At 38.7% G+C, this 72,089-nt stretch overlaps 1 protein-coding gene and 1 pseudogene across 6 annotated transcripts; both read right to left on the minus strand.

The window, feature by feature from the left end:
* Positions 1–3,826: 3,826 nt before the first annotated feature.
* RNF182 (ring finger protein 182) lies at positions 3,827–59,166 on the minus strand. Of its 6 annotated transcripts, none has more exons than XM_074038837.1 (4): positions 59,040–59,166; positions 10,089–10,243; positions 7,768–7,881; positions 3,827–7,235 (listed from the first exon to the last, which is right to left on the minus strand). In XM_074038837.1, the coding sequence occupies exon 4, from the start codon at positions 7,022–7,024 to the stop codon at positions 6,281–6,283; it is 744 nt and encodes a 247-aa protein (XP_073894938.1). In that variant the 5' UTR covers positions 7,025–7,235; positions 7,768–7,881; positions 10,089–10,243; positions 59,040–59,166; the 3' UTR covers positions 3,827–6,280. The 6 variants fall into 6 exon arrangements, 5 of the variants coding, with proteins under 5 accessions (XP_073894938.1, XP_015305369.2, XP_065400460.1 ...); XM_015449883.4 differs by lacking the exon at positions 59,040–59,166 and adding an exon at positions 58,595–58,666; XM_065544388.2 differs by lacking the exon at positions 7,768–7,881.
* Positions 34,570–35,139, minus strand: LOC135970451 (large ribosomal subunit protein bL35m pseudogene; annotated as a pseudogene).
* Positions 59,167–72,089: the final 12,923 nt, after the last annotated feature.

The raw sequence follows: 72,089 nt of genomic DNA on the forward strand, positions 1-72,089 counted from the left end.
CAGGGATTTTAAGAAGAGATGAAATGGTCAGACAATAGGCAAGAGGTTATTCTGTGCAAACAGGATCACTCTGAAAAACAGAATAAGGAGTGAACTAATTACTACAGTAACAAGGAAGAAGAGCTGTCTAAAGCAAAGAATTTAAATTTGACAAAGATTGAGAATAAGGAGTACATAGTCTTCAAGGAAGTAATGATTCAGCAGATGACCAGAGAGCTGCTTATGAAATGTCAACAAGAGAGTGGTTGAGAGCAGACAGTTCAAGGCTAGAGTTCAGTGAATTATTTAAAGGTTAAAAAAAAAGTTACTTCACAGATGATTTGGGCTTCTTTCTCCTCTGAGATCATAGAAAGTACATTCGAAGATAAAAGTGATTTTCATTCCAGTTCATTAACTAGAACGATGCATTCAAACCTTAAGATTTACTGAAGCTTTAGACAGGGGTTGGTTTCTATGGTCCCATTTCCTCCACTACACAGCTGACGGTCAGTAACTGGATCACCCTTACTTAAAACCCTCCAGTGAGGCGGGAGTTAGTTCTCACCAGAATAACACTCCAAATCTTTGGAAAATGAAGTACCTGTAGTTGATTCATGCAAGGATCATAATAGGCTATTAAATCCATCAGGTGAAAATTGCTAGGGAAGAGAATACTGGCATGGATCCAAAGTGTCATCTCATGGATTTTTTTTCACAGTTGCACAGGGGCAGTAGAGAGACCACCTTAACTGAGGGATCAAACTGAGTTTTGATCAGTTTCAATGGGAGGGCAACCTTTCATTTTATGCCTCCAAATGTGATGCGATACAAAGGTGACTAAGACAACTTGTTGCCCAAAATCTGAGTCCAATCAAGCTTCTAGATTTTCGGCTTACAGAAAATACAGGTAACAGAAATTAAACACCACCAAACACAGAATGTGGGACATTGCACAAGGTAACTGGCTTACTTTCTTCAAGAAGTCAAGGTCATGGGGAAAACAAGGTGGGGTGACTATTCCAGAATAAGAGAATAAAGATATAAAACAAGCAAAGGCAACGTGCCAGACTTGACCAGATCCTGGTATTTTTAAAAAATTTTTGTTGGTTGGTTTTTTTTTTTCAGTTACAAAACATATTTGAGAATAGAAAATTTTGAGAAAAATGCATATTAAATATTAGAAAAGTATTTTAATTGTCTGAGATAATATAATGTTTTAGTCAAATTAGAGGGAAGTTCTTTATTTTTAAGGGCGACAGAAAACAATATTGCAAAAGATTAACTGTTGACTCTAAGTGGTACGTGTACAGGTGATAATTATTCTATTTTCTCAACTTTTCTGTATCTTTGAAAATCTTCATGAAATAAGCCTGAAGAACCTTTCTTTCACCAAACTGAATCTGCTTGTTGTGTTCATCTAATCATCCTAACTCCACCCCCTATCCTTGCCCCCATCACCACTGCCTCTGGTGTCCATTCTCCCCCTCTGGCTGCACCATGACAGGGGCTGTGCCCACTGCCCTACTGAGCATTCAGAGTTATAGCCTGGAGAGCTCAGCCTCTCAGTCCTCTCTGGGCCTCACCATTTCTCTACCACCTCACCTTCCACTGCTATTGAAATACACTGTTGGTGGAACTATAAACTAGTACAGTCACAGGGGAGAATAGTACAGTCACTATGGAGAATAGGGTCCTCAAAAAACTAGTAAGAACTGTGATCCAGCAATCCAGAGCATTTATCCAAAGGAATCAGTGCATGGAAGAGACATCTGCACCCCATGTTTACTGCAGCACTGTTCACAAGAGCCAAGATATGGAATCAGCCTAGGTATCTAAGAACAAATGAATGGATAAAGAAAATGTGGTATAGTACACAATGGAATACTATTCAGACATAAAACATAATGAAATCCTATCATTTGTGGCAACATGGATGGAACTGGAGGACCTTATGTTAAATGAAATAAACCAGGAACAGAAAGTTAAATATCGTGTGTTCTCACTCATATATAGAAGCTAAAAAAAAAACGTTGATCTCATAGAAGTAAAAAGTAGAACAGAATACTAGAGGCTAGGCAGGGTAGAGAGAAGGGAGAGATGCAGAGAAATTTGTTAAAGGATACAGAATTACAGCTCGATGGGAGGAGTAAGTTCTAGTGTTCTATAACACTGTAGGATGACCCTAGCTAATAATAGAGTATATAGATTTAAATAGCTAGAAGGAGGATAGTGAACGTTCCCAACAAAGAAATGAAAAATGTGTGAGATGGTCATGCTAATTGCCCGGATCTGATCACTATATATTATTATGTATCAAAACACTACTATGTACAACATATATACAATTGTATTTCAATTTAAAAATTTTTAAAATACAGACTACAGAAAAGAAGAAAGAATTGCTAAAGACTCCCAAAGCTGTCTTCAGGCCCGATCTCTTATCTAATAAGAATGTAAATATAATGTGAATGTGAATGTACAAAGAAACTTTCCTTACACTTAATGGGAAAAACAAGATCTAAAATCACCTACAATCAGAGCATATTCTTTTCTCCTATGAAATTCCAACCCTCTCAATTTAAAGTGTTAATATGTTACAAATCTAATAAACTCAATTAAAATGCTTGTGACTTTTCGGTTAATTGATGTTTTAATTAAATCAAGGTTTAACCACTTTTAAAAATACATTAGCACAGATCCGTACTTAGTATACACAGTACTCAGGATGTAATTTAATTTTTGATTCTTTTATTTATAAGCTTAAAGCACCTTCATGTCAGAACCATAAATGTACACTGAGTATATGCAGATTTGGAGTCTACCACAGTATGAAATGATATCAGGAACTGGGCTGAATCTGTTTTACCTCCAGGACTCATTTGGAATTTACTCAAATTTCAACATTTATTCACATTTTTTAAATCTCTTTTACACAAAAGTAAACGTGTAAGGAAAGACCCAATACTAAGCCTATAGCTCCTCACAAAGGAGTAAAAATTCATGAAGGGTACTGAAGTAGAGAGAATAATTTAATAAAAGGACAAAGATGTAGAAAGCACCCAAAACTCTAACTTGGAGAGCAAATGGCAAACTCTTTCAGGGACCTCACCAAGACTCTCACAGGTTTTGAGTAAAGCTCTGGAATAATATGTGGTGTTTCTGTGGCATTTCCAAGGAATCAAAGCAAGTGGAGGTATTTTTTACCAAGAAGAGTAGACAAAAAGAGCAAGTGTCAAAAAATGCAGAAACACATAAAATCATAGTTTGCTTGCATTATACTCTCAAGTTAACTCAATTGCAGCTCATCTGTATCCCATGAACTATAAATATGAGCTACTGCAGAGCTCATACTTACAATGGCTATATCAGTTTGCCTATCAATACCAGGATTCATTTGGCTTTGGGACTACTTGGTTGACATATTAAGAAATTTCTTCAAGGTGTCTTTGAAGCCTAGTATCTGTTTACAATCTGGAAAACACACATCATTCTCAGGTCTCCCGGGAGATATGCATGAATTCACTCCATAAGTTATGACCAACACAGGTAACTGCTTTCTTTAAGCTGATTCTTTGCTCATTTACATAAACATTTCAGAAGTGAATGAAGCCATTATTCTTGATTAACATATGGTGCCAATTCACTGATTATCATAAGCATAGAACTGTTGCATATTCCCAAACTATTTCTACTTTGCCTAACAATGGTCAAATTTAGATACCATGTAATTTTTTAATTTTTCCCAGACCATACAAGGTAAGTGATTTCCCAACTAAATTGGATTCTATTTTGTTGAGCAGTTAGACAAAAACCTGGAAATGAAATCAAACAAACTAAAACCGAAGAATTTATTTATAAAGATGGTATTTTTATTTCATCTCCCCTAATTCCTCTCCCCTGCTAAAAACAAAACAAACAAAAACAAAAACAAAACAAAACAAACTATGAAGGCCTTTTAGAAGTGTGATGGGTTAGGTCCCCGTTGTTGGAAAGTTCTGAAGTCTTCATGGGCATGATAAAGACATTAGTTGAACCAACGTTTCTGAAAGTTCATGTTTGCCATTATCTAAAACTAACAGAGGTGCAAAGTCATAACTGAATTTTAACCGTAAGTCAGAGAAATCAAACTTCTAAATTTGGAAATAATAACAATTTAATAGACAAACAAAACAGTATCACAGTGAATAAAATATTAAAGCATTATCTTTTTTTCATTCAACAGCATGAAGAGTTTTCTGGTGTCATACAAAGATTGCTCTTTAAAGCCAAATTAACTAGAAAAAAGACTGCCACAATACATGGAGACACAAATTTATCACTGTAGACATTATACAGATAAGCAAAACACACAGTACCCATGTCCAGAGCTTTCTAGAAATCTCATTATATAACTCATCAATTTACTCAATGTTACAATTCAGAAAAAATGAACATTTTTTTTAAAAAACCTTATAAACATATAAATCCAAACCACAAAACATCTTCTAAACATGATATTTACTCTAAACACAAATGGATTTCTGGAAATTGCATCACAATGCTATCTAAACTAGATTTTATGAAATCATAAATGTATTTAGCTGTATCTTGGGGCTTTTATTCATTGGACCATATCCCATGTATACTTTTCTCATCCTACTTAACTTTGGGCATACATATTCCCAAAGTTTAGTTTTACAATAAAAATCAAACTGCTATTCCAGTTGGAATGGGTGCACTGTACCTGCATCACACAACAAAGATTTCATCACGAACAAGTTAAAGTCGTCTTAGTAATGCCCCCTTTCTAAGCTACAAATATTTTAATGTTAATAATTAGTAATGGGTTTTAGAGACTAGAATGCTTTTTCAAATTTTTGCCTAGTTTCTGTGAACATTCTATTCTATTCTGCCAACTTGTAATCTGCTAAACAAGTTCTTCTCAGAAATATATACATTCAACTTTTCCTACATCATGAAAATAAGTTGATTAACTCAAATCACCTAGGTTATGCTTGTATTCAAAATAAATTGTGTAAGAACTTGAATTCATTTCAAAACCAACTCAAAGACAACAGGAATAGCAACATGTTAAGCTCCACTCTGTCCCTGCCATTTACTTCCTTGAAGGGTCTTTTCAAGTAGGGCATCAGCTTTGCATGTCTCTTGCCCACCCCTTTGTCTAGACTACAACATAAAGTCTTGCACATAAACCTAAACCATCATATTTTGGTACAACTCAGTACTGTACAGCAAAATACTTAGGTTCTTAGCACTTCAAACTGTAAACTGAAGCATCTCATTAACTGTTTCTGATTTTCATTGCCACAGTTCACCTCTAATTGTTGTAAGATTCAGTAAAGTAAATCCTAATAGAACCAAAAATACAATGGGGGAAAAAGTCTTTATGAATTTATAGCAACTAATTTAAACGTAACCTTTTCAGGACAAGGGGTGAGGCTGATTGGGCAATGTGGTTTAAAAAAACCAAAACTAAGATGTTATAAGGAAAGAGTCAAATGAAGGTTTTCATGAATAGTAACCACTCTATGAGAAGTTCATTCTCCTCCATTCTTCTCAGAGAAGACTGAGGAGAGAGGAAAATAGACATGGAGGAAAGAGTGTGTCTCTAGGACAAATGGCCACATTCTGCCATGAAGTTGACTGTGATGCAAATTCCTCAGTGCTTTTCATTCTCTTTAGTAATATGGCAAAACAGGTATTCAGTTGAAACCACCCAAGGGAATGGAACTGAGTTTCCTCTTGGCAAGGGAGAATGTGCAGAGGGAACAGGTATCTCAATGGGAATGCTGACTATAGAGAGTGACTTGAGACAGAAAACACCTGAAGACAATTCCAGGGTGTTCCAATACCAGGAATATGGGGAGGGGAGGGAGTACACACTTTGTAAATGGATGTGTCTCAGAGCAACTTTCCTCTTGTGTCCAACCGCCATCACAGAATATCCATGAATACGAAAGGAAGGATCCATTCATTCCTAAATCTCCCCACAGCATAACATACCACACCACTACCGTCTGTCTGGCTGTACTGAGTGAAACCCTGCCCTTTCTCTGGGAAGACTCATTGCTGTCAGTGCTCCATGAAGGGTGAGCTTATACAATTGTGCTAACCCCTAAGTAGAAATGAACATTTTTACTTCCGACCTACAGGAAAACCAATCAAGTCAATACATGACCAAGGGCTTTGTTAATGTCATGGACACTAATCATAAAGAACATAAAAGGAAATAAATTATAAAGTATCTAACTTCACACTCAAACATGGCAATGTGTGTCCAATTTCTTATTTTGCATATCAGTCAAGAAGGAGGTGCCATACAGTCTAGAAATTCATGACAAACACACTGGCAAAAACCATACACCATAAGAATAACAAGGCTCGAAGGGACCAAGCTGACAAAGACGACCCCAAGGGTGACTTTCTTAGACACCAATAAGTAGATTCCTAAGGGTAAGGAGCTGAAGTAGAGCAAACCTAGCAACCACACTAACACCCGGATGGATGTCTGAAACAGCAGGGACGTGCAGTTCCACACAGTCCAGTTGTGTGACACAGTGGTGACAGAGTCAAAACTCGCAGGCCTATAAAATTCCACCACAGGAGTGGAGCTCAGGGACGGGGAGCTCTCTCTCTGCACCTCCATGATGGTTATGACCAGGCAGTTGGAGGAGGTGTGAGAAGGACTGACCAGAGAGGCCAGCCTCTTGGGGGTGAGCAGCAGCTCAGTGGGGTTCTCTGGCAGGCACTTCTTCCCTTTGCCTCCACAAGTCAAGTTAACAAGGATGTTGTTGTCATCGGGCAGGCTACTAACTTCATCATCTGGCAGGCACGTCTCAAACCTGCAGAAAGGACAGACAATGACACCTTGTGGGGAGTCCCCAAAGTCTATGATTTTGTAGAGGCATTTGGCACAAACCCTATGACAACACTCCAGCACTTTGGGTTTCCTCTGTTTCAGATTGTATCGATTGTAACAGATTTTGCACTCGAGCTCATCAGAGGCCTGAGACTCCGCAGGGTCTTCGGGAGGTTGACTAGCCATCTTGAATTATGTGTGCAATCTTCTGCCAGGTGGGTCTTGTTGAAGAATGGCTTTGATTAAGGTGCCCCTCTGAATATCATATCATCCAAATCTGGCAGCAACACAAAAAGGCAGGACAAGTAGTGAAAGAAACCAGAAGTCTTCCAGGCATTTTCAACTTCTGCATATAACTCTGTCTCAAATGCATATTTATAAAGGCCACATGAAGAATCTGTAAAGAAGAAGAGAGATTCTAATATAATGAACAGTTCGTTGAAAAGGTGTTTCTGAAAAGTGCTTTATGGAATTTTCTGAGCTTCAAGGATTAGAAGCAATAAACTTAGAAGGTTAAATCCCCTTCATCTTTTCACATACTTCTGTCATCAGAACAGGAAAGTGTTATCTCCATGCTTAGCTGTTTCAGTCAACAAGCATGATAGTGAAGAAAGAGTTAAGAATCCTAATGGGTGTAAAGGACAGTGTAGAGCTAGCTATGTGCTCTAGAACATACTTTAGTCTAGATACAAGAGATTTTCACTCTGAAACTTGTAACAAATTCTGGCCTCTGAAAACAGAATGGGACATGTATCGGAAACAGAAGACTAATTCGAGTATTGCTGGTGTAAATACCAGGTGTCTAAATACCATCAATAGTGCTCATGAATACACAAAAGGGAATATTAAGGACAAATGTTAAAAATGTGTTTTCAGAGAGTGCTTTGATAGAGATAAGAGCATATTTAAGTAGAGCAGACTGTTCTTACCTTCTCAGTGTAAAGAAATCTGTTATATAAAAGCCTTTATTGTTTGACTATTCCATTTCAATTTTTTTTGTTTCAATGCCAGTCTTGAAAACCACAGCTGTGCATATACATTCACTAAAGGAAGAATGAGGCATGTAACACCCAATATAAGCACTATAAACAAGTCAAGTCTAAGTCCCAAGAAAGAGAACTAAATACAGATAAAACATGCATAGCTATGTCTCTAGACATGAAGAAATCACTTGTGCATGGCTATCAATAAATACTCAACATTCACTTACTCATCTACTTTATTTCACACAAACTCTTTAGTAAAAGGAAAGTGTAATACAATCTACAGTCCTTACTATTACTATTGCTATTACTGGTTATTACTGGCTTTGGACAAATGGCTGAAGGTTAATTTCATATGCACAGTCAGTTTTCAATTTTCAGTACTAATGGAAGGAAGCAGTGTTAATAGAAAATCTCCAAATTATTTTTTTTTTTTTTTTTTTTTTTTGAGACGGAGTCTCAGTCTGTCGCCCAGGCTGGAGTGCAGTGGCCGGATCTCAGCTCACTGCAAGCTCCGCCTCCCGGGTTCACGCCATTCTCCTGCCTCAGCCTCCCGAGTAGCTGGGACTACAGGCGCCCGCCGCCTCGCCCGGCTAGTTTTTTGTATTTTTTAGTAGAGACGGGGTTTCACTGGGTTAGCCAGGATGGTCTCGATCTCCTGACCTCGTGATCCGCCGGTCTCGGCCTCCCAAAGTGCTGGGATTACAGGCTTGAGCCACCGTGCCCGGCCTGAAAATCTCCAAATTATTTTTAACTAGCTTTAATATATGTGGTATTTTTGGTAGCTGATTCACCTTAAATTATGTTTGGCTTAGAAAAATATCAAAATGTATTTGATTTTCTGAGCACATCTCCAAGCAATAATAGCAAAAAGCTGTCATAACAGCTCTGAGGGCAGAGAGTAACTGCTAGACATTTAAATTTGCTATGGATCATACTGCACTAACAGAGAAAGGCAGTGGGTAGCTGAATCTGGATAATTTTAAAAATCATTAATAGTTGACTTATTAATACATATTGTCTTCATTTTAAGACTTTAATTTTTAATCGACTTCCTATTCTACAAGAATGTGTAATGGACAGCAGTGGCAAGATGTATACTTGGTGGCAAAAAGACGTCAATCTATAGAATCTCTGGTAACCAAAAATGTTGGTAGGATTTTTTAAAATATAGTATATGTATGCCTGTATTTCAAAACTGCTACCATGACCCAATCTCTATGCATCCAGCGTAACACACAAAAAAGATATACAGACACAAACATCAAGTCTTCTCTCTCCTTTCCTTCCGTGTGCCCTAATTTTCCTCATTCCTGATGCTGATCCCATTCAGGATATGCAGGTCCATGTCCCTGCAAAACATGACTATGTCCTGCTCACAGTTCCACAAGGCTGGCATTTTTCCTCCTATGGGATAAACATCTTCAGGATGATAGCCAAAGAACAAGAAGGAGTTCTATCCTGGTCAACACACACAGTCCTAGCTCACTTCATGGGATAGCCCCTAGCCCTGGGCAGTTCACTGGTGATCTGCCACCTAAAAAGCTCCCATTCATTCCCTGCTGAACACAGGGCTCTTACAACAGTACCCCCGTTAGCCACACACAGACTTCAGCCCACCCAAATGGAACATGTAATTTGTTCTTTGGAGCTACATGCCCACCCAGACATAACGCTCTCCTGAATCCAGAGGTTAGGAAGCTGATGGTCCCAGTAGGATTAGCAGCATTGTCTGTCCCCACTGCCATAGAAAGGACTGAGGTATGTGAAGTCATGTGGAAAAAGGAAAAGAAAGTATGTAAACATATGCATAAAGACATCAGAAAAAAAGAGCAAAACATCCAGTGAGGATAACTAGGCAAAATTACATCTAGAGGCACAGAAAGCTAGAGTAGACACATAAGTGTTTATGAATACGTGAGAACACATTAGAACATCAGCACTTGACAGTCAGCGGGTCACATTCCTCCTTTCGGTACCAAGCTTCCAACCATTAGAAGAGTAGCAATAACACTTTATGTTGAGCCAGCCACAATTTCTATCTGATAATTGTGTGAACCTAAATTATTTCCTTGACAATATTGAGCTATTATTTGAAACAAAGCTTTGTTTTGTCATAGAAATACTCTTTCAGATTACTGAATATGTTAAGATAGAGTGTTATGTGATTATAATGTTCATATTTATAAAAATTTATATAAGGGACTTCTTGGTAACATGCAAAGAAAATACTCAATATTCAAATATCCAATAAAAAATATACCTACTCTAATTCCAAGGCCAGCTCTAGCAAACCTATTCCACCAGCAGGAAAGCCTTCATCAAGTCCTGCCTCTAAGAATGGCTCTTCTGGGCAAGACCAGGTGACAGCCTTGAGCTCTGGCAGCATCTGTGGAAATGCAGCCAACACAAGTATTTCTTCCTGGAACGGCAGAAAACAGCATGGTGATTGTTCCTCTTGAAAAGCCAGGCTACCAACTGCTAGAGTTTAAAAAAAAAAAAAAGTTTCATCTATGTCATTATGATTTTAAGATCCCTCAAAGAACTTGAATAATAACCAAAAATCTAAACCTTTCTAGGGTTATAATTAGTCAGAGTTGTTCTTTGGGCCTCTAAAATACAGCCATTCCATCCCATCTCCACCCTGTCTTCACTTCTGTCAAAGGCTGTGGACAACAATCATGATGTTCAGTGAAAGCCAGATTCAAAAAGAGTAATACTATATGAGTCCATTTATATAAAGTTCACGAACACACAAAATCAAGCTGTAGCATTTAGGGGTGCAAGCTTAGGTAGTAGAGTTATTATGAAAAGTCTGGAGGTGATTAGACTACATGTCAGGTTTATTAGTCCATTCTCATGCTGCTAATAAAGGCATACCCAAGACTGAGTAATTTATATAGAAAAAGAGGTTTCATGGACTCACAGTTCCACATTGTGGAGGAGGCTGGGGAGTCCTCACAATCAAGGCAGAAAGTGAAGGAGGAGCAAAGGCATATCTTACATGGCGTCAGGCAAGACAGAATGAATGCCAAGCAAAATGGGAAACCCCTTATAAAACCATCAGATCTCGTGAGAATTCACTATCATGAGAACAGTATAGAGGAAACTGCCTCCATGATTCAATTATCTCCACCTGACTCTGCCCTTGACATGTGGGGATTATTACAATTTAAGGTCAGATTTGGGTGGGGACACAGAGCCAAACCATATTATTCTACCTCTAGCCCCTCCCAAATCTCATGTCCTCACATTTCAAAACCAATCATGCCTTCCCAACAGTCCCCCAGTGTCTTAACTCATTTCAGCATTAACTCAAAAGTCTACAGTCCAAAGTCTCATCTGAGACAAGGCAAGTCCCATGCACCTATGAGCCTGTAAAATCAAAAGCAAGTTAGTTACTTCCAAAATATAATGGGGGTACAGACATTAGATAAATACACCCATTCCAAATGGGAGAAATTGGCCAAAACAAAGGGGCTGCAGGCCCCATGCAAGTCCAAAATCCAACAGGGCAGCCAAATCTTTGACTCCATGTCTCACATCCAGGTCATGCTAATGCAAGAGTTGGGTTCCCAAGGTCTTGGACAGCTCTGCCCGTGTGGCTCTGTAGGGTACAGCCTCCTTCCTGGCTGCTTTCACAGGCTGGCATTGAATGTCTGCAGCTTTTCCAAATGCATGGTGCAAACTATCTGTGGATCTATTGCTCTGGGGTCTGGAGGACGGTGGCCCTCTTCTCACAGCTCCACTAGGCAGTGCCCCAGTGGGGACTCGGTGTGGGGGCTCCAACCCCACATTTCCTTCCACACTGCCCTAGCAGAGGTTCTCCATGAGGGCCCCACCCCTGCAGCAAACTTCTGCCTGGACGTCCAGGCATTTCCATACACCCTCTGAAATTTAGGTTCCCAAACCTCAATTCTTGACTTCTGTGCACCCAGAGACTCAACACCACATGGAAGCTGCCAAGGTTTGGGGCTTGCACCCTCTGAACTCATGGGCTGAGCTGTACACTGACCCCTTTTAGCCATGGCTAGGATATAGGCCACCAAGTCCCGAGACTGCACAAAGCAGTGAGGCCCTAGGTCCAGCTGACAAAACCATTTTTTCTCTTAGAACTCTGGGTCTGTGATGGGAGGGGCTGCCATGAAGACCTCTGACATGCAGAGACATTTTTCCCATTGTCTTGGCAATTCACATTTGGCTCCTTATTACTTATGCAAATTTCTGCAGCCAGCTTGAATTTCTCCTCAGAAAATGGGTTTTTCTTTTCTATTGCATCGTCAGGCTGCAAATTTTCTGAACTTTTATACTCTGCTTCCCTTTTTTTTGAGACAGAGTCTTGCTCTGCTGCCCAGGCTGGAGTGCAGTGGTGCAATCTCAGCTCACTGCAAGCTCCGCCTCCTGGGTTCATGCCATTCTCCTGCCTCAGCCTCCTGAGTAGCTGGGACTACAGGTACGTGCCACCACGCCCAGCTAATTTTTTTTTTTTTTTTTTTTTGTATTTTTAGTAGAGACGGGGTTTCACCATGTTAGCCAGGATGGTCTGAATCTCCTGACCTCATGATCTGCCCGCCTCGGCCTCCCAAAGTGCTGGGATTACAGGCATGAGCCACTGCACCCGGCCACTTTGCTTCCCTTTTAAACATAAATTCCAATTCCAAACCATATCTTCGTGAATACATAAAACTGAATGCTTTTAATAGCACCCAAATCACCTCTTGAATGCTTTGCTGCTTAGAAATTTCTTCCACCAGATACCCTAAATCATCTCTCTCAAGTTCAAAGTTCCACAGATCTCTAGGGCAGGGGCAAAATGCCACCAATCTCTTTGCTAAAACATAGCAAGAGTTACCTTTATTCCAGTTGTCAACAAGTTTCTCATCTCCATCTGAGACAACCTCAGCCTATACCTTATTGTCCATATCACTATCAGCATTTTGGTCAAAGGCATTCAAAGTCTCTAGGAAGTTCCAAACTTCCCTGCATCTTCCTGCCTTCTGAGCCCTCCAAGACTCTAGGAAGTTCCAAACTTGCCCACATTTTCCTGTCTTCTTCTGAGCCTTCCAAACTGTTTCAATCTCTGTCTGTTACCCAGTTCCAAAGTTGCTTCCACATTTTCAGGTATCCTTATAGCAGTACCCCACTCCTGGTACTCATTTACTGTATTAGCTCATTCTTATGCTAATAAAGATATACCCAAGACTGAGTCATTTATACAGAAAAAGAGGGTTAATGGACTCACAGTTTCACATGGCTGGGGAGGCCTCACAATCATGACAGAAGGCGAAAAAGGAGCAAAGTCACGTCTTACGTGGCAACAGGCAAGAGAGAATGAATGCCAAGTTAAATGAGAAACCCTTTATAAAACCATCAGATTTCATGAGAACTTACTATCATGAGAACAGTATTGGGGAAACTGCCCCCATAATTCAATTATCTCCACCTGGCTCCACCCTTGACATGGGAATTACAATTCAAGATGAGACTTGGGTGGGGACACAGAGCCAAACCATATTATCAGGACAGCCAATGCCTTGAAGGGAAGAAAGGACAATGTCCAAGCAGACTCAGTGCAGGCTACAGAGTGGTTGACAATGCGCTCTTCTTGACTGGGGTGGTACTTACAAGGGTTCATTTTGTGCTACTCCATTACACAGTACCATTTTCTGTACTAGTGTTATCTTTCACCATAAAAAAAGGAAAGGAAAAACAAAAGGAAAAAGGAAAGAAAGGGAATCTATAACTTTTTTGGCTATTTTTATAGATACAGATTTTTCTACATTCAAAATGTATAGATGCATATTTTGGATCAACTTACTTTTTCCATATGATCTGTACGTAAGTTCATTAATTCTTTTTCACAAAATTGAAATGTCACTTATCTATCATCTTAATTTTCATGAATTACTACGAATCAATACTGCTGGTAAGAATATAAATTAGTACAACCACTATGGAAAACAGTATGAACATTTCTCAAAAAACTAAAAATAGAAATACCTTACAACCCAGCAATTCCTCTACTGGGTATCTACCCAAAGAAAAAGAAATCAATATATCAAAGGGATATATGCACTACCATTTTTATTGCAGGACTATCCACAATAGCAAAGATATGGAATCAAGCTATATGCCCATCAACAGAGGAATAGATAAAAAAAAGTGAACTACTATTTGGCAATAACAAAGAATGAAATCCTGTCATTTGCAGCAACATGAATGGAACCAGAAGTGATTATGTTAAGTGCAATAAGCCAGGCACAGAAAGACAAATACCTCATGTTCTCACTCATATGGGAGCTAAACAACTTTATCTCAGGATGAGGTAGGGGAGGGAGAAAGAAGAGAGGTTGGTTAATGGGTACAAACATACAAGTAGATAGAAGTAATAAGTTCTAATATTTGATAGCATACTAGGGTGACTATACTTAGCAACAATAATGTGTATATTTCAAAGTAACCAGAAAGCTTGAAATACCAACATATAAAAATAATAAACAGTTAAGGTGATGAATAACCCAATTACCCTGACTTGACCACTATACATTCTTTGTATGTTACAAACACTCACATGTACCCCATAAATATGTAAATTATTATATATTAAGAAAAGAGGGAAAGTGGATGGAATCTCCAGGACGGACATATCTGTGCATGCCTTGGTGAGAACAAGGGCTAAAGTATGTCTCACCAGACACTGAGTAAAAAATCTGGTATGCTAAAATTGCCTTGAAAATAAATACAAAGTTTTCTTTTCCTAGAAAAATACATACATTTTCAAATATATGAAGCTGGTATACCTAACTAACACTTCACAGTCTTTCATCCTTTTATAAGTCATCTGGGGATAAGACTATACAAATAATTACCTACTATTATTCTCATAAATTAGCTTGAGCTCCTGGACTATTGGGCAAATGATTGTTTTCACAGCCCTAAATGTTTACCACTTATTATTAGACTCAAATCCATCTTACTCTGCTACTTAATTCCCTTGATGGTGAAGATGCAAACTTGGCTTATATTTTAAAGCAAAGTCCCTCCAGTGGACATCTGTTGTTTGTATCTACCTAGGATCTTTTTGCTCCTTTATATCACACTGCTCCCTTCCCAACTGCCCCCACTTCTTTGGCGAAGTGTTCCCTACTTACTCAAATTACAAAATGGTGGGTGGGCTGTGCTAATCATAGTACCTCCCTTCTCTCCAAAGGTGTGGACTTAGGACCAGGCCTGACTGATCACATACTCCACTACTCCCCTATTCACAAGGATTAGTCTAATGGGCATGTGAGCCAAACCAGACTTCTCAAAGCTCCTGCCTGGAACTCTTTTTATTTGAAGCTAGGGAAAAACAGGACAGGACAGGGACCAGGGGAGGGGACACAGAACCAGAAAAAGATGTATCAAGGAACTGCCATGGCAGCAAGAGGGAGAAGAAGAAGAACAAAGCCAAAATTATGAAGACAGTAAAGGAAAACAAGAGGCAGAGATTTAAAAAAAAAAAAAAAAAAAAAAAAAACAGAGACAAACCTGATGAGACCTAAACTGAGTTTCTGAAGTCACTAATGTATGAAGGTTTCTGTGAGCCAATAAATTCCTTTTTATGCTTATGCTAGTTTTCTGGATGGATTTCTGTTACTTACAACCCAAAGTGCCCTAATACAGTTACCATGCTGTACTTGACGTTGAGAATTTATTGTTGTTTTAGATCTAGGTTGCTACTTAGTATTACAGAAATTTATATAAATAAATAATTCAACAAAACAACTCAGAGGCAATAGGCATTCTCTAAGATTTCATTTGCACATGTGTGCACACACGCATGCACATGTACACATAAACACACATTTACATATATAAATACACAAAGGTCACCAGACATATTGTTGCTTATTTATTAGTGGCCTTTGTGTGTGTGCATTCTTTTTTATTTGGTTCTTTTCTCCTCCACAAGTATCAGCCAGAATACCACCCTTCCCTGTTCCACTTCCCCCAGGAACCCATATTAACTACCTGGTATGTCTTCTTCTACATACAGATGGTTCGTAACTTCCTATTTTTCTACTTTACACTCATGCAAAAGCCATACACATTCAGTAGAAACCATATTTTGAGTATCCACAAAACCATTGTTTTTCACATTTATTACAGTATTCAGTAAATGACACGAGATACTCAACACTTCATTATGAAACGGGAAAAGTTCCCTTATCCCTCTCACAGGGCATGTGATGGGGGTGTAGCTCGCTTCTTCAGTGCCCCACTGCTCAAACTTCTAGGCGGAGCATGAAGACAGGTAGGTTATGGGGCTCTGACCCCACAGCAGTGTGTAAGGCTGAATGTTTACAGCTCCTGAAGCCCCACAGGGTGTGTGTTACCACGTGCTCTTTTAGTTTAGCCGTCTGTAGGTGGCTTATGTTAGTCAGCTCAATTAGACCCTCTGCTTTATCGCACGGAAAGAGGGCTTTCTGTATCCTGAGGTTTCTTGCCTTGGTGTACCGGAAGAATTGGATCACACGTGGGCTTAGAGAATGAGTGCAAGGTTTTATCGAGTGGAAGTTCTCAGGAGATGGATGGGAAGCCAGAAGGGAGATGGAGTGGGAAGGGGTTTTCCCCTGGAGTCGGGCAACTCAGCGCCTGGGCTCTCCTCCAACTGCCCCGGCCAAACTTCTTGTCCTTCTACCGGTTGATGGACTGCCAGCCTGCCAGCGTCTGTCAGTGTGCTCTTGTGTCGCAGTGCTCCTCTCAACGTCCAGTCGCTTGTGTGTCTCAGGGTTTTTATAGGTACAGGATGGGGATGTGGTGGGCCAGGGTGGTCTTGGGAAATGGAACATTTGGGTGTGAAGGCAGGAGGGCCTGTCCTCTCTAGGTCTGTGACAGGTCTGAGGTTGGAGCCCTAACCAGGGACCATGCCCTCCTCTACCCAGCACTTCCCTGACCCCCTTCTGTATCAATTATAAGCTTTGTGATAGATGATTTTGCCCAACAGACCAATGTAAGTGTGCTAAACACATTCAAGGTAGGCTAGGCTAAGATATGATGTTCGGTAGGTTAGGTATATTAAATGCATTTTCTTCCAACTTAAGTATTTTCAACTTCCAAAGAGTTTATTGGGATGTGACCCCATCATAAGTAGAAAAGCATCTGTATTTCTCCATCTACATATAATTGCAAGGACACAAATAAACACAATCTTTTTGTTTTTTATTAGTAGTATATTATACCAAGTTTTCTGTATCTTGCTTTTCCTACTCAATAATAGCTCATTCAACTGAGATAGCCCTAAATTACTTTTATAATGGCTGCATGATATTTCACCATTTGGATGTACTAGAATATATCCAACCATTCCTCTCCTGGCGGCTATTTATTTGTCTAAATTTTTCCCCCAACACAAACAGTAATGCCGAACACAACCTCATAATATATATCCCTACATGTGGGTGCTTTTATTTCTTTAGGAGAACAAGGAGTAGAATTTCTGGATCAAACAGATACTACTTGTAATCTATTTTGCCAGACTGCTTTCCAAAAAGGCTGTAACACATACTCGACCAGTAATATGAGTATTCTTTCTCCTGAACATCAATAGTTATTGAACTTTTAAGTTTTGCCAGCCTATGGAGTTTCTTTCCATTGTCTGTTCCAATAGTTTTTATTACTAGCATCTATACATTTTGTTAAATGCTTTTGCAGCATCTATTGATGTGATCATATGATTTTCTACCTTTAAATAGATCACGTAATAAACTGCACTGATAGATTTTGACTTTTGTATTCTTGGAATAAACCCCACCTGGTCACAGTTGGGTCCTCAAATACATTCATGGGTTCTATTCGCTAATATTTTATTTAGAAATTTTGCATCTGTACTCAAAATTAAATTGGTCTCTAGATTTTTTTTGTGCTGTTAAGTTGTGACATTAAATGTATGCTTATTTTATAAGTGAAACAGGAGCTATTCATCTTCTGCAACAGTTTAAATACTGATAAAATTATGTGTTCTTTAAAAGTTACATAAAACTCAGCTGTAATTTCATATGATTCCATTGTCATTTGCAATAGTAGATCTTTAACAATTTTTCCATCTCTTTTAGGGTTATTGTCCTATTCAAATGTTCCATTTCTTCCTAGGTTAAATTTAGACATTTATATTTGACAACCTGGGGACAGGTTCCTGATCTGTCACCCAGGATGGAGTGCAGTGGCATGATCTTAGCTCACTGCAACCTCCACCCACCAGGGTCAAGCAATCTTCTCACCTCAGCCTCCCAAGTAGAGATTACAGGTGTGCGCCACCATGCTTAGCTAATTTTTGTATTTTTAGTAGAGACACGGTTTTGTCATGTCGTCCAGGCTGGTCTCAAACTCCTGTACTCAAGCAATCCACCCACCTTGGCCTCCCAAAGTGCTGGGATTACAGTTATGAGCCACCATGCCTGACCTGGGTTTTGGTTTTTAACTCAGTCTGACAATTTTCCCATTAAAACATTTAATGAATTATAAAAATTTGTGAATTTTCCAAGTTCATTCGCATTTAATGTAAAGGCTGTCATGTATTAATTCATTCTTTCCTTCTCACTTGATTTATTTGATTCAATTCTAAATATTTCCCTCCTGTCATCTTCCTTCACCTCAAGGTATGTGTTTCTGGTTAACTTTTGGTTCAGTTACTTTTTGTTTTGTATTATTATTTTTGTCAGAAAACACGTGATATTTCTGAATGCTTACATAGTAACAAATTTCCTCCTGACAGGGAGATGTATGGGATTTTCAGGCTGCTGTCTTTTTCTCTCTGAAACCAACCCAATAGTCCTATAGACTAATCTTTTTTATAAACATAGATTGCCCTTTCTTATCTTAAAGCTTAAAACTTTTTTGTTTTATCTGAGCTCCTTCCTCAGGAGAGGACTTTCATGCCTCTCAATAAAAGTACCAAAGAATTGAAACTCACCAGATCACCACACCAGATGAGGGGCCCCTCATTGATCATGATTGCTTCCTTGCCCCTCTCTAGTTCCTGTTTTCTTACACATTGTTACATTTCTTCCCTGCTATATAAACCCCTGGTTTTAGTCTTCAGAGAGATGGATTTGAGAAGGATCTCCCATCTCCTCAGCCACAGCACCCAATTAAAGCCTTCTTCCTTGGCAATACTCATTGTCTCGTGATTGGCTTTCTGTGCGGTGAGCAAGTAGGGCCTAGACCAAACCCTTGGTATTTTGGTAACATCTCCATGGCCTGCAGAAATTGCTATCTCTAGTTTTCTGTGTCACAGATGAGAAATCTGCTGCTAGTCTGATACTTCTTCATGGTAAGTAATCTGCTCTGTCTAGAAGCTTCTAAGATTTTGCCTCTTATTCTTAATATATAGTTCAAGAACTTTTCCAATAAATCCAGAGTGTCTTTTTTCATAAATTTTACCTGGAACTTAATAGGCCACTTGAATTTACAGACTCAAGTGCAGATTTTTAAGCTCAAAAAATTTGTTCCTTATATTTATTTAATTATTGCCTTTCCTCCATCTGTTCCTTTTTCTCTTTCTGGCTCTCTCCTGTTACTCACATGTTATATTTCCTGGATCTATTTTCTTTTGTGGTTTCCATTCCTTTATATTTTCGTTCTGTACTTTCATATTCTTCTACTTGACCAACTAGGCTGCCAATTCAAGCCCCAGGAATGATCATTATCACCTTCAGTTCATTTACTAAAATGTTTGATGGGGAAATCATGCATTTCATCTCTAGAAAGTCTTCTTGTGCTGCATCTGCATCTCCTTATGTGCTCTTTCTATTTTTTGTCAGGTTGTCATCTGTCTCTGGCTGCCGCTCCATCTCATTCAGCGTGAGTTGTCTTTTCTCATAGACTGTCTTCCCTTTGGCTGCAGTGCCAATATTTTTCTTTGTTATATCACTGGGGTTCAGGTCTGATTGTTGAAGGACTCGTGGAACTGAAGTTCTATGAGTAGGGGAAACACAATGATCTCTTCTCCTGCGATCTAGCAGTGTGACAGGTGGGCTGCCAGGACCCTTCCAAGGCCTCCTGCTCCAAAGGATGCCCCCAACTACTGATTTTTCTCCTTGGTCTCTTGTGGAACACACACACCATGGGGTGAAGGGCAAGTTTCAGTTTTCCTCCCAGGATTCCCCATCCTCTGTAGGTCAAGCTCATCACAGTATCCAATGCATCCTGATCTTCTGGTGGGACTCATCCAACGGATGCCAGCCCTCGGTACCAGCCAAGCCTAGAAGGGAATCCCCCATCTGCTCCCCACTCCCCTACCCTCAGCTTTCACAAAGCTTGGGGTTTCACTTGCACTCAGGGGTCTGCTGGCTCCAGAAGTAGTTGGGATCAGGAAAGGCAGACAGAGTAGAATTGAGAAAGCAAGATAGCAAGCCACTTTAGCTTATTATCTTTCAAGAATCCTTGCCAACTATAATTCCTGGAGTTTTTCCCAAATAGTTACCTAGGTGGAAAAATGGAAATTTGTGATAAAAGTTTAATTTGGGGAGAACACTGGCAATACTAATCATGTTCAGTGACTATTACATAAAGATATATACCAAACTGATACTCATCCCTAAGTTAACTGTTTTTGAAATTCACTTTTTAGAATTCTCCTTTTTGCACATTATTTTGTTTTACTTCCTCTATAGTAAACTGTCTCATTCTAAGAATCCATAAACTGGACACTCAACGGCATGAGAATCATTTTCCTTTGCCTTTGGCTATCTTTAAGTAATGCCTTTCAAGTTCTACCTTTTAATTCAAAGAGCTATATTGCTATATACTAGTTAGATAATAATTCTTTTTTTTACATTTTAAAAACATTTGTGTTTTTTTAACTGAAATTGTCTTGAGTCTTTGCTGTTTGGATCTTGAACTGTTTTTGGGTCTTCTTCCCCACTTTTTCATGATACTACCCTTCTATTTCAATTTTTAAAATTTATTAGTAGACCATCTCCCCTAAATACTCTTTGCCCTAGCCCCTATCATGTGTGGCAACTTGTCTGCAAATATGGCTGCAATAATTCTCCACAGACCTGTACAAACACTTTCTACAATGCGACCTTCTTTTCATCAGATCAACAGGTAATCTGTTTTTCCCCACCCCTTAAATCTTGGCCTTGTGACTTGCTTTGACCAACATTAAGAGTTTGAAGCAAATTTGTGACCTCAGGGTGTCTTGAAGCTTCTGCTTTGCTCTCCTGGAATTCTGAGACCACCATCGAAGAAGCCCAGGCTAGCCTCTCCAAAGATGAGAAACCAGAGAGAAAGGCCCAGACAAAAGCCAGCACCAAATCCAGTCATGTGACACCATTAGAGACCATCCAGCCTCAACTAACCACCAGGGACAACACCCATTTGAATGAGTGTCACCATGAAATAACAGCTGAAGAATGTGCCCCACTGAGCCCAGTAGAAAATGCTGAGCCACAGACTCATGAACCAATAAAATGGTGGTTGTTTCCAGCCACTAGTTTTGAGGTGCTTTTGTAACAATAGATAAGCAAAATAGCATGCTAAACTATTTATTTCCAAACTAATCCAAAGCCAATCTCTGCCCAAAGAAATTATTTCCCTCATTTATCAATGAGTGTCATGCCTACCTAGAAGACTCTTTTATGAACTTTGAAGCTGTCCAATCCATACATCTTGCAAGTTTTGTCAGTCAAAATACAGTTTCTATGTATTCTTCCATGCATAAACTTCAATAATTTGTATTATAATAACTTCTACTAATTCAAGTCTTTTTAAAAAGCTCAAAAATTTTAGAAACACTGCATAAGCTCTACTACAGTAAGTGGAAATTATAATTCCCACTTAATAGGTATATGAACATCCATTGACGTTAAGTACCTTTCCTAAGATTACATGAGAAGTCAGGACAAAAAAAGTCAAAATAAGTAGAGCTCAAAACAAAAAAACAAAAAACAAAACAGAGCTGTCACTGTGATCCTATTATTTGTCTATCCAGGGCTCTATGCTGTGTATTACTCCACTGTCCATATGAATTAATTGTATAGGTCTTAGGGTGAGTTGAGTTTCTTCAAAATATTTCATATACAGTTTCATGTAGCCTGAATTATTCTTATAGAATCCATCAACCATTTTAATTTGGCATCAACAGGAGATATATTTTTCCCCTTATGAAAAGACAACTTTCAAATTTCAACTCTCATTTCCAAAAATACTCCTCCCATCCTGGAAAATAAATGTTGTAAACATTGCTGTCTAGATGATGAGAAAATATATTTTAAATGGCTCTGTAACAAGAAAACTGATACAAGTTAAGGTATTGCCATTTTCATTAACTATGGTTTCTGTTTTTATAAATGGTGCTAAATACCTGCTTCTATGTTCAATTTATTTTTGTGCAAAATGGAGAATCACTCTTCAAACACTTTGACTTCTTGATCATCAGTTTTTATGACGTCTTAAATTCTTTGACTAATAACTCTATCTTCAAAAACATATGAGAGATTCTGGCACTTGTAGCATCATTTTTGTGACTATCAAGGCAGAACATTGGTTTTTACGCTCAGCTATTGATAAAGTACACACGCTTGCCATCTCTCTGACACCCAATTGCTCATTCACAAAACCTGATGTTCCTAACCTCATTATTTATGGAGCTTGAGTCTCAAATTAAGCTTAAACCACACATGTGGCATCTACCTCCAAGAAAGTCCAGTTTTTCCACCTAGAGATTCAGAAGCTGGATTCTAGTTAGAGCTTGAAAGACCCGCATTACTGTTAATAATTACTAACAATAATATGCTGGTCTCAGTCCCAATTTTCACAGTTATGCCTTAGGGAACATTAATAATAGTTGAACTTTGTAGAGATTATGGTCTCAGAATTAAGGGTTTTAGTACACCTTTCATTAAAAACAATCCTTCTCACTATAATAAAAGTCTCCAAAACTCAAAAACCTAAAAAGAATAGGCTCAACAAATGCCAAGCTCTCGTTCTGGAAGGACCGTCAGCTGACTCTAGAAGAATTTAACCCACAATACTCATAACCCCTAATGGTGGTTTGGCAGCATAAGGAGCAATTCCAGAAAGCCTCCCTTGACAATTAAAACTCTTACCTCCCCCCTCTCCAAGAACAAGCAATTTAATTTGATGGAGAGTCATAATCTATTTATTAGGATACAGCCAAGTTAATAACCTAGCAATCTAAGTTATTAATTTTGGAAAAGAGGCCACTATTTTTATATATGGAGTTGTGATTTATGCTGTGCTGTTTGCCAGCAGTTTTAAACGAATAAATGTTCAGGAATAAGAGAGAAAAAAACAGGTACTCCGCACCCTATATTTAGGTATCCACATCTGCTTTCTTCTTCAAGACTCTGGAAGTGCAGCCAGGAGCATGACCATCCCTTGCGGGCAGTCTACAATGGAAGCACATAGCATCTAGAGTCAGGAGACTGAGATTTGGGACCTGGCTCTGACACTGCGATCTTAGACTAAAAGATAACACCTGCCTCACAAGGTGGTTGTGAGGATTCAATGAAATCATTTAGGTGTAAATATTTTACATACATAAGCACTATATGGATGCGACTAGAAATTTAGAAATAATGGATCCAATGATATGGTACTTCAGCATTCTAAATTGGTAGTGGATAGAATATGCATTGAACACAGTATCAGAAGGTACACAGGTTTTCTGTCTATAGATAGAGCAGGTAATAAGTAAAGCAAGCAAAGCACAATTTATCAATGTTGTAATAACTTCCACTACCTGATGAATGGAGAGGGAAATGTCATTATTTCTCTTTTGTTTATACTATCTATATGGAACACTAACAAATAACACATAAAGCTCGTAAGTTTAGATTTTTTGCTTGGTACCTTACTCTTTATTTGGAAGAGGCAAAGCTATAAGATCATGGTTAATAAGAATATGGCCGGAAAATTACGTTATTAAGAATGACTGAATCCTGTTCCATTAGACTAATTTCTTTCCTATTAATTTCTTCCTTCATAATTTCCTTTGGCCAAAGTTTAATAAAACTCTCTAACCTTATCAAGAAAAACTAAAATGTCTAAAGAAATTAGCATAGATTACATGTACCATTTCTACAATTTCAAACTTAAGTAGATTATTTTGATGCATATTTCACTAAATGGAACTAATAGTGTATATAACATGCACGCGTGCGCGCGTGCACACACACTCTCTCTCTCTCTCTCTCTCCCTCTCCCTCCGTCAAAAAAAGTGCATAATACTCCCAAAGCCATGGCTGAAAATCACCAACTGTCCTTCATCAATACATTTGTGATTGACAGAAAAGTCATCTTCAACTGCTATAGAACTCACTTAAAAGAGTAACAGCTGGGTTTGGTTTTTGATTTGTTTGTTTGTTTTTTGTAGAGATGGGGTCTTGGTATATTGCCCAGACTGGTCTCAAATTCCTGGCCTCAAGCAATCCTCCTGTCTTGGCCTCCCAATGTGCTGGGACTACAGGCATGAGCCACTGTGCCTGGCCAAGATAGATTTTAATTCTTGATGGACTCATGATGTAGCCCTCTTTTGATACATTATCACTTTCATTTAATAATTCAGCAAGCATTTACTTAATATCTTTTAAGTGTCATACCATGTGCAAGATGCTGGGGATTCAAAGATAATCAAGACAAGGTTCCTGAAAGCAGAGGCTGATTATAAAGGCAAATGGATCCTTTCCTGCCTTTACCTTGTCTCATTTGTTCTTCACCTTCTTCCCAGTGACTATACCCTTACTCTTGAAACTATCTATTCTCACAGTTTCATGACATCACAGTCTTCCAGTTTTCCTCCTAGTTCACTGATCACTGATCACTATTCTCAATCTTTTCTTCTAGCTCCTCTTCTATCAAATCTCTAGATGTTAGAACTCCGTAGCCCTTGCTTGCAGTCTTTCCCTTGGATTGTTCCATCTCCTCTAGTAGCTTTGAATACCATGACATGATGACTGCCCCCCAATTTGTGTCTGCAGCCTATCCCTTCCCTCTGAGTTCCAGAGTGCTTACAGCACCTCCACTTGTAATAACACAAACATTTCAAATTTAACAGGTCTAAGACAAATTTCAATCCTCACCTCTCACTACCACCCAATTGTTTCCTGCAGTTTTCCCCATTTTAATAAATGGCACCACCATTCTCTTAGTTTTTCAAAAACTAGGAGTCACCTTTGATTCTACATTATACCTTACTCCTCATGTCCAATCCACTGGCAAGTCAGTCAATTCAACCGAAGTATGTTTCCAATCTTCCAATATCATTCCATCTTCATCATGAACATCCTAATCCAGACTTTGACCCTGTTCATTGCAGAACCTTCTAATTTATCTTCATGCTTCTAATCTTGCCCTGTTATAAATTATTTTCATTGCAATAACCAAAGTAAGCTTCTAAAAATGTAAATGAGATTATATCTACCATCTGTTTATTACACTTAAATTGTTTTTCATTACATAGAGATTAAAATCCAAACTCTACGCAGCAAGGTACTGTATGATCTGGCCTCTGCCTTCCCTCCAATCCTGTCTTGAACATATTGTTTTCTTGGCACACTGGCCTTTGTTAAGTTCCATGAACAGTCCAAAGTCTTTCATGTTTTAGGCTGTTTGCTCAATGTGAAATGTCATACTAATCTCATTCCTTCTTAGAGATCTTGCCTTAGTCTGTTTTGTGTTGCTGTAAAGGAATACCTTGACGCTGGGTAAATCATAAAGAAAAGAGGTTTATTTGATTCAAAATTCTGACTGGTTGGCAAGTTCAGGACTGGACATCTGCATCTGATGAGGCTCTCAGGCTGCTTCTAACCATGGGAAGAAATGAAAGGGAGCTGATATGTGCAGATATCACATGGCAAGACAGGAAGCAAAAGAGAGGGCAGGTGCCAGGCTCTTTGTAACAATTAGTTATCAAGGGAACTAACAGAGTAAGAATTCATTCACCTCCAAAGAAGAGCATTAATCTATTCATGAGAGATCTGGTCAAATTTCAACATGAGGTCTGGAAGTAACAAATATCCAAAACCACAGCAGATCTCAATATAAAGTCCTCAAGGAGGTACTCCCCAATTACTTGTTTTCATAATCACTTACCCCTTGTTTTCTATTATGGCACTCTGTTTACTTCCTTCAACAAACTTCAAGAAGCCCAATTTAACGAATTTGTCTGTTCTAAATTTCTACTACTACAATGTAAATTGTAAGAATATAAGAACCACTAATATGTTGCTTACCATTCTAGCACAAGCACCTATCATAAGCTAGCACAGAGTAGATACTCAATAAATACCTGCCATATAAATATATTGAAATGTTTCCAAGACTCCTCCCATCTCTTCCTATCCGTGAATGGTATACCACACCCTTCTGAATGTGGTGAAGTCAGCACTTTGTCTTGATAAATATTCTTGAATGTGACACATTTTATAATGTAGATTTTCAGATTATAGATTTTATATTATTATTATTACTATTATTATTATTTTGAGATGAAGTCTTGCTCTGTCACCAGGTTGGAGTGCAGTGGAGCAATCTTGGCTCACTGCAACCTCCGCCTCCCAGGTTCAGGCAACTCTCCTGCCTCAGGCTCCCAAGTAGCAAGGATGACAGGCATGCACCACCACACCCAGCTAATTTTTGTATTTTTAGTAGAGACAGGATTTCACCATGTTGGCCAGGATGGTCTCGATCTCTTGATCTCGTGATCCGCCTGCCTCGGCCTCCCAACAGATTATAAATTTAACAATCTAAAATGTCCATGAAAATATCAAATCAGCTGAACTTCCCAAAAAATCTATAAACATTAAAAAACACATTAAAGACTTATAGCATCTAGGAAGCTCTCAATACATGTTGAAAAAATAAAAGAATTACATTATTTGTCTTTATCATTTAAAATCTCCAATTTGATAAATATTTGTCCACAATCAGCTTCAGATTTAGGCTCACCGAAAGTATCTATTAATACAATTCAGAGAATAAAATTCCCATAGGATTGTTTCTCTGTAAATGTTCAGATATGTACCTGAAGAAGTATACTTTGTGCTTAAGGCGTTTAAATTTTCTACAAATGTTTCTTTACATACTAAGCAAAATAGTTATCACTACAATATTTCAATATTCACAATGTTCTAAAAATTATAAATACAGTTAAAGCTAGAAAGGTATTATTTTTATAATATTATCCTAAAATAAAAACAAAGTCACAATCCAAAACGTTTTGCTCACTTTCTGTAATTCTAAAGAATACACCAGCTCTTTTTCAGCATTAATAAAAATGGCTACAACATCTCATGAGATGAAGTAGATTTCTGTTTACCAAGGTCCAGTTGTACTTGGACTCAGCAAAAATGTCACCAATCCAATTAATGAAATGCCTCAATTAATAATGGGCAAAAGGTTTTAAAAGGAAATAAAAACATTCTATATTCTACCACATTTAATATATGCCTTGATCCAAGCTTGACAAGAAAAAAAGAACTCTATAGATTAAATTTTATTGAATTTATTTGCCCTCAGTGGCTTTTCTCAATAGGCCTTTTAGAATCAATCTTAATGAATGTGTCACTTTGCAACACAGCTACATAATGTGGCATTATTGATTGACATATATTCAACTGTGAAGATTAGGATAAAGTAAAAGCCCGTAGTGTTTTTTAAATGAGACAAAATGATACTTACATAAAAAGAAGATTGCTAGGAAAGATAGTTTTATATTTATTGTATACTAAGATTGTTTTGTCGTGTGACAGACATTCTAAATACTCTATTCCTAAAAGGCCCCTATGCAAGATGGAGTCTCTCTAGTTTGAACACCTCTGACAGATCCCTTGGTGTGGAAACTGTGTGACATTTCATTCCAGTCACACAATGGACAGGTGAGTTACTAGTGAAGATGTAGAACAAAGGGATTAGTACTGCCCTGGGTGTGTGTGTATGGTGGGGGCAGGGGGTAGTGCTTGTTACTGACTATAGAGCAGGAAGAAAGTAGAGCATGGCTTCCTTTCATATCAGCCCAGGAAATGATGAATTTGGGGAAGCTTTTAAATTATAAATAAATTCTTCCTATATTTGTGGTTGAGAGAAAAAGAGCTCAGCCGTTGGTATCCTTGAAGATGGTCATAATTAGTCTGGAAAACCTCCATGGAAAGAAGTGAAACTTAGGAAACTTTTGTAGTGAGCCAAGATACATTAAGCAGAGAAAGAACATTATAGAGTAGTCTAATGCAAAGGACAGGCTGGGAGCAGTGGCTCACGCAGGTGATCCCAGCACTCTGGGAGGCCAAGACGGGTGGATCACCTGAGGTCAGGAGTTTGAGACCAACCTGGCCAACACAGTGAATGCCCGTCTCTACTGAAAATACAAAAAGTAGCCGGGTGTGGTGGCATGCATCTGTAATCCCAGCTAGTAGGGAGGCTGAGGCAGGAGAATCGACTGAACCCAGGAGGTGGAGGTTGCAGTGAGCGTAGATCACACCATTGCACTTCAGCCTGGATGACAAGAACAAGATTCCATCTCAAAAAAAAAAAAAAAGCAAAGAACAGTCAGGATATATTAGGCCAAAGCAGAGAGAATATGCAGCAGAAGATAAAAATAGACAGCTGGTCACTATTACAATAGCTAATATTTGGAATCAAGTGGCCATCAACAGATGAATGGATTTAAAAATGTGGTAGGTATACACAATGAAATACTATTCAGCCCTAAGAAAGAATGAAATCTTGTCATCTGCAGCAATATGAATAAGTCTGAAGGACATTATGTGAAGTGGCACATTATGTGAAGCCAGGCACAGAAAGAGAAGTACTGCATGTTCTCACTCAAATGTGGGAGCAAAATAAAGTTTTAGCCCATGGAAATTTTAAATATTATGTAGAACTGTTAGAAAGAATCAAATTTCTGAATTTGAAAACAATATATTTTCATACCTAATAAAGGTATGAAAATGGGGAGGGCACAGAGATAAGATCTTGCTATGTTGCCCAGGCTGGTCTTGAACTCCTGGCCTCAAGCAGTCCTCCCACCTCAACCTCCCAAAGTGCTGCGATTACAGATGTGAGCCACACTGCACCTGGCCTAATAAAACTTTTTTAAAATGGCACCATCATGGATCGTAAAGCTGCAGACAGAGACCACTCATAGAATTTACAGTAACAGTACAACTGAGACATGGAAACCATTCTGCCATGCAGCACATAACGCATCAAAGGCCCTGTGGTTGCAGTGCAACTGTTAACCAACAGCAGCCATGGGGCTCCTCCTGTGTACCCAGAGGACCTAAGTCTAGAAAGACTGAAACACCAAGTATGTCAAAAAGCCATGATTTCATGATGATACTTTAAAAATAAAATGAACTCCTTTGGAAGATGTGAGGAAAATAACCCACTCTGAAACCAAATAACCAAGGGAAAGACACAAGAATTTATTCTGCCTTTTCTTTATATGCAGCTTCCTTTCTGTTATGCCTTTAAAGTAACCAAATAATTGATGAGGTAAAATTCTTTATAGAAGCATTTCAACCAATGATGATGGAACTGTATTATTTTGTAATCCTCAGTAAAATAATCTAGATCAGGAGTTGGCAGATAACTCCCAGTAAGTCAAATCTAATCTGGTAAATGTTTTATAGGCACGCAGTTGTGCCCATTCATGCACATACTGTCCAAGGCTGCATTCCTACCACAATGACAGAGACCATATTGACCCTCAAAGCCAAAACTATTTACTATCTGGCCCTTTACATAAAAAGTTTACTAACCCCTAACCTAGAAATTAATTACCAATGGCTGCCAAAATCACAAAGCAAAAAGCAGATAAGGAGTCGGATGACACACGGGTCAGGCTTACAACACCTGTGCTCACTGATGGGGCTTCACACAACAAAGGGAGGGACAAGGCAACAGGTGCCTCCTGATGCCATTAAGTGGGAAGAGTACGGCACCCCCACCTTCATAGGCCTTCTTGCCAAAAATCTGAAAATACGATCAAACCTCAGGTTCTTATTACCTGTTTATAGCAAATACAGCGGACAGAAAAATGAATTAAAGTACATGGGGATGTAGTTAGTTAAAATTCTGACTGTGGGAAATTCTACAGGACAAAGGATCCAGTTTCTTCAATGAATAAATTGCAAGGAAAAAAAGAAGGGTGAACCCACAGACCAAGGATGCCCAATCTTTCAGTTTCCTGTGCCACATTGTAAGGAGAATTGTCTTGGGCAACACATAAAATACACTAATGCTAATGATATCCAAAGAGCTACAAAAAATTAAATTTAATTTAAATTTAAATTTTGAAATCTCATAATGTTTTCAGAAAGTTTATGAATTTGTGTTGAACCACATTCAAAGCTGTCCTGGCAGCATGTGGCCCACAGGCCACAGGTTAGACAAGCTTGCTATAGACTAAAAGAAGCCTAAGAGATTTATTAGTTAAATACATGAGTAGTCCTTGTTTGGATTCTAATTCTAACTGACCAATGGGGAAGGGGGGAATTTACAGGACAATAAGGGAAATTTGAATACCAATATTTCATGACAGTAAGGAATTACTCTGCAATTGTTTTCTGGTGTGATAATGACATTGTGGTCATATTATTTAAAGGCAAGTCTCTTCAATGTTTTGAAGATACATACTGGGGTTTCACAGATGAAATAATATGACATCTGGGCTTTGTTTCAAAATAATCCAATGGGGAGGGGGGCAGATAAATGAAGCAAGATTGGCCATGTGTTGATCACTGTTGAGGCTGAATGATAAGTAAAAAGGGATTCATTATACCATTTTCTCTACTTTTGAATATGCTTAAACTTTTTCCATAATAAAAAGATAAAAATAAAATCATTAGCAAAGCTTTCTCTCTACTTTCCAACATCTGTGCTCATGGATGCTTTGTTTCTCCCCCTGCCCATCTACCACGTATATTCATTCATTAAACAAATGCCTACTGAATGTTTAGTACAGCATAAGCCCTGGGCTAGGTGCTGGCGATGGCCTCACCTTCAAGAAGTGTACATTCTAGAGGGGGAGCCCAATAAGGAACTCAGCCTAACCACACTTGATGGTCAATGCTGCGTGAGCAGGACCCACAGGGTGCTAAGAAATGCAGAGAAGGGGCATCTATGCCTTCCCATGTTCCTCATTCCCATCCCTTAATATTCTTTAACAGTATGGCTAATCTCTCCTGATTGTCTACTTTGCTCTTCTGAGGAGAGATTTCCTTTCTTTAAGTGGCCGTGACTTAAAAGCCAGAGGCTTCACATTGCCTATGCCATGACTCATTAATATAAAACACTGGACTCTTCCTCCACTCTGTCCCCCACATGCCTTTGACTTCTGTGGTAAGTACCCTGACAGCCCCAAAATCCCATCCTCACCCAGTGCTATCCTACTTACTTCCTGCTCCATAGTCAGTAACAAGTGACACTCCACCCCCACCCCCGCCATACACATACACCCAGGGCGGTACTAATCCCTTTGTTCTACATATTTACTACTAACTCACCTGTCCACTGTGTGACTGAATGGAATGAAACGCCACACAGTTTCCACACCAAGAGATCTGTCAGAGGTGTTCAAACTAGAGTGACTCCATCTTGCATAGAGGATGGGTAAAATGAGGCTGTGAGACCTACTGGCTGCATTCCTAGGAGACTAGGCATTCTTAGTCACAGGATATTAACAGTTAAGGGAAGAAGTTAATAATGTTTATTGAACAGACCCAGGACTTAACAAACCCAGGAAATAACAGACCCAAGAAATGCCCTGATGTCCTGTCTTACGAACAAAAGCAGTCTTAGTTTAAGAATAAGTTTTGCAATAAGACTCTGTCTCAAAAAGAAAAAAGAATAAGTTTTGCTTTAAAAATAATATTCTTGTGAAAGTAGTTACACAGAGATTAACAATCCTTTGTCACAAGTCCTTGTAGTAGAGCATATCTCCCCATGACTTTTTGCTTTGTTATCTTATATATAAACGAGCATTGTACCTAACTAAGGCAGATGTGTTCCTCCTCTCGCTCTTGGGAATGCCCTGGTCTCTCTACGGAGTAGTCACCCTTTTATTCCCTTACTTTCTTAATGAACTTGCTTTCACTTTATTTCATGGACTCGCCTCAAATTCTTTCCTGTGCAAGATCCGAGAACCCTCTCTTGGGGTCTGGACTGGGACCCCCTTTTCAGTAACATATTCTGTGATGAGCCATGAAGGGATGATACTGGAGAGACCCTCACTTAACCAAAGGAAAATCGTCTGCACAGCACCAACTGGCCGACTTTGGATAAGTGGTAGGATACATTTCATCCCAGGTGAAGGACAAAGTTGGGTTAAAGGCCCAGCTCAGAAGGGTTAGCATCCCTCCTGAGACGTAAGGGGTTAGAGAATCCTCTCAGTAAGGCCTCTTTTGGTTAAAAATGGATTTGACACTATGGGATGTTGACCGCTTTTCTCTTTGGATTAATCTGCCTTGAACTCTTTGCTGATGGCTGTGGGTGACAGGATTAGGCATGTACAGGACTGTCGGACACTGGGAAGCTTTCTCTCCCACAAAGGGGGAAATGTGAGAGCTGATGGGCCTGCTGGAGATCTCTTCGCAACTGACAAGCAGCTGCCTAGACTTCTGATTCAGTGTTGCTGCACTGGGTGGGTCTTTCCCTGGCCTCCCTGAGCTCCTTGCCTCCCTGCCCCACCACAGGCAATGCTTTTCGCCCTTCCCTTTCCTCTCTCTCTTTCTCTCCTTTCTCTTTACTATCTTTTCTGTCATGCAGGGCAACTGTCCGCTTCTCTATCTTGCCCAGAGACCACATGTTGAAACTCCTGGTTAGAGGTCATTCCACCCCACTTTAAGTGGATCAAAGATGACAGGGGTTGACAGGGGCCAACAGGGGAAAGTTCGAGCCTTGCCAGGTTGATGCTGGGTGCTGACTGGGGTGACTGGTATCTATGTTTGTCATGTGTATTTTGCTCCGGACAAAATGGAAAATGTTCATTTGTTTCCCCCACAGAGCCTGTTGGGTGGAATCTTGCAAAACTGAGAGGCTTTGCCTACGCGTCCATGAAATGGAAAGAGATGATTTTCTTTTGTAACGTGGCTTGGACCCCACAGCTATGGGGCAACAAGCAAGACTATCAAAGCCACTCAGAGAAAGGTAACTCAGAAACCTATCACACTGGCAAAAAGGTAAGAATTTCCTACCACTCAGGCTTCTGGTCTCTCTGTGAAAACTGGTTAAATTAATGGTCAAAATCACTTGCATTTTGAGAGCTTTTAGCCTTGGTGTCTAATAACCAGGTAGGACATATACTTTTAGGGATAGCTAATGGCAGCTATGAGGGAGGAATACTCTGCACTTGGCACACTGGGATCAGAGAAGCATGTTCTTGACCACCTGGAAGGTATGAAAATGTCCTCAGCCCTACTGAGAGATAAGACTCCCATAGGGGATGGGCTAATTCTCTCTTTTTGGAGATCAAGGATCCAGTATAAAAATGGGACTTTTAATTTTGGAGGATCTGTTTTGACTTCCAACTGTGCCTGCTTATTAGGCCCTAGAAATTCCACGCCTTTCTAGCCCTATTTCTTGAAGGGCTTCAGCCTGAAGCCAGTAATCCAATTAAGAAACTTAAAACTGGCAAATAAAAAAAATTATAACTATTAGATCTTCTTCCATCTGTGTATTTATATGTGTTACGTGTGTGATGTTTACATATGAAAGAGCTCTGGTTAACTGACTTAAAGAAAAATAAGTGGCTGGGTATAGTGGCTCACACCTGTAATCTCAGCACTTTGGAAGGCTGAGGTGTGCAGATCACCTGAGGCCAGGTGTTCAAGACCAGCTTGGTCAACATGGTGAAACTCCATCTTTACTAAAAATACAAGAGTTAGCCAGGTGTGGTGGCACACGCCTATAGTCCCAGCTACTCAGGAGGCTGAGGCAGGAGAATCACTTGAACTCAAGAGCCGGAAATTGCAGTGAGCTGAGATTACATCACTGCACTCCAGCCTGGGCAACAAAACAAGACTCTATCTCAAAAAAAAATAAAGGGGGGCGCAGGTGTGGTGGCTCATGCCTGTAATCTCACCACTTTGGGAAGCCAAGGCAGGTGGATCACCTGAGGTCAGGAGTTCAAGACCAGCCTGACCAACATGGTGAAACCCCATCTCTACTAAAAATACAAAAATTAGCCATGTGTGGTGGTGTGTGCCTGTAATCCCAGGTGCTTGGGAGGTTGAGGCACGAGAACTGTTTGAACCCGGGAGGTGGAGGTTGCAGTTAGCCAAGACTGTGCCATCACACTCCAGCCTGGGAGACAGAGCAGAACTCTGTCAAAAAAAAAAAAAAAAAGAAAGAAAGAAAAGGAAAGAGGGCTGAATAATTATTTTAACTTAGATAGAATAAAGCTAAAAATTTGAGCAAATGGTAGAAGGTTTGTAAAAAATTAATCTTGTAAAAGAAATTCTGTGTGTGAACAAAGTGACTAAAATTAAAAGGATATTATTTAGTTTTTCCATAAATTGAATACTGGAAAAACGCACAACAAGGTTTGCTTAGAGCACTGACCTACTCTTCAGCAAAAAATTGTTTAAGTTTTAAAACTTTTATAAGTTTAACATTGGCACTGTATGTTTACCTATTCGTTGGTACAATTTACATGAAGTTTTATATTTACCCATTTTTGCGAAGATATCATGTACACAAAGATACATATTCAATAGCTGAGAAACAAGTGAAACTTCTGATCTATACTTTCAGATTTGTTCAATCATAATACTTTGATAAGGATGATCATCATACCAGTTTTTCGTCTCTTCCAGAAGGAAGTCATCATTTTATCTAAGAGTTTACTCTGGGTTTTACTGCAGAACACAGATTCCCTCAATCGCTTTTTTTTCTTGCAAGTGTCTTTTTCTATAATTTTTTCTTATAACCAGCCTTTCTCTTCAACCAAAGGCCAGAATGAAGTCGAAGAAACCTATAGATGACAGCTTTCACAGTCTTTCTCTTGCCTTTTTGTGTACAGACAAATGTTAGAGATCTGACTGGCAGCTTCAGAACACTTGGAAGCAAAAGGGCCGCTCTATTAAAGATCACTGCAGGATGCCCACATGTCAGGTTTCTGACAGATGTGGTAAGTCTGGGAGCGGAGGAAACAACTGGTGTCTGAATATGACTAAAACGTCCAGTAGACAATGCAGAAATAAGAGAGGCATTCTTGACACAATTTTGGTAGGCTGAAGATGCCAAAACATTCAGGGGCTATAAGATTCCTGAAGCTGCTCTCACTACACTGGCAAAGGCAAAGGCAGCCATCTTGCCATCAACAAAAAATGTAAAGGATTATAAAAGGTTTATGAGAATCTTACTTTACGGTCAAACTGATTCGGAGTGAGTGGGTTTGATCCGTATGATTTTATTAAAAATTGGATTTGACATTAATAGTACATTAACACAAAAGCGAAATTTGGCTTTCTCTTTTGAACAAGATTTTCATGTAATATTAAAATATAAAATATTTTTGTTTGCCTTTTGAATAAAGAAAAAAAAGAAAGGAGAGAAAAGAGACATTATTTGGAAAGCTAACTCTTCCCTTTATCAATGGGTAAAAGTTTTTGCCTTTTTTAAATCTTTAAGTTATCATTTTGGCTAAATAAATGACTTACAGTGACCTGAGATTCTATTTTATAACGTAACATGTTTTACACCTTTGCTATTTAACAAACTTTCCAAAATCAAATTATAATTCTTTCCTGACTTGATAATCCTTTTAGATATGAGGTCCCCTGAAGTTAAATAATGGCATATTTGACTTATTTGACATACTAAAATCATATAGGAAGTACTGTCAAATACAAAATGGCATCGGACATTCCTTGGGTTATTTATATGTGTCATTGGTATGTGTTCCAAAATTATGCAAAACTACAATAATTCTTGTATAACTTAGTATATGTTATCATTAATAGTTATAATTGTTGTCTTAAATTATTATGTGGCACAAGGGTAGCCAAATTTCCTTGTCAATTGTGTCTCTGACTATAGCTGCCCTAAGACTTTTTGTCATCCACAAGCAATTGTCCTGTTTTGATTCTCTTCAAAAGGCAGTTTATAATCAGCTATAGGACTCTGACAAGTACTCTTATAACATAGGACTTTGACAGCTTTGAAATGTATGCTATTAAAATAGAAGAAAACTTCCAAGACTCTTGGAAAACTAATGTATTCATAAATATTGAGAAAAACAGGAATTGCATAGACAACTAATAAAAGACCAAAATAATCTATTTATGACTTTTTGCCTTTCTGTTTTGTTTTTCAGAGTCAAGAAAACTTTTATTTTGAGCTATTTACAGCTTTTAACAATTGAGTATTATATACTACTGTAAACAAAATTTAGAGCACGTTTCGTTCTCTCTACCTGATTTCTCCCAAATTTGGCAACTATTTGTGAGTATTTTTAACTTACAGTGATATAGCTATTTACGTAAGTCCAGTAAGACTTTTTCCTTTGTGACAAGACACAATTGGAGACGCTAGTTATTTTACCAAGGCTTTGACTGGAATGACTGACATGCTTTCAAATGTAAACAGACTGCTTTAAGGAATCAAAATTCATTTATAGAGCCAATTAAAGCCCCTAAGAAAACTGACCTCATATCTTGAGCCTTGTACAGGACTCTTGAGCCTTGTACAGGGCTCCTGACCTGTGGTAAGTAAAGAATGTCACTTTCTGACAGGCCCTGGAGCCCCAAATATCTTGGGACCCCCCCAGAGGAGAGAAACTTACCCAGCTCATATTTGCACATATAAATCCATGACTGGTCTCAAGGCTTTAAAAAGGCTAACCTAAGATTAGATTATAGAACACAGTTCCATCAAAGTCAAAAGACACTATATGGCAAATTATTATTCTTGCTTCACTTTATACAAACAACCAGGCCACATACAATAAGACTAAAATTTATTTTGCAAACAAATCAGTCCTACCATGGTTTGTTTTAATAAAAATAGGGACTGGAGATAGAAAAATTACGTTTCACAAACTATGGAACACCTGTTATTAGACTCTAGTCTCGTCCATTGTTTTTGAGTTTTTTCTGCAATTTAGACTGACCCTGCTTATTCCTGTGAACCAACCAGTGATCTCTGGTTGCTGCTCAAAAGAAACAAGCGGGATAAGTAACATAAAAATCTGAATTAATATTCTAATTCTGCACACATAATGAAATCAGCTAGCAACCCCATATCACCTTGGTCCCACAATTCCCCAGTTCATAGAAAGCTGTCTTATTTAGTTTATTTGAGACAATTTTACTGATTTCGCTTTACAGTTCTAGAATATATTGCTGTGGTACTCTTTGTCTATAATTTAGAAGAAGCTTATTCAGTGTTTTCTTAAGTACTTATTAATCTTCCAGGTATCATCTTTCATCAGGACTCCGAGTTTTGAATGATCTTCACCATACTAACACTTTCTGACTAAACTCCTCCCAACTCTAAATACAAGAGACCCTAAATATTGTTAGGCAGGAACATCATAGCCCCTGTTCAGCCTGAAGAAGCTACAGAAGATAAATTTCTATCCCTCTGCAACCTTTAGGATTAAGGCTCCCCTTATAAATGGGAGGCGGGAAATGTGCCAGAGGCATTCAAACCAGAGTGACTCCATCTTGAATTAGGGCTGGGTAAAATGAGGCTGAGACCTACTGTGCTGCATTCCCAGGAGGCTAGACTTTTTAGTCATAGGATATTTACAGTTAAGGGAAGAAGTGAGTAATGTTTACTGAATAGACCCAGGACATAACAAACCCAGGAAATAACAGACCCAGGAAATGTGCTGATGTCCCAATATCTTATGAACAAAAGCATTCTTAGTTTAAGAATAAGTTTTGCAGTCAGGCACGGTGGCTCATGCCTGGAATCTTAACACTTTGGGAGATCAAGGCAGGTGGATCACCTGAGGTCAGGAGTTTGAGACTAGCCTGGTCAACATGGTGAAACCCCGTTTCTACTAAAAATATAAAAATTAGCCAGGCGTAATAATGCACATGCCTGTAGTCCCAGCTGCTCAGGAGGCTGAGGCAGGAGAATTGCTTCAACCTAGGAGGCAGAGGTTGCAGTGAGTTGAGATCGTGCCATTGCACTCTAGCCTGGGCAACAGAGTGGGATTCCATCTCAAAAAATAATAATAATAATAATAATAATAATAATAATATTTTGCTTTAAAGATAATATAGATTCTTTCCAAAGTAGTTACACAAAGATTAACAATACTTTGTCACAAACCCTTGCAGTAAAGTACATCTCCCCATGACTTTTTCCTTTGTTATATAGAAATAAGCACTGTACCTAAGGCAGACGTGTTTCTCCTCTTGCTTCTGAGAATGCCCTAGTCTGTCTATGAAATAGCCACCCTTTAATTCCTTTACTTTCTTAAAGTACTTGTTTTCACTTTACTCTGTGGACTCACCTCGAATTCTTTCTTGCACAAGATCCAAGAACCCTCTCTTGAGGTCTGGTTGGGACCCCTTTCTGGTAACAGATTCACTGGTGTAATCAGAATGAATGGGATGCCAAAAAGGCAGAGGAAAACTGTCAAGATGAAATTAAGGCACAGCAGTAATGGACTATAACAAGGGAATAAACATTTTACCGTTTAACACTAAAAACAGCATAAACTAATAGGTATTAACATAAGTAAGGGAAGAGGTCTATGTCAATCTTTGAAATTGTTAAAACATTGTAGTGACAAAAAATTTTTAAGGTTCGTTTGTTTATCCACGTTGGTTGTTTTGTTGTTGTTGTCATGTTGCTGTTACTATATTTTTGCCTGACCTATAGCATCATACTAAACACTTTAGACAGAAGTGTTTAAAACAGAAAGCTCTGCAAAATCACCTGATTGGGCTCTGAGGGGCACTGCTGAGGTACCATCATCTCCCCATAAGGGCAATTCCAACGTTTAAGGTTATTTGCTAAAAGAATGCACTGGCAACGAAGTGGCAGTTTCACATTTGATACATTTTGTGATGACAACATCTGAGGGTAAATCCCCAAAGTGGGCCACAATAATTTTTGGCTAAATCAAGCCCAGCTCTCTCTAATGCACAGACTGAGATCTTGAGTAAATCACTTGGGTAAATCACTTAAACTTTCTGGGTCATGGCTTTTTTATCTGAGAAATTAAGATTCTGGGCTTGATGGCTAAAGACCTTCCAGCTCCAACATTATAGGGTGATCATTATATATATAGATCATTATATATATCATATATAATTAAGAGTAACCTTTCCACATGTATTGGGGTGTTAGCAGGAATTCAAGTGACAACTGAGGGCATTTCCACCCTAAGAAAGCAAAGCTCTACTAACACTCTTATGTTCTCACTCCTCAATGTTTATTAAGCCTGGCTAAATGTTCTTCTTAGGATCAGCCACTTAGTAAGCAGCTTAGCAATCTTAACTGTTATTAATGTAAATCACTTCTGAGGAAAGCAAATTGCTATATAACAATGTTAAAATAAATACTGATGATCAGAGTCATTTGAAGTAAAAAAAATCTGAGTTGGAATCCCAACTCCACTGATCACTAACTATATGACCCTGAACATGTTATTTAAAATATCTGTGCTTCTGTCTCTTGATTGTAACATACAGACAGTACTGACCTCACAGGTGTATTGAAATGATTAAGTAGAAATAACAGATATAGCAGACCTGGTTAACTAAACACTAGTTCTTTCTTGGCCAGTGCTGGACGTTAAATTCTTATAGGTATGCCTGATTTCCACCCCATTTCTGGTTTCATCCTGAATTTCCATGCATAAATTACCTTTCCTTGCCCTGCATTATTGACAAAGACCCTCTCCTTGACCAACCTTTAGTCAGGCTCCTCTGAGTCCTCTTTTCAACTAGGCCTCCACTTTGGCCTATACAAACTGCAAGTTTCAGCACAACCCATTTCATCAACCCTCCATACTAAGACATTTGAACAAACACTAGCTCAGGTTCTATCAGCTCAAGGCCATGTCCCTACGATGACATCACCACCTCCTGAACATGCCTAGCTGAGAAAGCTCAGAGCTTTCTCAAATTATTTCTAAAGCCAAAATAACTTTCTGTTCATTCTAGCCAACACCTGATAATAGGTCCCTGACCTTCCTTTTCTAGAGCGTTTACTCTTGAAAGCTTGCAACTGTAAATCTTTTCCTTGTACCTTTGAGATGTAAATCCTCTACTACTCAGAAACAGCTCCTGAAGGACCTGGGAGCCACCTCTTTGAAACGTAAACATCCAGAGAGATACCTCTCCTGTTGCCCAGTTCTTGTAGGAGGGCAAGAGCCTAGCTGGTGGGCATCTTGTCCCAAATTGCAAAGCTATATTTCCTGTCCTAAAGACACAAGAACCAATTGCTTCTCCAGATAAACACCAATTAACAAACCCACATTGCCTAACTACACACACAAATCACCCTTAATGTCTTTTGGTACCTTTTGTTTAGTATATCCCAGCATTTAAAAGGGCTCCTGTCTTTTGTTCAGTTCAGTTAAGCTCTGGTAACGCTGAGGTCTCTCCCCTGCTGAAGTAGTACTGAATAAAATATGTCTTATCATTTTTTAAAGTGTCGGCTGCAAAACTTCATTCACTTAGCAAACATTTGTTGAATACGTCCCATGTTCGAGGTACCATACAACGATACTAACAATGAGCAAGACATTGTTACCTTCCTCAAAAAATTTGTAATTCACAGGGGGGGACAGGCATGTATGCAAAATACAGGAGTTCCAAGGCAGTAAGGTAAGTACCAATGGTACAGAGTTCTACTAGCACCTCAATATTCACTTACCCAGTAGCCTACATGATTTACTGCTAAAAAAAAAAAAAAAAAAAAAAAGTCCTATTTTTATATCTCCATCAAAAAAACATAGATTTCAGCCAGGCACAGTGGCTCAGGCCTCTAATGCTATCACTTTGGAAGGCTGAGGCAAGAGGATCACTTGAGCCCAGCAGTTCAAGAACAACTTGGACAACATAGTGAGACCCTATTTCTAAAAAAAGAAAAAAAAAAAAAAAACCAGCAGGAACCACCTCTTAGCACATGGTAATAACACCTTACATTGTATAGCATTTTAGCATTTTATTTTTACCAAGGGTTTAGATATATATGTTATTAAATATAATTTTTTATTTGGATGAGTAAAAGTATATATTAATAGTACTTTATAATTTAGAAACTACTTTCACCATTTAGATAAGGTAGCCATTAGTATTCCCTGATATTCCCTGAATGTAATTAAATAATTATAGCTCTATCAGGTCTGTTTGTATCTACTAATCTACCAAATAAGAATTTCAGAAAAGACAAAGAATAAGGTAAGATTTTCTTTCTCTGGTTGCAGAACTCTGTGAATTTAACTAACATCATTGAATGCTACACCTGCAATGGCTGAATTTTATGATGTATAAGTTATACTTCCATAAAGCCCTAACAAAATAAAATAAAAATAAGAACAGAAGATGAGAACATTAGTGAATTGAAACATATGTCATTAGAAAATTTCCAAACTAAAGAGGAAAAAATACAATGGAAAATAGGAAAAAGAGTTTAGGAGTCAAATAGAACAGGGTGAAAGATCTAAAGGATATAAAATTGTACTTCTAGGAGGGGAGGAAAGTGATCAGACCAGAAGAAATACTATTTGATGAGACAGCTGCTAAGAATATTCTAAAACTGGCCAGGGGTGGTGGCTCACACCTGTAATCCCAGCACTCTGGTAGGCTGAGGCAGGTGGATCAGTTGAGGTCAGGAGTTTGAGATCAGCCTGGCCAAAATGGTAAAATCTTATCTCTACTGAAAATAAAAAAAATCAGCCAGGTGTGGTGGCACATGTAGACAGTCCCAGCTACTCAGAAGGCTGAGGAAGGAGGATCACCTGAGCCCAGGAGGCAGAGGTTGCAGTGAGCTGAGATCACACCACTTCACTCCAGCCTGGGCCACAGAGCAAGATTTTGTCTCAAAAAAAAAAATTTGTAATTAAAGAATATTCTAAAACTGATTCAAGAACCTCTATGATCCTCAAACAAGATAAATAGTAAAGAAAAAGTGCCTCAAGCACATCATAATAGAACTCCTCAATACCAAAGACAAAGAAAAAAATTTTAACACACAGAGGAAAAAGGCACATCACCTCTAAAGGACTAAAGTGAGACTGACAGCCGATTTCTCAACAAAAATAATGGAAAACAGAGGACAATGAAATTACACCTTTAAAGTACTGAAAGAAACTGTCAATCTAGAATTCTACATGCAGCAAAAATATGCTTCAAAAATTAAGACAAAATACTTTCAAACAGGTAAAAATAGAAATACTAAAGGGAGTTCTTTCAGCAAAAAGAAAATAATCCCAAAGGGAAACACAGACTTACATGAAGGAATGAAAATAAATGATAAATATAAATAAATACTGTATAAAACAGCAATAATAATGTATCAGGTTATTTTATTCATGTGTGGAATTAAAATGATACAACCATTCCAAAAAGAGGAAGGGGTTTATAGAGTCAAAGTATTCTAATAACACTATATCATCACGGAAGGATTAAAATACTAATTTAAAGTATATTCATAAGTGAAAATAGATGCTATAATCTCTAGGATAACAGCCAAAAGAGTAAAACACAACGTATAACTATCAAGAAAAGAGAGAAGAAAACTGAATTAAAATTGCTTTATTAATTTTTTAAAAGCAAGAAAGAAGAAAAGAAGAACAAAGAACAGATAGGACAGTTAGAAAACAAATAGTACAATGGGAAGTTTAAACTCAATTATATTATCAAGTACTTTACATGTAAATGAACTACTAGCTGCTCCAAAGATTGTCAGGTGAGATAAGTAAACAAAAGCCAGCTATATGCGGCTTATAAAACAAACAACTAAAAATAGAGTCAGGAAATTTAAAGTATATAAAAAGATATACCATGCAACACTAACCAACTAACAAAGGAGAGTTGGTATATACTACTATAAGACCTGTAAACAGTAAGTCAAGAACCATTATGAGAGGTACAGAGATGAAAGGGGTACAATACACCAAGGAATTATAACAATTATAAGTTTGTATGTATTTAATAACATATCCTCAAAATATATATTTAAAAACTGACAGAATGAAAAGTAGAAAAATTCATCATCACAGTGAGAAATTTTGCTTATCCATCCCAATAACTGACAGAATAAGCAGACTGAAAAACTGTAGATAGAAACTTTGATCAATACAATTAATGAATTTGACCCAATCTATGTGCACCAAATTCTGCAACTACAACTACAGAATATGTTGTATAGTCTATTCAAGTGCATGTCTATCACTCAGCAAAAATGATCATATCCAGGCCATAAGAATAGTTTCAAAAATATCAAAAGACTAAAATGTTAATAGCATGTTCTTTGACAATAGCTGGATTAAGCTAGAAATCAACAAGATTTTTAGAATATCCTAAACCATTGTAAATTAAGCAATAAATGTCTAATAACTTGTGGTCAAAGAAAAAAACACATGGCTATTTTTAAATATTTTGAGCAGAAAAAATGTGACAGAATTTAAGAGGATACTATTAAAGCCATGCTTAAGGAAAATGCAGAGCTTTGAATGCATATGTTAGAAAAGTTGAAAATCAATAATCTAAGTATCATTTTCACAAAGTTAGAAAAAACAGAAAACCCAAAGCCAAAAATATTAGGAAAGTACTAACTATGAACAGAAATTAATAAATTAGAAAATTAGCATACAATAGCAAAAAAAAAGTCAAAGTAAGTTCACTGATAAAATAATAAATTTGATAAACCCCAGGCAAGGGGGGAAGAAAGGCACAGATCGTAAATATCAAGAATGATAAGGGAGGCACTATTCAGATACTTACACCAATCTCTCTCCTAAACAAATTCTTAAACAAAATATCACCAAACTGAGTCCAACAAAACACTAAAATAATAGCACATCAGCTGAATTTATGAAACACAAAACTGTTCTAACATTTTTAAAAATGTGATTACCATATTGACAAAATAAAGGAGAAACAAATCATAAGATCATCTCAATAAATGCAGAAAATCATTTGCTAAAACTCAACACGTTCATGATTAAAATAACCATTAATTAGAAATGAGAATTTTCTTAATCGATAAAAAGGTTTCAACACTTCTAAGCAAGAGCCGTATTTTAAATATTGAATGCTTTCCCCCTGAAATTGGGAATAAGACAAAGTACATACTATCATCATTTCTATCCAAAATTATAATTGAGGTCCTAGATAGAGCAATGAGGCAATAAAAAAAGTGAAAGAGATAAGAATCAGACAAGAAAGAAACAAAGCTCTTTATCCATCACATACAGTGATTATGCACATAGAAAATCCAAATAATTCTACAAATAAGTTATTAAGATTAAGAACTGAATACAGCAAAATCCCTGGAATCAAGGTCAAGATACAAAAATGTATTTATATACACAAGAAACAAAAAATTACAAGGTGAAATTTTAAAAGATGGCATTTGCAATAACAATAAAAAGAACAAATCTAATGAAAGAAGTACAAGAATACTACAGAGAGAACTTCCAAACATTACTTAGAGAAATTAAAGACAACAAATGGAGAGCTATATTGTGTTCATTGATTAGAAGACTCAATATTACAAAAATGTCAACTCTCCCAAATTGATCTACAGAGTCAATGCAAATTCCGATCAAAATCTATCAGGTTGTTTGTGGAAACTGACAGGATGATCCTAAAATCTGTATGTAAATGCCAAACACTAAAAATGGGCTAAAAGAAAATCAAGACAAAAAACAAAACGGAAGAACTTATACTACCTGATATCAGGATTACATCAATGTAAGATGCTTTTTTGTTTTTGTTTTTGTTTTTTTGAGATGGATTCTTGCTCTTGTCGCCCAGGCTGGAGTGCAGTGATGCAATCTTGGCTCACTATAACCTCTGCCTCCTGGGTTTAAGCAATTCACATGCCTCAGCCACCCAAGTAGCTGGGATTACAGGTGTGAACCACCACACCTGGCTAATTTTTGTATTTTTAGTAGAGACGGGGTTTCACCATGTTGGCCAGGCTGGTCTCAAACTCCTGACCTCAAGTGATCCACCCACCTTGGCCTCCCAAAGTGCTGGGATTATGTAAGGCACTTTATTAGACAAATGCATCATAAGGACAAAATACTGAATCCAGACAGAGATTCATAAGCATATGATTACTTATTTTTATGAAAAGGATGCCACTGCAATTTAATGGAGAAGGAATAATCCTTTCAATAAATAATGCTGGGTCAACAAGATATTTATATAGATAAAAATCATTTTGACCCTTACCTCACACCATACACAAAAATCAATTCAAAGGAGTTATAAATCTAAATGTGAAAAGTAAAACAATAAAACTTCTTGGTAGCATAGGAGAATATCTTCATGATCTTGGAGCAGGCAAAAAATTCTTAAGACACAAAAAGCACTAACATTAAAAGAAAATATATATAAATGAGTTCATTAAAATTAAAAGCTTCTGATTGAAAAATTATAAGAGTTAAAAGCAAGCTATAGTGTGGAAGAATTCCACAACAAATATATCACACAAAGGACTTCTATCTAGAAAATATAAAGAACTCCATAAAAATCAGTAAGAAAAAGACAATCTTTTTTAATGGACAAAAATATTTGAACTGGCATTTCATCAAAGAGGCTATCCAAATGGCTAATAAAACATGAAAAAATGCTCAACATCACTTATTAGGAAAGTACAAACAAAAACTGCAGTGAGGTATCATTTTTCATCTGCCACTATGGCAATACAACTATGAGCAAGAATGAGAAACAACTAGAACTTTCATACACTGATGTTGAGAATGTCACTGATATAACCACCTGGACAACTGTTTGGCAAAAGTTTGATAGCAATATCACAGCTAAATCATACATATAACCCATGACCTTTCTACTTCTACAGAGATGCACAACAGAATTGCTCACATACACATGTATGAGAATGTTTGTAGCAGCACTATTTGTAATAGCTGAAAATGGGAACATCCCAAATGTCTATGAACAGTACGATTTTAAAAAGTGTGCTACAGGCAACAATGAAATACTATACCAAAATGACAGAGACAAAAAAACTATTACTACATCCAGCAGCAAGGATGAATATCCCAAATAGTTGGTGAAAGCTATCATACAAACACACATAAAGTACACACTGCCTGATTCCATTTGTATAAAGTTCTAAAACGGGCAAAACTAATCAACAGTGTTAGAATTCAGACTATGGGTCACCTTTGGGGGCAGGTAATAACTGAAAAAAAGGCAAAGGAAGGATTTGGGGGTGATAGTAATCTTCTATTTTTTGATGTGAGTAGGTAGTTACACAGGGGACTCACTTGAAAATGCATGAAAGCTGTATAACCTTATGATTCGTGCACTTTCCTATATGTACGTTAACCTTCAATAACAAGTGTATCTAAAAATAAAAGTAATGCTTCCTATGTCTATACAGGATACATACAACACAAAACAGGTAATGTTGTGATTGTGAAAAGTCTACATGTAACACCATGAGAGATTTTCTAAAACTCAAATCTGATCATTTACTCCCCTGCTTAAAATATTTTACCGTCTTCCTCATCTGGCCTCTGTCTACCTCACCAGCCACATCTCTTACTCCTTTCTCCTCCCCGACCCCACTCCATCCCCTCCCCAGTTCTTTTTACTCTCCAAAAGAAGCCATATTATCTCAAATGGATTCTAAGCTTTTACGATGCCCAGTTCCCTCTTTATAGCTCTTTTACCCACTCTTACCACCCCAAACTGTCCCATATTTGCCTGCTTTCCTGGGTCATCCTTCATCCAGTATAGACATCAATTATTCCCAAATCCCAAATCTTGCTTGGATGCCTCTCCTACAGATCCCACAGGCATCATATATATGCCCTATCATGATACACACTTGTGTAACGACCAGACACTTACCTGTAATTTCTACTGTTCGCATCAGCAGGGTAGGGCTACACTTGATTTGTTCATCTTTGAGTCATTAGAGCCTAGCACAGTGTTACTTAAGAAATTTCCTACTCTACAATGTGAGATTTTTACAAGAGCTGTCTAAATTTTTCCCTTTTAAAACTGTCTGTGAAAGAAAAATTTATATTTATAGACCAACCACGACCATTTAAATTTACTGCAGATCAAAGAATAACTGAATCTCAACAGAGATATTATCCTGAGTTCTAAAATGCTTTAAGCTTCTCCTAATTATGTGTCCATTTGTCTACATAAAGCTGTTTAAGGATTTCTAACTCTTCCATCATTGTCTATAAAGACAGGGAAAAGGAAAACATTAATTTTTCTATGATGCTAGTTCCTTACTGATATGGTTTGGCTCTGTGTCCCCACCCAAACCTCATGTTGAATTTTAATTCCCAAAGTTGCAGGTGGGGCCTGGTGGTAGGTGATTAGATATAGAGGAGGCTTCTAATGGTTTAGCACCATACCCATAGTGCTGTCTCGTGACAGAGTTCTCAGGAGATCTGGTTCTTTGAAAGTGTGTGGCACCTCTCCCATCTCTCTTCCTCCTTCCTGCTTTGGCCATGTAAAATGTGCCTCCTTAACCTTCGCCTTGTGCCATGATTGTTAAGTTTCCTGAGGCCTCCCCACCCATGCTTCCTGCACAGCCTGCAGAACTGTGACTCAATTAAATCTCTTTTCTTCATAAATTACCCACTCTCAAGTAGTTCCTTATAACAACGTGAGAATGGACTAATACACTCACCCACCAAAACTGTATCAACAGCATAGCGCATTTCTAGTACCCCATTATGATAAGTGATGTCTATCTCAAACGAATCATAGCAAGATGTATTATTTTTAAACATCTTTTGTATATATTCAATGTAAGATACATTGCTGAGTAAATTTTCTATCCATACATTATCATGATTAAGAGATCATAACAATTTCAAAAGTTTCAGTGACATCATATGGTTATAACTAATGTGCTATCTTTTGGGATCATCAAATGTTCTGATTTCCTGTAAAAATATCTTCTACTTGTTAATAAGTGGTTTGTAAGTCATTTCACTGTCAGAATCAGAGTGAAGGACTTCCAACTCTAATCTGAACATCTGAATAAAGGCCTTGATATTCTGACTTTAGGAATACTTTCCTGCTAGCTATAGTAATTTATTTGGTCATGATACATACACATATCTTCTATGTGTGAAATATGGAAAATGCTGAATTGACAGTTAAGTCAACATACGGGGACTACATCTGGGAATACTACACTGGGATTACAACTTTAGGCAAAAAAAAAAAAAAAAAAGACATTGTTTCTGCCCTGTTGGAGCTTACAGTCTACTGAGGATGGTATAAATCTATCACATAAATAAATGTAAAATTAAAATTGTGGTAAATACACCATCTCTCACCTGAACTATTGAAATTGGCTCCTAACAAGTCTCCCTGGTACCAATCTTGTCCCCTTACATCTTCCATGTAGATTCGTTCTCTACATGGAATAATATTTCTAAAATGTTAACCAAATTACTCCCATCTTTCCCGGACCACCTCTACAAAAAGTCCTCCAATGGCTTCCTATTCCACATAGAATAAAACTCAAGTCCTTACCATGAATAACAAAGTCTGGAGCAATCTGGCCACCCCTTTTCTTTCTAACCTCATTTCATATGACTCTCCTGCCTTCTCTCTCTGCCTCAGGGCCTTTGCACTGACTGATTCTGTCTGAAATGCTCTGCTCTTGAGCAGATCTTCTCTTGTCACTCAAATCCCTATTTAAATGTTACCTTACCTTTTAATCTAAGGTACTCATCCACTCATTTGCATTATTTTAATTATCTCAATTTTATTTATCTCTGCTAATATTCTTGTTTATTTGGATTTTGTTTGTCCAGGACAGAAGAATAATGAACAGACTAGAAAAAAGGAGTGGGGCTGCCAGCCAGCATTACGAGCTCATGCTTAGATCACAGTTCAGTCTTCATAATCCTATCTAAATGGCAAACTACCTATGAAGAAACAAAGATGGCATAAGCCTACCCCACTGCACTACCTTTGGAAGTACAACTGTTGTAAACAAATCAAAAAAACATTGTTGGAGAAGTCACTCAGAAAAATAGGTAAAAGTATAGAATATTTGGATCTAATGAAATCACATTAAAATGCCTTTCAAACCAAGAGATGTCATTAAAACGACTAACATAACTGTGAGCAAGGGAAATGAAGAATCCAACAGAATGAAAGAAGATATCTCAAATATTGGTGGGCAAAGCCTAAAGCTGATATAGACAGACAGGCTTGGCCCTCCTGTATAGTCATCATAACAACAAGGGACTCCATAACAATGACAGACAGGGTGAGGAGTGACTCTGAATCAAGTCTAGGACTATACTATTCAACATGGCAGCCACTAGTCATGTTTGGCTATTGAGCACTTGAAATGTGGCTGGTGCAACTAAGAAGCTGAAATCTACATCGCATTTAATTTCAATTAACTTAAATTTAGAAACTGAACCAATGAAAAATATTTTTCCTGCAAATACAACATTACTCTTTTGGTAAGACCACATTTCTTTTCTTTTTTTTTCTTTTTCCTTTTTTTTTGAGACGGAGTCTCCTCCTGTTGCACAGGCTGGAGTGCAGTGGTGCAATCTTGGCTCACTGCAACCTCCGCCTCCCAGATTCAAGCGATTGTCCTGCCTCGGCTTCCGGAGTAGTTGAGACTACAGGCACGCGCCACCAGGTCTAGCTAATTTTTGTATTTTTAGTGGAGACGGGGTTTCACCACGTTGGCCAGTCTGGTCTCAAACTCCCAACCTCAGGTGATCTGTCCACTTCAGCCTTCCGAAGTGCTGGGATTACAGGAATAAGCCACCATGCCCGGCCTCACTTTAATTGCTAAAAATTTACCATCCAAATTGAGATGTTCTCTAAGTGTAAAATGCACACCAGATTCCAAATAGTTTGTGCAAAATGAAAATGTTTAATATCTCATTAATAATTTTTTTATTGATTACATGTTGAAATTATGGTAATTTTGATATATTAGGTTAAATAAAATCTACTACTAAAAATAATTACTTTTTACTTTCTCTTTTTTTTTTTAAGGGGCAGAGTCTCGCGCCATACTGGAGTGCAGTGGAATAATCATGGCTCATGGAAACCTGAATTCCTGAGCTAAAGCAATCCTCCTGCATCCTACCTCAGCCTTCAGAGCAGCTGGGACTACACATGCGCACCACTGTGCCCAGCTAATTTTAGCATTTTTTGTAGAGGTGGAAATCTCACTATGTTGCCCAAGCTGGTCTTGAACTCCTGGCCTCAAGTGATCTTCCTGCTTCGGCCTCCAGGTGTGAGTCACGCACCTGGCCAAATCTTACTTTTTAATATCACTACCCATAACTTAGAAGTACATATTGGACAGCACTGGTCTAAGGATTAAAAAACCAACACTATCTGAAAAGAAGGGTTTGGAGTCTCCTATTGTTATGATGACTACACAGGAGGGCCAAGCCTGTCCATCTATGTCATAGGAAGAATTCTCCAGAATGTGTGCCGTCCAGTTGCAGCATTCAAGCCTTAAATGAGTGATCAATAAGCAACCATATTTTAATTCAAAAATGGTCAGACAGCAATTTCAAATCAATATGGGATGGTAAGATAACTAAAGTTCACCTAGAATGGCATCTTCAGTTAGTTTATCTGAGATTATAAACTTCCTTCTAGTGGGTAACTAACTCCCATCTAGAGAAGGTTTAGAATTAAATGTAGAGATGAGGAAAATCAGACTTGTATTATTACTTTTTAGAAAAGTTTAGAAATATGTCTTATATTAATTGGAACAGCCTGTGCACAATTTAAAAGAATCTGACATCAAACTGACAGATGAGCCTTGTGATTCTAGTTCAAAATGTGTAATAGATTTTAGATAAGATTTATTTTGATTGAAATGTTTAGGAGTATTTGACTATGTCTATACAATATTAATTTTGTAAGTGACAAAATATTCAAAGGAACTTCACCTAAGTATTTGGTAAGGTTTTACTTACTTGAGTCATAAATTTGCCCAATAAGCATATGATTTATCTAAATAGAACAATCAATAATTAAAGTAACATGTGCAATTTACAATATTTAAGGTTTGAAATTTAAGTTCATAAATGAGGCTGATAATTTAAGAAATCCAATATGTTCAATTTGAATTAAAGTTTAGTCAAAGAAAAAGTGAAGATGATTGCTCATATTCACCAGATATATAAACAGAGCATTAAGATATGCAAGTTGAACTTAAAGGCCCAAAGAAAATGAGATTTTTGTTTCTACCTGAAATAAATTAAATATTAATTTTCCTTTCTCCACACAAAACTTACCCTTAATAACTATTAATTACATTAGAAATGTTAATTCATTTAATCCTTACAATCACCAAGTGAAGTAATATTATTGTCTCCGCTTTAAACGTAATTGTCTTAGTTTGTTCAGATTGCTATAACAAAATACCATATGCTGAATGGCTTATAAACAACAGAAATTTCTTTATTACTGTTCTGGGAACTGGGAAGTCCAGGATTAAGGTGCTGGCAGATTAGGTATCTGGTAAAAGGCCACTTATTGGTTTACAGATGGTGCCTTCTCACTGTGTTCTCACATGGCAGAAGGGGCCAATGACCTCTCTGGGGTCTCTTTTATAAGGGCACTAATACTATTTATGAGGGCTCCACCCTCATGGCCTAATCACCTCCCAAAGGCCCTACCTCCTAATATGATCACCTTGGGGGTTAGAATTTCAACATACGAATTTGGAGGGCACATAAGAATGCTGTCCATTGCAGTAATGAAATGAAGGCACAGAGAGATTAAGCAGCTACCTCAAGGTCATATCACTAAAAGGTGGCAGAGCCAGTATTCAAATCCAGGATGTCTGGCTTCTCATATTGGCATTGAACATTAAAAAAAAAAAAAAAAAAAAAAAAAAGGTCATAGTGATCTAAATAATTAGATGATCATAAAAGTGGTTTTATTCCATAGTATTAAGATTCTAAGTCTCTTATTCCTTTTTTCCCCCAGGAGTTATCAAGAAAAGTATGCACCAGGAATTCCAGGAAAACCCCACGCCATGCAGGGGAATGACCCAAATGAAAACATCTTTCCAAACTTCTAACTTCATCCCTTATACCACGCTCCAGACCTTCAGCATCCTAAAACAAGGAAATCTCCCACTGTAACAAAGAGCATGTTGCTCTGACCCTCAGAGAATTTAGCCTGCGGTGTATGACATTTATTGAGTTACTTTTCATTTCATTTCATCCTATACCACTCAGGTAGCCCTTGCCCTTGTTCATTTCCAATCCGGAACACAGTATAAAACAAAACACAAATTCAGGAGACAGAAAATAACTCCATTTAATTTTGTTGGTTTTTTTTCCAAAATTCGACTTGAGGATAGGGGTTCTCTCCCTCCTTCTACTCCAAAAGCCCATCTGAGGTCTGCAGCAATAATTGTAAACAACAATGTCTTTTTCTTGGCTACCTCCAGAGAACTACCCCCTCCTTCTCAGCCATCCATACCTGCCACTCTGAATTTGCTCCACCAGGCAGTCCTCAACTGCCACTCTTTCCAAAGTAACATAATCCCAAAAGCATCTTCACTGCAGCACGAAGGCATTCTTTGTCTGCTGGTAATTAACAACGCAATCATAGTCAAATTCAGATTGTGGTTTATCCACACAAATCATGTTTTTAAATCTACCAACTCTGTACCATCTTGGATAAGCTATTTATTAGCCTTTTATAGATAAGGAAACAAGAATTATGGTGATGATCAAAAGAGACAGCTTGTGTGGAATACTTAATAGCGTACCTGGCACCAAGTAAATGCTTAATAAATAGTAGTTATTACAAAATTTACTATTAAATGAACCTACAGAACTATGTTTACTCACTTGCTTTTATGAACACCTGTCTCTTATTTAGTACTACTTTTCACATAGCTTAAATAAGGCTCCTGAAATTAAAATGCTTACTCATTCTTCTATGGAGACAGTAAGAACATGTGTTATTTCAGAGAAGGGACATGCACAGAGTTCCACTGGGAGAGAGTGAGAAGGGAGTATCACTTAGTCCTTAGTACATGTAAGAGGTAGCCTAGGGAAGAGCAGGTGAGCCCAGATTGAGGATAACCCCGTGAGGCAATGCAAATGGATCAACATTTCCAAGAGAGATTTACATGTATATAGCACGGCCAATACCACAGAAAATATGTAGTCACCCCTCAATATCTGCAGGGGGGTTGGCTTCAGGACCCCCAAGGATACCAAAATCTGAGGATGCTCAAGTCCCTGGTATAACATGGCATAGTATTTGCATGTAACCTATGTACATCCTGCCATGTACTTTAAATCATCTGTAGATTACTTATAATACCTAATACAATGTAAATATCATGTAAATAGTTCTTAGACTGGGTTTCTTATTTGTATTATTTTTTTATCATTGTATTGTTATTTTTTTCCAAATATTTCCAATCCATAATTGATAGAATCTGCAGCTATGCAAGGCTGACTATATTCTTTAAATATATTAATACAAATAATAAATTAAAGAACAACCACCTTCGGAAAATATCTTTTTCATAAATTATTCTAGTTTCTATGTACAGAAAAAAATACTGGTACATGTCACAATGTGCTATGAAGAAATGCTTCTTGTTTTATGACTTTAGGTTTTAGTTTTAGCAAAAAGAAAATATAAGATGGGGGAGGAAAGCCCAAGCATAATAATTAGTGTCATTATTTCTACACTTAGTAGATATCAGTAAATAGAAAATAAAGCTTGCTGCATTCCTTGACACAAAGCCAGGATTCTGGTATATTTTGTGTACATTTGGGTTAACATAACAGAAAGAGATCATATCAGTTTCCTCATTTATAAAATGGGGATAATAGTACCTACTTCAAAGGGTTGTTGTGAGGATTAAATGAGTTGGTATTTCTGAAGTGCTTGGAAAAGTGGCCCATAGGGAAGAATTGATAAGGGTTTGATTGACAGAGAAGAGCTGGAAGTCAAAATTACTGCAATCAGACTAAACAAGGTCTCAGGAAACCAATATACAGGAAGAAAAAAAGGCCAGAGAAGACCACACAGAAACCTTTTATTGTAGATTTAAAATTCAAGAGTTTGAGGAAACAACAATTCTTCAGTATAACTATGCCTGACACATCACATGGTGATCAACTTACGTAAAACACCATGTCTGCCTTGAATGACCATAGCTATAGAAGAGGGAAGATGGTTCACAACAGACTGCTCGGAAACACAACTTCTCACTCAAATACATCAAATATGTTAGCCAAACACACACAGTTTTATTTTATAGTTCCATTGCTATCTTGATTATCTAAATCATGTACCTGACCAATTAGATAACATTACTCATGTGGAAACATTTTATTATTGGGCCTTAATTTGTGGTTTACAATATTTAAAGTGCACTTAAATCACAATTTGAGAGAGTCATGTTTTAGTTAATTGGGAGGAAAAATGGAGGCAAGTGACCAGGACCAGCACCAGCACCTCTTTTGTAGGACTGGCCAGCCTTTGGAAATGGTCACTAGGTAAAGACCTCAGGTAATTTGCTTTAGAGTCTGGACCATAAAGTGTTAAAGAGATTATTAGAGCCATCACTGTCTCCCAGCTTCCAACCCCAGACTCCCTGACCCTGCCCTCCCAACCACCAGCACTGCACCCCCACCCCTGCACCACTTTTGGCCACTACACCCGCAGACTCTCAGTGTGTACTGATCTCTTTAACACCTTTTAACTCACTGCTGCCTCCACCTCCTAGTTCTTTGGTTTTCACTTCAAACGACTGTAAGATAAAGAAGCAAGGATCAAGTTCAAAACATGTATGGAAATAAGCCATCACCTAACAGGATCCCAAATTCTACTCTCCAACATACAATGTCTATAAATACTCAAAATGCAAAATATAAAGATTATAATGTGTTTTTTATGCACACTATTTTCTGATCAAATTACACATTAACCAAATCATTTTTAAAATAAGCTCTGGAAATATAAAACATTTTTTTAAAAACATTACAAAATCAACGACTTCTGAAAAAAGGAAGGCTGAAAACAAGACCAAAGGAGAATATCTGGGTATCATACATAAAGAATTACATATAAAATAAATAACCCTAATAGTTGAAAAACAAGTAAGTCCCCAACTATAAGAGGTCAGTTGACTTTCATCAAGCAACACAGAATATATAGAAGGAAACATTTGATAAACATTTGATGACTGATGTCCAAAACCATACTATATAACTGCTACAAACAATTGGCACATAAGGAAAACAATCATTTACCTTGAACTATGTTTATATCACTTAAATTATGTATAATACTGTATAAAAGTATATATTTTCCCCAAGCACTTGTGGCTTACCAAACAGCTTAAGACATCTTATCTCCATTTGAACTGAAAACATGAAAAATGAAACACATGCCCACAGAAGTTTTTCAGCTTCTATCAATCACTATTAATAATCCATGTTACTAAACACCACATCCTATCACCATGACCATGTGTCTCCTTGCCTTTTTGCAGTACACTAGTTCTGATCAATACCCACTGTGCACGGCAGGTCAGTTAACAATATCTTATACTCAGAGCATTTTGTCTTGAGGTCTCAGGGTCACATTATTCTCCCCAGCCACAAATCTAAACCTAAGTGTTTTGGTAATGAAGAAATCATTTAAAAACTACCATCCTTCACAAATGTGCTTTTATAAATGCTACGACACATTGCACTACGTACTAAATTACCAACCAGTAATCATGTTATCACAGTGCAACTAAAAATCGCAAGAGAATGTTGACCCAGAAACAGCTAATAAAGGCTTCAGTGGTTTTAGGCTGCCCATGTAGGCTTATGTAGTTACAAACAACTGACTTTCAACGGCACAAATATAATGTTAATCCTAACTTACACAGGAACATTTGTGACTCATTTTTTTTTCTTTGGATATGCTTCATAAACTAAATTACAAAAATCTTTCAGGTAGAATACAGCTATGGTGATGATTATCAAGCCATATTTTACAGCTTATACCAAAAATTAGGGCCAGTTTTACTTCATAAAATTAAAACTCGGAAGCTAGAAATGCAGGAAAAGTCCCGTGAATCAGCAAGAGTGATGACTAGCATTTTACACCTGGGGATATGCAGCGCTGTTGCCTGCTTCCACCAGGTGGCTACACCATGGACAGAAAGCACATTTTCTGTTTGCATTTTCTAAGGACATATTGCAGATATCATAGTATTTTTTGTTTCATTATCTGGTTATGCACATACCTCAGAACACTAGTAACACATATAATCATGCCAGATTATTGTTTTCCACTGCACTGACACAAGCTTCATTTCATGCTTCAGAGCTCTTATAACTACAACCAAGCAGTGCATGCAATACATGATTATTGATTTCTGTATACTGACTTTATATTTTGGCAGAAAATGATGCAGTTTTGAAGAAGCCAAACTATACTGAATGTTGTGCCTGCGTGAGCTAGCAGGAAAGGCAAAGTACCAGTTCTTACTGCTAAATTCACCATGGATATCTCCATTCTTCGTCACTCAGATTAAGGGCCTCAACATAAATGTTGAGGCTAGAATTCACAGTGTGGGTTTCATCTGGCTGAAAGCATGGACCAAGTCCTTTAACTTGAATGCTCATTTTGCTAACAAAGATCTGAATAAAGCTGTTCTCTTGGTCCCTTAGGAAAAACACACACATACACACACACACATACAAATAATTTATTTTTAGTACAAAACATAAAGCTACATTCTCTGTCTATATAATGTGCCTAGCCTTCAATATCCTGTTTGCTGTTCACGTTTAAGTGAGAAAATACTTATTTTTCTCTCCTGTTTATCTTCTCAAAACAGATCTACTTCGTTTTAATCAATGTACCATTTCATTACCGTCATGAAAGAGTATTTAGCAGAGCATCTGTGAATCTTCCACAGGTAAAATTCAGTTTAAAAACAAGCCCAATTGTGAAATAACCTGCAAACTGTTATTGCAACTTCAATCCTTTAGTTTCCAATACAATCTTCTAATGAAGCGACATTACTTAAAGTTGCTGGCAAATATGAACAGACTGAGAAACCTAGTAATCAGCAGGCTAACAGGTGTTGAAATCCCAAAAGAGGGAAGAGGAATATTAGATAACCACTCTTTGCCTGACACTTCAAATAGCTGTAATATCCAGAATTCCAATCAACTTAACTGCAATTCAAAATGATCACTGGTAGTTTGTTTTCATTAATTACTTTTTAGCAAAAATATAACTTCTTGCATTCCATATAGAGTTCTTTAACTGACCTATTCCAACTTATACATTATTTTACTAAGTTGGATATACAATTTTATATGTTAGATAATTTTCCAGTTATCAATATGACATCTCATATTAAATATGATTTAAAACAGATCTTATTAACATATATACAATTTCCTTCTGAATTGATCAACTGTATTTCTGAAAATGTATGTTTTCTTTCATATTACTACATGTAAGATGATGTCTAAGTACCAAAAAAATAAGTCTTCACAGTCACAATTTAAATCTGTGCTTCGCGTCTGCAACAAACTAATTATCACGAAATGATTGTAAGGCTTGGGGCCACTGAGAAAGGGCAGGGGTACCTTTAATATATCCAGTGCCCCAATGGCAACCGCATCGTGGTCCTTATCATCACGTGAACTCATAAACACCGAGGCAAACACCGCCCAGCTACCTGCCTCCAGAGGTGCTTTGGATTGCCTCCCTACACATAAAAAAACACAAGGCACTTTCCAGTTCCTTACAGCATGAACACAATACCTTCCAGAAACAAAAGCAATGACCTGGGTGCCAAGTATCTCCTCGACAAAGTATCGGTACAGCTCTACACTCTGGTCTCGCCAGCCGGGGAAACCCGGGCTACTCTTACTATCTAGTTATAGGTGCAACTGCACCGTCCAAAGAAAAAGGTCTTTCGATTCAATATCCAAACGAACTTCAGAAGTCCCCTCAAAATGCTTCAGCCACAGGCATAAAAATGGGCTCGCTTTTCAGAGATTTGTAAAAATCTTTCGCTTGTCCCTCCATGCCCTCCTCAAAGAGAATACCATGAGACACGAAAATCCAAAGGTAAATATTTTCATACCTTTTTTTCCCCTAAAAGCCTCGATGGCACGCCAAGAAGGAAAAACAACAACAACAACAACAACAGAGGGGCAGCTCCCTGAGCAGGTGCAGCCCGCGCGGGCGCTCCGGAACCGCCCTCCGCCGCGCAGCCCCTCAAGTTGGTGCCAGGACGGCGGCCTCCGCGGTGCCCAGAGGGAGACTCCGCGCACCGGCCCCGGCGCCGCTCGGCCTGAAGTTTGCCGCCCCCTCTCCTCGGCGCGCTCAGGCGGCCCGGCGCGGTCCAGGACTGCGGGGCTGGCGGCTGCCCCGGCGTGGGGGAGGCCGCGGCGGCAGCGGCGTCGGGGGCGACCGCCGGCCGTTTCCTCGGTGGGGACGCGCCCCCGGGGACTCGGGCGCAGCCGGATGCGGGCACCCCTCCCTCCGCGCGCCGGGCGTGCCCCACCCCACCCGGCGTCCAGCCGACCCCTCCCCGGCCGCGGGCGCGCTCGCCTTACCTGGCCGGCGGCGGCCCAGGGCCCGGGAGCCGCTCCGGCTGCGGCGGCTCCTGGGAGGGGAGGGAGGTTCCCGCGGAGGAGGAGCTCGCGCGAGGAGCTAGCGGGCTGGCGGGCGGGCTGCTTTGTCTCCACTGCGCGGAGCCGCCGACCCTGCGTCACCATGGCAACCGCCGGGGCCCCCCAGCCCTTCCCCTCAGCAGTCCGGGTATTCGGAGGGGACAAGGACCCCCGATGGGCCGCCACCAACACAAACACGCCCCTCTCTCAGTCTCCCTCACACACCGCCTGTTTCTCCCCAGCGAGAGCGGAAGGCTAAAGCGGAGCGAGCCCAGGGCCAGTGGTATTCGCATCCTAGTAGGCACTCCTTTGCTTTCCCACACTGGACATTCCAACTGCCGTCGCTCCACCATCCGCCCACACACACCCTCCACCACCACCACCACACCTTTCTCCTGTGGAGCTGTACCCTCAAAATGGAAATTAACTTAAGGAAGGAGAAAGAGCAAGGCAAAGTGATGAAGTGTTGAGCAACTGTTACTCGGTGCTCCTGTTGCAACTGCCGCAGCATGCACGGAGCTGCCAAGGGACGCTGTGCCGCCTTCTCCCTCTCCCCCTCCTCCTCCTCCCTCTTTTACCAAGCTTTGCCTCTGCTGGATCTGGTCTCACTCCACCCAAACCGTGTATCTGTCTTGTTGAGGGCTCCCGTAGGAGAGAGGGGAAAGGGGGCTTTATCTCTGATGTAAACACAGGATACACTTGTAACCTCACAAGCTGAAACATAACTTTCAGGCTGCAGTATGGATCTCAGCTGCTGCCACAATGCGCAGCTACTGGCCGTGACTGCCTAAGCATCTACCATGAACCCTGAGTGACTCTGTGCCAAGGACCGGTCACGTACTGCAGGCCATGGCACTCAGCAGCAGAGAAAAGAAAGCTAACTTTTTCCCCTCCTGAGGAAATTCTTAGGGAGAGAAAAGTACTAGCAGACCCTTGGTCATGCTTCCTCTAAAGGACGAGCTAGAGGACAGCCTCCATGGGGGCCGTGAGTCATCCCCTCCATACTGTTTTCTTCAAAGATCCGTTGCTGAATCCAAAAGCTACAGTGTCTTTCTCTAAACCCTGGGGAACATGACATTTATTTTTTGGCTTTCGTGAATCACCAAAGGAATGTCAATAACTTATAATACAATCCACGGTAGCTGATGTTTTCCGGGTTTCCTACTTATCTGAGAAGTCACAAAGCAGAACAATGTGATTGCCATTTGAAAGTACACATATATTAACTAATGAAAAGATAAGATCTATTTCATGGTGGAAAAAGAAAACAGTTTATTCCTCGGAGAGACTGGCCACTTTCTTGTAGTGGGAATATTCTGAATGAAGTCAAAAATATTCCAGATGAAGTCAAAAGACAAGCCTTTTTGGCAGGCCCTTAAGCATTTGGCAATACCTGCCGAAATTCAAAATGCACATACATTTCTCCCAGCTATCTCAACTCTAGAGATCTGTCATACAGAAACACACAGATGTGTAACGATAGATATAAAAGGATATGCATTGCAAAAGTTTTGTAATAGTAAACGTTTGAAGCAACTGATATGCCCATCAATCGTGATATGGTTAAATATTGTGGCACATTCATACCATGTAATACTATGCATCCATTAATAAGAATAATATATATAAAATTCATAGATATTGATTTCTTATTAAATGGAAAAGGGGGACTCAGAACAGTATGTGTGGGTGATCCCATTCTGTACAAAAGAAAAAAACTAGATAGATAGAAACGGAACAAAAACATAGAGATAAAGGTTTATAAGAATGCCTACCTAATTGCTACTGGTGGTAACCTGTCAACTACAAAAAAAATTGAAGGGATAGTTACCTGTTACGATGCACAATTTGGTACATATATTTGGTTGGTTTGGCTTTTTTAAATGAGCATTTATTAGTAATTTATCAATGAAGAATCAAAAACAAGAGCTTTAATAAATATTTGTTGACCTACATGCACATTACTGCCTGATCAAAACCTGAATACGGAACAGGGAGGGAACATTAACTTGGCCATCCCTGCCCTCAGCTGAAGGCTTGGAAAAGTCCACATTGTGTCCGCACTTAGAGAATTGCTTAGTGACCTGGTCCTGCCTTATTCTGTGAGACATTCTTCCAGACATTCACTTTTCCAAAAGATGTTTAGCTTTATCTTAAGATCTGCTTCCATTCTGCCTCTTGGAGAAAATTAAAAGACTTATCAAGAAACCGTCTTAAAATGTGCCACCTTACCTACCAGGGGATATCATTTGAATAGGTTAAGTGGCAGCTTTTAGTCTATTTAGCCAAACTGAAAATGAAGGTACTAAAACTTAAAAATTAATGTGTGAATACATAACTAGTCTTTCTTATTCTCACCATTTTTGAAATGAGGTTAAAATAATGAATTTGCTTTCCTAAAAAGATCTTGAGCTGCACAGTCTAATTCAGTAACTGCTAGCCACATATGAATTAGCTACTGAATTGACATGTTTAGTAAGTGCAAAATACACACCAGATTTTAAGGACTTGGAACAATAACTTTAAAAAAATAATATGTTATTAATAGTATTTATATTGGTTACATGTTAAAATATATTTTGAATTTATTGAGTTAAATAAAATGTGTTATTAAAATCACTAACATTTGTTCCTTTTCACTTTTTTAACATGATTATTAGAAATTTTTAAATTATATATGTTGACATTTTGGACAGCTCTGTTTTAGAATTAGTGTTTATAGCAAAATATCATTAAGAAATCTAAAGTTAGCTATTCTTCTTAACCTTCAGTGAAAATGTAATTACCTCATTAATGCTCCCCAACTCATAAATATGCCACAGTATGGCAATTTCTGTTAAATAATTTCAACTTATTAGAATACTATTATATGCAAGCATTAGCTTATGCGTTTATATTTTAGAAAGATTTTAGCACAGACACTAAAGTTGGATTACCTGGACCTGAATCCCAGCTCTGTTTATCAACTACATGACCTCAGCAAGTAATTTAATACATCTGTTCCTCAGTTTCCTTACCTATAAAATAGCGATTATAATAGTATAATAGTACTTACCTCCTTGAGTTGTAAAAAGTAGATGCCTGATTGTGTACAATGCTGAATAAATGTTAACTATTATTACTTTTATTATTATACTTTGCTGGGTCTCTCACTTTTTTTTTTTTTTTTTTTTTTTGAGACAGAGTCACACTCTGTTGCCTAGGCTGGAGTGCAGTGGCATGATCTCAGCTCACTGCAACCTCCACCTCCTGGTTCAAGCAATTCTCCTGTCTCAGCCTCCTGAGTAGCTGGGACTACAGGCGCGTGCCACCATGCCCAGCTAATTTTTTGTATTTTTAGTGGAAATGGGATTTCACCATGTTAGCCAGGATAGTCTCAATCTCCTGACCTCATGATCGGCCCGCCTCGGCCTCCCAAAGTGCTGGAGTGAGCCACTGTGCCTGGCCAGCTCTCTCACTTATTCTATTAACCTTCAATTCAAGTTAATCTATATACGTATATATAAATCTATATATATTCATCTATATATATAGATAAATCTCTCATCTTCCTTTAAATGGTCTGATTGGAACTGTAACTGAGACATCAAAAGTTCATTCTCTTTACCCTTGAACTAACTGTAAAGTTATCAAAATTAAAGAGATATTTTGATTCAAGTTAGTAAAATAAACCAGAAATTTCAATAACCAGATCAGCATCTATAATAATTTCATTTTGATAAATATTAAATTTTTTAGGTTTAACAAAATGCAGCAAATGTTATCAAGTGGTTTAAAGTCAGTTTATTGTAGTCAGATTTCTAATGTTTAAAGTAAATAATACATCCCTACTAAAACATTTGTATAAAAATTTTCCTATTCCCTAACTTGAAATTTGTCTATCCAAATCCTTATTTTTTCCTCAATTATACATCATAATCATAACTGGCATTTATTGCACACTGTGTCCAAGGTTGCACAGTTATTTAGTAGCAGAATTACCAGACTATTAACCACTACATCCTACAGCTTCAACAAAGGGGAAAAGAACATTTCTTAACCTTTACTTCTTGACACAATCAAACACTAAAAGGAAAAGCAACTATCCTAAGAAATATCTTAAAATTATTTAAGAGCTTGAGCTCAATTATCTTATCCCACTAAGTCATGCATTTTGGAATAAGCAGAAGGAAAATGCAAGCTTTGATGTTTGCTCATTACTATCTCATTAAGCAACAACTCCTTCAACCCCTGCCTTCTGGCCATGTTCTGACATTGTTTAATGAGGTGATATCAATACATTCAAAACACATTTAAAAATACTTGTTTATGTCTTAGATTTTTTGTTAAAATACTTGTTTATGTCTTAAAATTAGTTTTCTTCATGGATAGCTTTTGAATTTGACTGGAAAAACCTAGCCCCAGCCATTTAAAAGGGTTGAAAAAGAAAAATACATCTCAGCTGAGTCTATAGAAGCCAGAAACTTAGAACTCACAATTTCCTATCTTCCCAATAGCCACCCTTAGGGCACTGGGCAAATCTGTTCTAAAAGGCAAATATTGACTAAGATATGCCTGTAAGTAAAGAAAAATGTACTTTTTAATACACTGCTCCTAAGTGGTTTGAACATCCTTGTTCCAAGGAGTTATGTTGGTCCCTCAAATTCAATAACCTGTGGCCATAGTGGGGAGTTTAAATCAAATTTTTTTCAAAGGCTCCAAGGGGTGCCCAATTAACCTTCTCAATTCCTTAATCATAGGTGAATCTCTTCGAGAAATTAAAGATTCAGCCAAATGACAAGAATTCTACCCAACCTGAAATTAGTTCTGTGTATGATTCCTTGGTTTACAAAGACTATGGTCTACCCTACTGGCTTTAGCAATAAAGAAATTAAAGAACACCCAGCTTTCTTATCAATGCCAAACAGTCCCATAATTGCTGATAGAAGCGAAGGAGACTATCTTCTCATTTCAGTCCATTCCACAGAGATAAGATAAATTTTGAAATATCCTTGCTACTAAACCAAGTATTGTGAAAAATGTTGTCAATAATTGATAGTGGTGATACATTTAACCACCAAACTATCTGGCACATCAGTAATTGCCACTGATTGCAGAAGTGTATCCTCTGAGAATCTTGGAAAATATAGCCAAAAGTAAATGGGATTGAGAAGCACTGTCTTATTCATCATTTCTTATGCCCTTGTGTTTGTTGTATAAGTCATTTAAAAATATATATGTTTTAACAAAGGGGAAAACGGCATGGAAACAGAGAGTTAAAAAACTGCAGGTCATCAAATTTTAGCAAAAGAAAAGAAAGCAACTAATACATTGCAGTTCTCTGCCAAGAGCTCTCTACAGAGAGATCCAACATGATATCTCAACTGAACGTATAATTTGATATTGATAAGATCAGATGAAAGTAAACTTGCTATGTACTTTAACCTGATTTTAAGTAAATTTTGTTTTAAATACATTAACTTTTGGCTATCTTGAAAAATGTTGTATTTAGAGAGTTAGTGTAAAGATATCATTTCTTTCCTTGGGTCATTAAGTAGAAACATCTCTTTTCACGGCCCCTCCACATCCCACCTTCCCCACACTCACAGTTTATCTCATCTCAGTGGCAAAAATGTGTCAGAATATGACCTAGTTCCAATAGTATCTGTTTTAAATTTCATTATCTGTTTACTCACTTATTGATCTCTGACACAGCTGCAAATTAGCTCTTAGCAGAATGGAAATGATTTGTTTCTAGTTTCCTCATCTATAAAATGAGGGTGGTGAGGTCTGTTCTTATCTCCAGGAAAGAATTCGATCGTTCAGTAAAGCTCACTGATCAAAGGCTCTTTGAGACTAATGTTGCAATACTATTGGAGTGAGAGACTAGAAGGGTCATCAAAGGAAATTTGTACATGGTACACATCATCATTATAATAGTAAAACTGTTTTAAAGGCCCTCTTTGTGACTATATCTTTTGAACATTATAAATGAAGAAGTCTGCACCATCAAAGGCAAGCCAAGGGTGTTGTGACCAGACAGGCTCTTCATGGATGAGGTACTCAGTGTGTCAAGGGAAAGATGCAACACAGCATTTTCCACTGACACCTGGCCACCCAGCTGAGAGTGTACCTTGCTTTGCTGGATAGCTACAGATCACAGGAAATACCCAGACACAGGCTTGTCAACTGCAGCCAGATGTGGCAGATTAGGTCAGAGTGAAGATCTGGAACAAGCTCTGCTCACTGGGGTGGGGTGGATCTAGAAAGGGGGAGAGTAGAGTTGCCAGATGAAATACAATTCACGCAATACTTGGAACATAAGGACACTAAACCATCTATTCTTTGTGTTTATCTGAAATTCAAATCTAACTGGGCATCCTGTATTATTATTTGCTAAATCAACTAACCCTTGACAGGGAGCTCAGGGAAGATTTTAATATTTGTAGATGTGGCTCCTAGGAAGATCCTATTCTAGTGAGCAGAACCAGATCAACACAGTATTAGTCAATGGCCAATAAGAGATAAGCAGTCAGCAAAGTAAGTAGGGAGGCTGAGGGAGAGGAAGAGCAAGTTATTAGAAATGGCACAAGATTAAGGTCACATTAACCAAAGCAAACTGACAGTGAGGCCCAAAACAATAGGCTCAAGGGGTGGCCTCTGCCTCTGTACCATTCACAAAACCAAACCCTCCCATCAGAGACACCTCACTTCTATTTCCCTGGAGATGTATCAGATTGCCCAACAAGGAGGTAGAGTCTAAGAAATTCACCCCAAATATGCACCACCACCATGAAGGCGACATTCCCCCTAATTAATGGTTTAAAGACCACTCTATTTTGTGGAGAGTGGATTTGTGGGGAGCAAGATGAAGTCAAGAAGACCCATGAGCAGAGTAGTTCAGGAGGTTAAGTAAAAGAAAATAGTGGATGGGACGTTGTCAAGGTGTGTAGCGGTGGAGACAGAGAGAGGTAAAAACTCTAAAGAAGCATTTTGGAGGAAGAACAGAGAGGACTCGCTAAGGGGCCTCCTCCAAGACATAAGGGAGAGGAAAGTGCCAAGAATCCCTCACAGGTTTCTGGCCTTCCATGAAGGATTCTGTGTTATGGGAGAAAGGCTGAGCCAATTTGATGATCTTTCCCGAAAGAAGAGACTGGGATCAGTTGGTAGAAGTGGATATAGCTGAGATGTCATGATACATGACTAAGACTAACCGCTGTACTGATCCCTGGGTAGGGGGAAGATAAGCAACTGCAGAGAGAAACAGAGAGGCCGAGGCAGGTGGATCTCCTGAGGTCAGGAGCTCGAGACCAGCCTGACCAACATCGTGAAACCCCATCTCCACTAAAAATACAAAAATTAGCTGAGCGTGGTGGCACATGCCTGTAATCCCAGCTACTCAGGAGACTGAGGCAGGAGAATCGCTTGAACCCGGGAGGCAGAGGTTGCAGTGTACCAAGATCATGCCATTGTACTCCAGCCTGGGCAACAAGAGTGAAACTGAAACTCTGTCTCAAAAAAAGAGAGAAACAGAGACAAGAGCTTTGTGGCTCCTATGAGTCACAAAGGGTAGCCTTTCTTTCTTTCTGGTCTTGGAACTCATCAAATGCATTCCTTTCTGGGCCCTCTGCCCTTCTGTTCGTTCCCCAGCCTGGAATGCTTTTCCTCCCAGCTTCTCACAAGACTGTCTCACAAGACTTGTGCCTCTCAGCTCTCAGCTTTCCACTCAAATGTTACCTACTCAGAGAGAACTTCCCTGACAACCTAATCTGAAATAGTCCTTAGTTTCTCATTATCACATTGCCCTCTTTTATTGTTTTCAAAATATTTACCATTTTCTGACATTGTCATGATGCTCACATGTGTATTGTCCTTCCCTGCCACCACACCCTCTAGAATGTGAGTCCAAGGGGACTTGCCTGTTTTTTTCATGCTGACAACTCAGCTTCTAGAACAGCACCAGGTACAGTGATCACTCAGTAAACACCTGACGAAGGGCAAACAGACAGCTTCCCAGTGCCCGGTTTTAGTTCACAGGGAGCCAGCTTTCATTTCTTTCCTGCCCTCGGATGCTATAAAATAGCCATGTCCTTAAAATAACTTTTTTTTAAAATATCCTTTGAGTGGTTTCTTTTTCATACCAACAAAAGGGCTGAACCAGAACACACATAGGAGTCTAAGTGAGCAGAAGGGCTGGATGAAGGCCAGGGAATGTGTCAACTAGGTCAGCCTCTAATACCTCTAATAAGAAGAGCTATAGGTTTGTAAATGTTAGAACAGGGATGTCAAGAGAAGGAAAATCCATCATGTGAGATGCTAACTTACTACCTGTTGATGAACATTGGCCAATTCAAAGGTTTTATTTCTTCATGCAATATTATGTACTGCCTTCCTTCTTCCTTCTCTGTACAATCTCTGGGCTGGGCCAGAGATCCAGAGATGAATAACGGGTGGCCCCAGCCCTGAGGAAAGGCTGTCTGCAGATAAGGAAAGGGTGACAGTTAATAACAGCCTAGGTGGTATGTGCTGTGTAACCATTGGAAGATCATGCTTGGGGCCCTGCAGGGTATTAAGAAGGTGATGTTGGCACTGGCCTCTGAGGCAACAGAAGAAGGGAGGTCATTCCAGGTAGAGGAAGCAACAAATGCAAGCCGTGGAGACACTGAGCCAGCATATCAAGTTCTGAGGCTCAATTCCACAGGGACAGAATTCAGGGTGTTCATGGGCTGATGGCAGGAAATGACACCAGGCCAGTAGCAAGGTCCCAGATTGTATGGACCTGTGTGCAGAAAACTCATTTTCTTTAGTAACATTAAAATCCAGAATAGTAAAATCTAACCCTGGAAAAATGCTTTCCTGGTTACCAAGACCTCACTGGTGACCAGAATATGGCACTGCTTCTTCCCAGATTTTACCTCCCCTTGGAACTCTCAATGCTTATGCTGTCATTCTTGGGCTGGCCTGAGGGTTCCTTTGTCCTGCGCACTGAGGAGCTGGGACTTTATCCGTTAGTGACCACACATATGCACACACCCTTTCTTGCAGGCTCTTTGGCATTATTTATGAAACTGCATTCAAATGAGTTTAGCAAATTTAAAAGCCCAATGTGATTAATAATTAAGTACATTGGAAGTTAACAGGCCTGTTGGTTTCAGTCCTGATTTCCATGGACAGTTTTAGTCCTGGTTTCCATGGACAGATATACAGTGTCGCCAAGACCAGCACCATTGTTAGCCTCATCAATGACAGCTTGCCAGAGACAGGCAGGGGGCCAGGAATCCCCCAAAGCTGCCTGTTGATTTGGCTGATGGAGACCTTAGACTCACAAGGGGCTTCAGTTAACTTATTTAACAGAAAAGACATTCACTAGAACTGTTGGATTTTAATGAAAACAAATCTTTAGTCTGGAAGGGTACCCTGTTCTTTCAGAAACTCACACTACAGATGCAAGCCGGGGTGAAACTTCTCTCCTGGCTCTAGCCATTTGCTGCATTCTATCAACTCCATATTCAGGTTTCAGATTGACCTTCCTACACCCTTTCATTTCCACTATCCTAGTAAGGATTTTCTGTATTTTATCTGAAATATCCTAATAGTTTCTTAACTGGTCATGTGGTCTTCCATCTCTCCCATCTTTGGTCTTCCCACTCTTTGCTGCTGGCTTAACCTTCACATAGCTTTGAACATGTCATGCCTTGCCCCTAAATACTCCATGACTCCCCATTGCCTACAGAACGACAATCTTACCCAACTCTTTTGCTGTCTCCGTTTTTCCCATTGTAACACCCATTATATTGTCTTCATGCCCTGCCTAAACTAAGATACAGTATTCTTCTGTAACAACATGTTCATTCAGCTTTGGAGTGCCCTTTTCCTCCCACTCTCCCAGGTTCAAATAGTACCCACCCTTCAATGCTCACTTCAAATGCCCTCACTGGCAGGAAACAATCTCTCATTCTTTGGGTGGGATGGATTCTGTCTCATCTATCATCACCTGTAGCATATAACCTTGTATCTCTCTTGCAGAGCTTACAACCTTACATTTTTGTGTTCAAGTGGCATTTGCATACGTCAAGAACAAAAGTTTGGTGCCTTATCTTTGAATCCCACGTAGCCCCTAGTGTGGCGTCTTGCCCTCCCTTGGCAGTTATTTTGCTGAATTAATGAGTTATGTATTTTGTTCGACATAGAATTCCCACCCCAGGTGTAACTTCCATCAGGGGTCACTGCTGTGGCATTATGTTTAGCTGACCAGTGAACGCGCACATCAAAGGTTTGTTTTGTCTTTCTATTTTGTATGGGAAGTGGTGGTTGGTTGGTTGGGGTTTTGTTTGTTTTGGGGTTAAGGCAAACTGAAGAGATGCCAGTTTGTAAAATGTGGCCTGGAAATTAACTTGCCTCATTGCTCCAAAAGCACTCTTATTGGCACCAAAGCACAGCTTTGGAATTGCAGTCTGAGCTTCCTTTCCCCAGTCCCTAATTACTCATGGGTGCTTCTTTTGTGGGAAGGTCTTTTTCCTTTCTTGGACTTTTGCCCTGTTTAACAGCCCTGAACACCCTAGTACTGGAGACACATTTGTTTTCATCAGCTTTTACTCCAAAAGGATTTTACAGGATCAATTTGCTTAAGCAAACTTTTAATTTGGTTTTGTTTTTCTCTTCAGGGACTTTATTTGTAAAACTGTAATGCATGTGCACAAAATCAGATGACTAAGATGATTGAAGTGCTGGGGAGAAGAAAGCCAGCTCACCTCAGGGGATGTGGGGACAAACTCACTGCATACACCTCAGATGGATGCACTGGTTGTTTTCACGCTTGTGGTAGCAAATGTTAAATTATTAAAGTTCTCCTGTCAGGTAGGATGCTTTTAACTATGAGGAGGGAAATAACTGAATAAAAGCAGTCCAAATGATAGGTGTTTATTTCACAAAACAAGACATCCAGAGGTAGGCGATTCCAGCAGCTCATGGTGTCAGCAAAGGCTGGGCTCTTGTGATCTCCGCTCTGTTTACCCAGTTGGTTGGCAGGAGCTTCCCTTACGAGAACAAAATGGCTGGCATGGCTGCAAACTTCATGTCTTCACACAAATACATCCAAACAGAAGGAAATGGAAGGTGACAAATGCATTTCTCATCCTCCTACTCCCTTTCATTAGGGAGCAACATTTTTCCCAGAAACCCTCAGTGGCTGAAGTCTCAATATATTGAATGGGGTCACGTGCTCATCCCTGAGCCAATCATAGTCAAAGGGAATTTCTGAAACTATGATTGGCATGGGCCAATCAAATCATTCCCTGGGGCTGGACACACTGGCAGGTTAAAAAAAAAAAAAGGACTTCTAAGAGTATGAAAAAGGAAATGGTTGTTGAGCAACACCTGCCAAATGCTTGCTACTGCTCTCCATCTAGTTCAATGCCAAGGTTCTTATAAACAGTAAATCAGCACTTTTGTGAGCGAATGAAGAATTTCCTATGTAAATGAATCCAAACCCAGTCATATAACAATAATAACCTACATTGGTATCATCATCATCATCATCATCATCATCATCAACAGGGATCATGATGAAAGGTTGAATGTAAAAGACCAGGATTGTCCACTTGATTTAAGCTGTAGCTTGTTTTATTGTCCTGGATATTTTTATACACAGTTACCGAAAACACTTATCTTATATTCACCTAAATTAAGCTGAAAGGCTATCACTATTCATTGTTTTCATGTTGACTGCTAAATTAAATAGGGGCTTATGTATAATTATTTGACGTGGAGGCTTGTCCTGACTTGTGGGAAAATTCCTCTCAATCTGTCCATCACCATCAGCTTTCATTCATTCAAACTGAGTCACCCAACCTTTATCACTTCCTGCTAGCCTGACTATAGCTGTCATTTATCTCTTATCACTGCTTCACAGTATGCCTCCTTGTGTCCTTCGTTTTTGTGTTGTTCTTTCTCGCCTCAAATTTATTTTATTTACTTTTGCATGGATTTACTCATCCCCCATGTCTTGGCGTTCACATGTTTACTGCAATGTTCTTTTTGAACACGTTGTAATCTAACATTGCCCACAGATATATAAATTCCTCCATGGGAAGCCTTCAAGGTTACAAATCACATGTAAGACTACAAATATCAGAGTGCTCTTTGAAGCTGTGCTCCATTTTGAGCCATTTAAGAGACTGCAGTGGGAATGAACAGCGCAACTGAGCAATTCAAGAAGGATGACTGAAATGCCAGGGAACAGAAAGATAGCTCAGCCTCAAAGAAAACTCAGAGGACCTCGGGGCAAACTAGCTGCCAATACTGTAAAGAGACAGGAGGAGCACAAATGCTGACGGAGGACGGTTGTGGAAAGCTGATTTAAGGAAGATAACGTTGCAAGAAGGATAACTACTGGCCAGGCGCAGTGGCTCACACCTGTAATCCCAGCACTTTGGGAGGCTGAGGTGGGCTGATCATGTGAGGCCAGGAGTTCAAAACCAGCCTCGCCAACATGGAAAAATACCATCTCTACTAAAAATACAAAATTATCCAGGCATGGTGGCAGGCACCTGTAATTCAGCTACTCAGGAGGCTGAGGCAGGAGAATTGCTTGAACCCGGGAGGTGGAGGTTGCAGTGAGCTGAGGTCGTGCCACTGCACTCCAGCCTGGGCAACAGAGCAAGAGTGTCTCACAAAAAGAAAAAAAGAAGAAAAAAGATAACTACGAGGAGAAACAATGGTAGAGAATGTGATTATATGCTAATTCAGGCTTTCTTTGATACTCTGTAACTTTAAGTCACTTAATAGAATGCCAAGGCTTGTTTCTACTTCCCCATCTTTCTCCATAGCCTGGGATCCACTCCCTTCCTCCTTAGACACAACCGTGACACAGAAGAGGAATGTGGAACACCTAATAGTTTCTCACAGAAAAAGAACCATTCTGACTTCAAGCAAGATCTTTCTGCAGATTTAGTTCCCTTGAAATCTTCTGATAATACATAATGAAAAATGAAACAGGCAATATTTCATGGACATGCTTGCATATTATTTCACTTTACTTCTATAAACTCCCAAATCCCCAACCAATTTTATTGCCTGCACCCTCATTTTCTTCTTTTTAACAGCCCCACCACCACCATCTGTGCATTTTGACCTGACTCATCTCCCAGGTTCAAAAATAATAATAATAAATTCTAAGAAAAAATGATCCCCTGTGTAAGTGGATGACTCTGAGTTTGTCCTGGCTAATCCTTTAGCGCCTAGCTAACATGATACCACTGAGTCTCAAACCAGGTGCAGTAGCCTTGGCTCTATGGCAGCTCCACCCTAAGCCTGCCTTGCTTTTCTGTATATAAAATGAAGGGGGTTTAACTAGGTAATCGCACACACAGATCTTCTCTCTCACAAGCAGTATGGCCTATGATTAAGAGCAGAATTTCTGAAGTCCCTCCAGTTTTACACAAGAGATTCTAATGCGGCC

Source organism: Macaca fascicularis, chromosome 4 (assembly GCF_037993035.2).
Source record: "Macaca fascicularis isolate 582-1 chromosome 4, T2T-MFA8v1.1".
In the NCBI taxonomy this organism is placed as follows: Eukaryota; Metazoa; Chordata; class Mammalia; order Primates; family Cercopithecidae; genus Macaca; species Macaca fascicularis.

Excerpts from the sequence above, each read along its gene's own strand:
- RNF182 (XM_065544388.2), bottom strand. The coding sequence starts at position 7,024 with ATGGCTAGTCAACCTCCCGAAGACCCTGCGGAGTCTCAGGCCTCTGAT.